At 42.0% G+C, this 57,326-nt stretch overlaps 3 protein-coding genes across 4 annotated transcripts; all 3 read left to right on the top strand.

Annotated features, from left to right (window-relative positions):
- The first annotated feature begins 17,368 nt into the window (after positions 1-17,368).
- Positions 17,369-19,133, top strand: LOC146648713 (uncharacterized). Its single transcript, XM_085389745.1, has 2 exons — positions 17,369-17,692; positions 18,581-19,133. Exons 1-2 carry the CDS (start codon positions 17,433-17,435, stop codon positions 18,849-18,851), a joined length of 531 nt encoding a protein of 176 aa, XP_085245871.1. The 5' UTR covers positions 17,369-17,432; the 3' UTR covers positions 18,852-19,133.
- Positions 19,134-21,234: 2,101 nt separating this feature from the next.
- On the top strand, positions 21,235-29,304 carry LOC146648712 (ferritin, middle subunit-like). The gene is made up of 3 exons (XM_085389476.1): positions 21,235-21,363; positions 28,907-29,032; positions 29,143-29,304. Exons 1-3 carry the CDS (start codon positions 21,235-21,237, stop codon positions 29,302-29,304), a joined length of 417 nt encoding a protein of 138 aa, XP_085245602.1.
- A 4,942-nt stretch (positions 29,305-34,246) lies between these two features.
- Positions 34,247-56,859, top strand: cryz (crystallin, zeta (quinone reductase)). 2 transcript variants are annotated; one of them, XM_085389125.1, is made up of 8 exons: positions 34,247-34,439; positions 40,384-40,536; positions 40,767-40,930; positions 41,394-41,445; positions 48,121-48,270; positions 48,354-48,455; positions 55,546-55,668; positions 55,986-56,859. In XM_085389125.1, the coding sequence occupies exons 1-8, from the start codon at positions 34,332-34,334 to the stop codon at positions 56,145-56,147; spliced, it is 1,014 nt and encodes a 337-aa protein (XP_085245251.1). In that variant the 5' UTR covers positions 34,247-34,331; the 3' UTR covers positions 56,148-56,859. The 2 variants fall into 2 exon arrangements, with proteins under 2 accessions (XP_085245251.1, XP_085245252.1); XM_085389126.1 differs by having other exon boundaries at positions 55,546-55,641; positions 55,986-56,858.
- The last annotated feature ends 467 nt before the right edge of the window (positions 56,860-57,326 follow it).

The following is a 57,326-nucleotide window of genomic DNA, read 5'->3' as shown; positions in this document are numbered from 1 at the left end:
ATGGGCCCGAAAAAAGCTCTGTCAGCCGAGGAAGGTGACGATATTAAGAAGTCGCTGGAGTTTATGACAGAGGAGATTTCTACTGTCAAACTGCAGCAGAAAGCCATCCTGGACCTGGTCGAGGAAGTTAAGGCTCTCCGCATCCAGAACGCCGAGAAGGATCGGCGGCTGGCGTACCTGGAGAACAGAGTGGCGGATTTGGAGCAGGACACCCGGATGAACGATGTTATCATCACGGGGCTTCGCATCAAACCCCGGTCATACGCCCGGGCGGTCGCCGCTGACAATGTAGGAGGGCCAGGAGAGGAAGATGTCAACTCCACGGAGCATCAAGTGGCTACCTTTCTACGGTCCAAAGGTGTGGAAGTGGATTATAACAACATTGAGGCTTGCCACCCTCTACCCCGAAAAAATGACAGCGACAAACCAGCCATCATTGTGAGATTTGCAAACAGAAAACAGCACTGTTAAAACAAGGAAGGAAACTGAAAGGATCCGATGTCTTCATGAACGAACATCTGATAAAAAGAAATGCGGACATTGCCAGGAAAGCACGTTACTTGAGGAAACAGGGAAAAATTCAAAATACATGGACCACCAACTGCAAAGTATTCATTAAACTCAATGGAACACCGGAACAAGCCAAAGTGTTGGTCATCAGAAATATGGAGGAGCTGGACAAATACTGAGGTCAACTTACTCTGGAGGTATGAATACACATGTGACGTGACACACAACACAACACATGGCACAGTCCAAAAGAACTTCATCTGCATCCGGCAACAATATCAACATAACTCATTGGAATTCTCTTTATGATAATCTGGAACTGAGAACATTTCGATACATAGACCATAATGTTCTAGACTTAGAAAAGTATAGACCCGGAAAATAATTTCTTCTACAACATTAGCAGTAACTGCTGCTACTTCACCGATGAACAGTTTAAGCACACCATCAACACAAAAAATAAATGATCAATAATCCATTTTAATAGCAGAAGTCTGTATGCCAACTTCAACAATATAAAGGAATATCTCAATGAGTTGACAAATCCATTTGGAATTATTGCCATTTCTGAAACATGGATCAAATCGGAGAAAGGAATGGACTTTGGACAGTAGGGATATGAAGTGAATTTTGTAAATAGAAGGAACAAGAGTGGAGGGGGAGTAGCTGTGTATGTGGATAAAAACCTAAACTACAAGGTGGTAGAAAGTATGACAACTGTAATTGATAATTTACTAGAATGTATAACAATTGAAATTTATAAGGAAAAAGAGAAAAATGTAATAATTAGCTGTATATATAGAACACCTGGCTCTAGTATTCAAGTATTTAATGACTTCATAGAGGAAATATTTTCTAAAACAAATCAAAAAGTTATGTTTATCTGTGGTGATTTTAATATTGACCTGTTGAATCCAAAAAAGCATAAAATGACCGACGAATTCCTAAACACTATGTACAGTTTGAGTTTACATCCTAAAATAACCAGGCCTAGCAGAATTACACCACATTGTGCCACCTTACTTGACAATATTTTCACTAACAATATGGAAAACAACATTGTGAGCGGAATATTAATTAATGACATCAGTGATCACCTACCAGTTTTTGCAGTTTATGACACTAATTATAAGAAAAATCAGCATGAAGAACAACTGAGATACAGACGTGTAAGGACAGAAGAAACTATGAATGCATTTAAGAACGATCTATTAAATCAGGACTGGGACAAGGTGTACAAAGAAGCTGATATTGATATTGCATATGGCATATTTTTAAGAATATTCATGGAGTTGTACGATAAAAACTGTCCAACAATAAAATACAACAGAAAGCACAAATATTCAGATAGACCATGGCTCACTAAGGGTTTACAAAATGCATGTAAAAAGAAAAATACACTCTATAGGGAATTCCTGAAACAAAGAACAAAAGATGCTGAAAATAAATATAAAAAATACAAAAATAAGTTGACCAAGATTAATATTGAACAACAATAAACATAATATGAAGGGAATATGGGATGTTTTAAACAGTATCATTAAAAATAATTCTGGACAACAAAGTTATCCTAAATACTTTATCGACAATGGCAATATTATGGAAAACACTGCTGATAAGGTCAACAGCTTTAATCATTATTTTGTAAATATTGGACCAAAACTGGCAGAACAAATTCCTGAGTCACTGCCATCAGTAGACTGTAGTTAAAACCTGATTGATAGGAACCCTAACTCAATGTTCCTCACATCAGTGGAGGAAAAAGAAATAATTGACATTGTACACATGTGTAAATATAAAACATCTACTGATTGTAATGATATTGACATGAAAATTGTCAAGAAGGTCATTGAAGGACTTGTAGGACCTCTAATATATATTTGCAACTTATCATTTCAGACGGGAAAAGTGCCAAACAAAATGAAAATAGCTAAAGTTGTGCCGCTGTATAAAACCGGGGACAGACGCCACTTCGCAAATTACAGGCCTGTTTCTTTACTACCACAATTCTCCAAAATCCTAGAAAACCTGTTTAATAAACGATTAGACAAATTCTTAGATAAATATAAATTACTCTCTGACAGTCAATATGGATTCAGATCAAAAAGATCAACATCTCTGGCATTAATCGAATCAATTGACGAGATTACAAATGCTATAGATCAGAAACAGTATGCAGCTGGAGTATTTCTGGATCTCAAGAAAGCATTCGACACAATCAATCATAACATATTAATTAATAAACTGGAACGGTACGGGATCGGGGGGGGGGGGGGGGGGGTTGTACTGCAATGGGTGAAAAATTATTTAAGTGACAGGAAACAATTTGTGAAGCTGGGTGTCCATTCCTCATTATGCTTGGACATTGCTTGTGGTGTTCCACAAGGCTCTGTACTGGGTCCAAATTTATTTATTATTTATATAAATGATATTTGTAAGGCATCTGATATATTAAAATTAGTATTATTTGCAGATGACACAAATATTTTTTGTTCTGGGGGAATCTAAAAGAGCTGCTGGATAATTAAAAAATGGTTTAACAAACTATCGCTAAATCTAAGTAAAACTAAAATTATCTTATTTGGGAATTCCCTTAGAAATGCACAAGTTCAGATTCGTTTAGATGGTGTGGAAATTGAAAGAGTACTTGAACATAAGTTTCTTGGTGTGATTATAGATGATAAATTAAACTGGAAGTTAGGGCTGGGCGATATATCGAGTTTTTTAAAAATATCGATATATTTTCATACAAGATATAAGATGTGACAATATCGTTTATATCGATATATAGTCTATGTTACGTTATAATTATACTTGTGGAGCCGCAGGTTTGCCTCTCTTTCGTCCACTTTTGTCTCTACGCAACCTTACTCGGCCTCGCCTCTCCTTCACTGAACACAACTCCCCCTCCCCCATAGCTTCACCTGCAGGCAATGACAAGATGAAAGCGGAAAATCTCCGTTAGCGAGTTACCGTGCGTGGGGCTGGACGGCGTCAACGTGTTAGCGAGCTAACCGCGCTAACGACATGCAGCCCAGAGGGGCTGCACGGCTGCACCACTTGATGGATTGTCGGAGGATTACGGCTACCGGGGAGGAGCCTCGCGGAGTGATACGTACTGTGTGTGTATAAGGACCACAAATGGCACCTGTTCAGAGACGTGGTGCAGCTGTGAAATCTGTCTCTTTGTTATTATGCGCAGCGTCTATTAGTTTACATTTTGACTGCACAATTGTGAGCTTTTTGTTATGCACAAAAACAACATTGTTTTCTTTTATTTATGGACCATGATTATTTAATAAATGCTGATAATTTATTTTTGAGTAATTTCTTCATGTACATCTACGCTGTATGTAAATAAAAGTGCCCGTGTGACATCTGGGACACAGTGTGACTAGGAACACTCTTTTTGTTCTTAACTTATGGCTTTAAAAAAAAAAAAAATCGAGATATATATCTTATATCGCCATCCAGCTAAAAAATATCGAGATATGAATTTTGGGTCATATCGCCCAGCCCTACGAAGTCTCATATAAATCATATACATAACAAAATTTCAAGAAGTGTCTCAATCTTGAGATAAGTAAAACACATTCTGGACCACAAATCACTCCACATTCTCTATTGTTCCCTGATTGGACCGTATTTGAATTACTGTGCAGAGGTTTGGAACAATACTTACAAATGTTTGCTATCATCAATCTTTATATTAAAAAAAAAAAGGGCCATAAGGATAATCCATAAAACTGGTTACAGAGATCATACAAATCCACTATTCTTAAAATCAAAAATTCTAACATTCACAGATCTGGTTCATTTTCTCACTGCACAAATTATATATAAAGCAATAAATAACCTGCTTCCTGACAATATTCTAAAAATGTTTTCTAAAAGGGAACGGGGATACAATTTCAGGGGGGAATTAAATTTAAAACATCCTTGTATCCATACAACATTAAAAAGTTTTGCATCTCTGTGTGTGGAGTGAAGCTGTGGAACAGACTAAGTAAAGATATGAAGCAATGTCCGAGCATGGCGCAGTTTAAAAAGCGGATTAAGGATATGGTTTTTACAGGGTACAGGGAAAAGGTAGAGATTTGATAGGGTGTTCTTGTCTAATATTTTCATGTGTGTGCGGGTGCACGGGTATGTTGGTATGGGTGGGTGTGTGTGTGTGTGTGTGTGTGTGTGTGTGTGTGTGTGTGTGTGTATATATATATATGTTGTGTATCCTTGAGGTGTTAGAAAATGTGTATATGTGTATACGTATGTATGTATGTATATATATATATATATATATATATATATATATATATATACCCTAACAATCATATTTTTTTGGACATGAACTTAATTGCTTTCTTAAAACATTTTTTTCTGCATTTGGTATAAAACAGACTCCAATTTAGACAATCTCAGGCTCCCTCCCCACCGGAGAGGTGACATTCAATGTCCCAATTGTCAGTCTGGATAGCCGTGACCACCACCCAACATACAATAATGTCATGAAAGCATCATTTTAAAAAGGGCTATGCAAACATGGCCAATAACTTTCATTCTAATGATGTGCAAAATGATTTGGGCACAAAACAAATTTTGCTGTTAGAAAACTTGCAGACTTCACTATATACAGTGTAGACCCTCTAAACTAAGTTTGGGGGATGTGATCTTTCAAGAAATGCAGACCAAACTGTTGTTGTTTGTTTACTTACACAGCATGTCTTGTAGAATTAACTGGAGTCACCAGCAACAGCATAGTGCAGTCATATCTCAAGTCTAATAACAGAAGACAGGAAAAGATCAGTGAAGAAACAACTTCCCCAAACCAAAGCACAAATAAAACAATAAGTAAAACAGGCTGATCTAAAGTATGATTAAAGTTCAGCCTGATTGATATAAATGTCACTGACAGTTGCTAATATATTGGAAAACCAAAATACTTACCACTGAGTTGATGTCTTTCTGTCCAACAACAGGAGTGCTGGTCCCGAGCCTCAAAGACAGTAAGAAGCAAGCAGAGGGAGAAAAAACAGAACTTTTTTTCAGAAACCAAATTGATCCTTAATGGCTGTGCAATAATTGTAACATAGAGTCTACTTATGTTGTTAAATAAAGGCTAGATTTGACATTAATAGATGTCACAGATGGTCAAAAGCTGCCACAAAGCATGAAAAAAATTTTCACACGTGAAGTCAAAACTTTCTGGGAAGTTGAGTATATTGGATGTTTAATGGTAGAAACAGACTTTTTAGACTTCTAGAGACTGACTGATGTTAGTTTAAATCAAATCTGAATCAGATGTGCTTATCTTTCTAGTTGTGGTCTGCACAGATGTCAGGTTTTTAAAACGCCAGACCCGACGACAGCGCCTAAGGTGGTGCTGGACTGAGGGAACCGCCAGCGCTCCCTCAGAGATGGAGAGGAGGGGGGGTTGATACCTGTTGTGATATTTTGATACCATGGTAGCATTTACAGGATATTGTTTTATAGTGATATTATACAGGAAAACTGTTACTCAATAAGGCCCATTTACTAGTTGTTTTTCTCTTTCTCTGTGACCCAAGAATTGATGTGTAAGACTCACAGGCTGGTACCCCAAGGTCGAAAATACCACAGAGACGAGACCACTCCCTTACTCCCATCCTCCCTTCCTTATCCTTTAGAAAAGAGCTTGTTAAAGGCCAGGTGGTTTGTTTCAGAATTCACTAATGAAAGAACTCTGTATTCTATGTCTAGGAGTGTATTTTGCTGGGATGATCATAAATTGTAGCTGAACTGATAAACTACACAAAGGATACTTCTTTGCTCAGAAGGCAGGAAGACGTTTCCTTATTTGGTCTGTACCGGTTTGAACTGAGAACCTGCTGACACACGAACCTTTTTTCCCTCTATATAAACTGTTGTATACTGAATAAACCTTTGAGTTGATTTTGGAAGAGCAACCTGAAGCAGTTTCTGTATCATTTTGTTCTCCTAACTGCTCCCGACGTCGTAACTAACCCAGCTGAACGGCATACCTGAGCGTTACTTTGAATAATTAGGAATCTTATAAGGAAAGGACAAAACTCTGCTTATCGGTGCTCACGCCTTGGAGGAAACCCGATCCACGGAGAAACCCGGGACGGAGATTTCTTTCAATTTGGTGTCAGAAGTGGGATCAGCTGACGAAGGTAAATACACGTCTTTAATATTTATATGGGACTGTATTATACCTCTCTCAGTGATTGATCTATAATGAAACGGGATATGCTGACGAAGTTTCACTTAGTGATCCAGAGAGATACACTGACGACTTCCTTAGTCCCCGAATAAAGTAAATTAAAAGCAGAAAGACACAGGAAGTTGCCTGTTGTATTGACACAGGAAGTTGCCTGTTGTATTGCAAGAAGTTGCTCGTTAAGTGAGAAATTGCTCACCCAAACAAAAATTGCTAGCAATAAATTTAAAGTAACCTCAGCTGTGCTGCAGCAAAATACTAACATAAATCCTTCAAGCGTGTAAACCCCTCTGGAAATCACTGAACATGGGTCAGAATAATTCAAAGACCACAGACAGGTCCGATAAAAAATCGAAATTACCTGTAAAACCAAAAAAAATAAAATATAAAGCTACAAATAACGGCTCAGTACGACTCCCACTTCCGGTTACGTGTAACCCACGTCCGCGAATCGGTGAAGACTTCCATGATTACGTATCCAGAACATGTGGAAGTGCTTATGTGACTGACTTTGTTTACAACTTAAGAACTGTAAGTTCAATGCATTTTAATTTATTTCCGGAGCCTTATCCCGAACGATTATCGCCAGAAAACAGGTCAGTAGAAATGTTGAATATCATTTGTGATAAGAAAAGTAGTCTGCTTAAACAGTCCTGTAGAAAATATATGATAGAATGCCGCGACGTGATACATCGAATGTTACCGCTATGGAAAAAGGGACCGGAACCAGGTGTAGATGCTTTAACATCAAATAAAACTAGTGCAGGCTCTAGCATAGAAAATAAATCTACCGCAGGAAAAGCTAGTCTTGCATGCTCAGCCGTTCAGCCTACAGCCCCACACCCTTACGATGAGACCGAATTAATAGTCGCTGTAGCAGCTGCACGTAAACAATGTCAGCATTCTGATCCAACCAGCTTAAAAGAAAGTGACAAAAAACCTGAATCACATGCAACGGATCTTAGCCACCTAATTGAACAAGATCAGGAAAAACAATATATACGCCGCGAGGAAGAATTAGCAGAACATAGAAAAAGAGAAAAACTTTTGAAAGAAGAACGTGAGGAACTTATGAAAAACAATTTAGACGACTATGAAGAAAAACTTTTGCATCAGGCAGTGTCCACGATAGACACCCACATGAAACGCCACGATATCGTAGCTAGAGGTTTAGAGGTAGCTAAAGAAATACCTGTTACCCGAACTTTAATAAAGACTTATCTAAAAGGAAAAAAGGAAAAACAAAGCCAGAATGACAAAGGTCCTTACGCCAACACTCGCGGTAATAAACAAACAGAACCAAAATCTAGTGACGTCAATGACACTTACCCCTTTATGATAATAGGAGATCAGTGTTGTATTCAGCCCCCTAAAATCTCAGAATTAGTGGTAACTATTAAAGAGCTTCCCGATCCTCTTAAAAATCCTACAGCCTTTGTCTCTGCATTACAGAGAAGTACCAGATATCACCATTTGGGTGGTCCAGATTACAGGTACATATTGTGTCAATGCATTCCTGGAGTAACCGAGTCACAACTCATAAGAGAGATAGGTGAATTAGACCCAAAGCATGATAAAGCATCCACAACTGCAGAGTTTTTGTGGGTAAATAATGACAAAATCACAGATTTCTTTAAGAATCTAAAGAAATTCCTGCTAACAATGTCCAGAGACAAAATTGACTTAAATGCAGTAACTATGTGTAAACAGAAGCCTGATGAATCTATCCTAGTATTCATAAAACGCTTTATGCACTGTTGGACTAACGAGGCATGCATGCCAGAGGATGGTAATGATCAGATTTTCATTACTACCTTTTTGAACAATATCCACCCTGAATGCTCTCAGTTGCTAAAAGTGACAGCTACTGATAATCTCTACGAACTGAGTAAAGATGCTTTCTTAAAGCTTGTACAACTGAAGGCCAGTGCAGACCTTTTTCCTACTACCACAAAAGCTAAAAGTGTTAAGATGATGTTGAATTTTGATGTTGAAGGCTCAGAAGAAAGTGAGAAACTAATGTATGCAGGATCACCCGCTCCAGCACAGCAAGGAAGTTTCAGAGGACAGAAATATAAGAGTAGAGATGTGTGTTTTTGCTGTGGAAAGATAGGACATTGGCCCAGGGAGTGTCGATTTGCAGCTTCCAACAGGGCACACGCGCCTCGACCACAGAACGCAGTACAAGTTCCTGCCACTAGGTGTCAGCGGAGCTCTTCCAGTCAAGGTAACTGGCAACCACAAGAAGCACGCAATAATGGCCCCACATTTAGGCAGCAGCCTTACAACCCGCATTATAACCCACAAGATAGACAAGCTAGAGGTGCAAATTTAGTTCAGTTTTCCAGTAGCCGCAGAAACCCAGAGCATGAATCAGAATGGGAAAGGGTGCGTTACAATTCTCACCATGATCTTTTCCCATCACCTGATAATCCCTGGCTGGACCGCCAATAGGGAGGCCCAGGTGAGGATGAGGGACAGCAGTGTGAAGCACTACACACGATGCTGCATTTGCAACTGTCCCCTAACACAGAGCACTTGCCCATGCTACAGGTAGAAATAGATGGTAAGAAATACCCATTTTTAGTGGATAGTGGAGCCACTAAAAGTTCACTGTCTGGAAAATTTTATAATGGGCCTGTTTCCTCTGTGTGCATCAACACTATGGGAATTAATGGAACTGTAGTGCAATGCCCCAAAACTCATTCTCTAAAGACACGTTGGGGCCCAAAACCAGATGAAATCACATATCATCCATTTGTAATTATTCCAAACTCGCCTGTGAATTTATTAGGCAGGGATTTAATGGCAAAAATGAATTTGTGTATTTCATTTAACACAAAGGGTGAAATGTTTGCTGATACTGATAACAGTTATGTGTTCTCTGCCCTATGCACCAACATTATGGAGAAGGAACAGCCTCTGTGTCAGCTGGACGCCTCAGCAGAGAATGAACTCAACACCTTTTTGTCTGGTATTCCACGTCACACACTGTGCCAAAAACGTGTACAAAAACCACTGCCAGGTAATCCCATATCTGGGAGCCACACTTTTGTTTCTCTCACACTGTTTAACAACATGATAACTGCTCACACCAGTGAAGGTCAAACAGTGGTTTTGTCACATAACTCAGACATAGGTTATGACATAACTACACCATGTCGACACATAGATCTAACCTACCCTATCCACTGTACTATTTCTGCAGTTACGTTGCCAGCTGAATACCAGAATATGACATTATGGTCTAAAGGTGAGAATGATGTAGGATTTATTGACTGCACACCTTATCACGCACAGCTAAAAAACAACAAGCCAGTATATGTCAAGCAATATCCCATTTCTGCCGAAAAAGCCTCAGCCCTAGATGTCATCATAGGAGATTTATTGACTACAGGAGTAATAAAGCCCACAGTATCTCCATATAATACTCCTGTCAATCCTGTGCCAAAGCCTAACAAACCTGGCGTATGGCGTTTTACACAAGACTTAAGACAAATTAATGCAGTCATTATGCCTCTGCCACCTCTGGTTCCAGACGTCCCCAGCATATTGACATCTATTCCATCCACAGCCACACATTTTACCGTGGTGGATTTGTGTTCCGCCTTTTTCTCAGTACCTGTGCATGAAGACACACAGCCGTTATTTGCATTCACACATAGAAATAAGCAGTACACTTGGACTCGTCTGCCTCAAGGCATGGTAGATAGCCCTGCTGCTTTCTCAATGGTGATCCGTGCTACCCTGGACAGCTTTACTCCTCCTGAGGGCTGTACTCTGATCCAGTATGTGGACGACCTCCTCCTCTGTGCTCCGAGTGAGGAATTATGTCAAACTGCTACACACATGCTTCTCCAGCACCTCCAAAAGACTGGCCACAAAGCATCAGCAAAGAAAATGCAGTACTGTCAGACTTCTGTTCAATATTTGGGATTCACACTGTCTCACGGAAAACGTTCCATGACTGCAGACAGGGTCAAAGCTGTGACCTCCGTCCCTCGGCCCACTACACAGAAGGAAATGTTGTCCTTCCTGGGCATGGTGAACTATTGCAGACAGTGGATACCAGACTGTTCTTTTCATGACCACATTCTGCGTGACTGTTGTAAAAAAGACAAGCCTCCTCGAATACTGTGGTCCACAGAAATGACTGCCTCTTTCAATGCATTAAAGGGAGCGCTGACCTCCGCCCCTTGTTTGGGTCTGCCTGACTACCACTTACCATTCCATCTGTATGTCACAGAGAACGGCACAACCTGCACAGGTGTACTGGCCCAAGAGCATGGCAGTGGCTACCGTCCAGTAGCCTTCTATTCAAAGGTGCTGCCTGTAGTTGTTCAGGGAATGCCGGCCTGCCTAAGGGCAGTAGCAGCTTGCTCTATCATGATAAGGGACTGCGGGAAGCTTACACTCTCACATGACACTATTCTACACACCAATCACCAGGTCACGACCATTCTAGCAAACATAACTACACAACATATGACTGCACAACGTCGCTCAGGTTATGAAGCTACACTGACCTCCACAGCAAATCTCACTATAAAGGCGAGCAGCACACCCAATTCGCCAGCACATTTATTGATCCGTATGCTGTGTTCTTCTGACCGACAGGATGGCTCAGACAGGCTTGACGATCATGACTGCATGACACGTATACAGGAATCCACAGCACCACGTCCAGATTTAGAACAAACACCTATCCCAGACTCAGCCACGGTTTATGTGGACGGGTCCTGTTCAAGGCCGAATGACAACTCATTTCTTTGTGGCTATTCAGTGGTGACATTGCCTGACATCATACTAGAGGCTCACTCATTACCATTTCACTCAGCACAAAAAGCAGAGCTCATGGCTTTAATACGCGCCTGTGAGCTCCATTTGGATAAGCGTGTGACAATTTACACAGACAGCCGCTATGCGTTTGGTGTCGTACATGACTTTGGCACATTGTGGAGACAAAGAGGATTTAGATCTGCTGATGGAAAACCGATTGCTAATTCTGATCTTGTGCAGAGACTTTTGCAGGCTATACAGCTACCATCGGCCGTTGCAGTTGTAAAAACGAAAGGACACAGTACAGCTGACACAGACGAAGCAACAGGTAATGCCTTAGCAGACGTGACAGCCAAGGCTGCAGCTGCATCACAGCTCCCACCTCCACAGGAAGTATTATCTGTGCCCCTACAGCTGCCACTTGTTACACTCCCAGACTATTTAGACACAAATGTTGATTTAAAATTCATACAAGAGCAAGCCTCTGCATGTGATTACACCTATTGGGAGAATAATGACTGTACCTTAGATGACAGGGATGGCCTATATAAAAATCTTGAGGGTTTGATTGCCCTCCCATCTTCCCTGCTGCCAGTCCTTGTCCGACATTTTCACGGTGTGAGTCATGTCGGACGAAGAGGGGTAATAGGGGCAATAAAATCAAGATTTGTAATTGAGAAAACATTGCATGCAGTAAAAAGCATATTAGCAACCTGTCTAACATGTGCACGAACTAATGTAGGAAAACCAAAAGCAAAACATCAGCATTTACCACAACCAGATTTTCCATTTCATACATTACAAATTGATTTTACACATATGCCAGCACAAGGAAGCATCAAGTACTTACTGGTAATAGTGGATCAATTTAGTAAATGGGTAGAAGCTTATTCAACCTCAAAAGAAACTGCACAAGTAGTCTGTCAAAAGTTGTGCAATGAAATAATACCCAGATTTGGAATACCTCACCAGATTAACAGTGATAGAGGACCCTCATTTACATCAGAAGTAATTCAAAAGTGTGCCAAAACCTTAGGAATAGACTGGAAATATCATGTGCCATACCACCCTCAGAGTTCAGGAGTTGTAGAAAGAATGAATAGGACCATAAAAAAATCGCCTGACTAAAGCAATGATAGAAACAGGAATGACCTGGGTCAAATTACTTCCTCAAATCCTCTGCGAGATTAGAATGACTCCATCCGCAGCAACCAAATTATCTCCATTTGAAATAATCATGGGAAGACCATTTCCAACACCATGGTCAGCTTCCAGAGGGGCACCGCTATTGGAAGGGGATATAGATACTGCATTGTCGGACTATGTCCACAATCTGGTAGAAACACTGAATAATAACTATCAGAAAGTTTGTCTTTCTCAGCCTCTCCCCTCCACAGATCCAACCCACAAGTGGAGACCAGGGGATGCGGTGTTGGTGAAGTCGCTAAAACCAAGGACACTCGGGGAGGCCGCGTTTTCCAGCCCCCAGACTGTACTGGCAGTGACGAGAACCAGCATCCTTACGGACGGACAACCTCAGTGGATACACGCCAGCAGGGTTAAGACCAGCCCAATCAGACCACCTCAGGCGTCGGATCAAGCAGACGACTACTCAGGCGGGCCAGCGCCGAGAACCAGAACAAATAAATACACACGGGTAGATGACATCTCCGGCGAGCCAGCGCCCGGATCCAATCCACCTACACACACGCAATCACTGATTAACACACAACGTCTGAAAGAGCCACAGCAAGGTACTCGAACATCCAGCAGGAATAGAAAGCCAAAAGTACCACATGATGTCTAACCTGATAAAGCTAGACTCATTCCATCCTGATAATGGAGAAAATGAAATGCCCATTGTCATCACACGGCGCTTATTCAATGTCTCTCGAACCTGGGACCAGGCCAGAAGACGACTGGAGAACTGTTTTTCATATATATTTAGGTTATTTATCATATCTATCGCATTAACCTTAGGATTTTTCTTTGCTATTTTGTATTGTAAACTGCAACCATGTTCACATTTCTGCAGGTCATATTTTGCTGACGATACCTCATGCTCTATTTTGCAAGACACCTACTTAATACGCTCTTCACGTTCCCTAAAATCAGTAAATGGCAACATAGACGCCACTAATAAACCATTTTATGCGCCCTCTAGAGCAGGAGTTAACTCCTGGTATGAAAATGCTAGAACAGCTGCTCGTGATTTAGGAAACAGTAATTGTTATGTCTGTTCAAAGGGTAATCCAGAACAGGTTATAGTGGGATACCCAATCTCAGGTTTTCCCCTGACAAAGATGCTATTCAATAATGATAAAAAGGGGCCCTTAACAGCAATCATGATGGAAGTGCGAGCAGAACTAAGTCCTTTAGATTGTTTACTCATATACGCAGGACAAGTCTCTGGTACAGATGTCAGAATGATTGACAACACTTCCTACCCTTGCATGAAGCGCCCCGAAGACCGGACTGAACCTCTTTCGCCCCCAAAACAGATGCGCCATCACCCAAATATCTCGATGATATGCATACACCGACCAAAGCTTAAAAACATAACTTATGACGCACAAAACTATACATTTTTTTCTGACTTTCCAGGAGCACGCTGTACCGAAACATGGTTATCAGCGAGTATTGACAGGACAGAAGATAGAGATATGTTTTCTTATATACAGGCATATGTTAGTAAGTATTCAGTAAAAATCTTGTATGCCCCCAACGCACTGAATGACTCATATTGGGGAGGCATATTAAAAGGCTATACAGCTTCGCGCCTGACCAGACCAATCCCACATGCTTATTGGATGTGCAATAATACCCTTAGAGTGGCTTTACCTGTTAATTGGACCGGTACCTGTGGTCTAGTAACTTTAGCTCAAGAACTACTAATACAACAAACCTCGGATTTGCCTGTATCCAGCAGACGTACAAAACGCTCCACTTACTCACATAACATTTACATAGATGCTATAGGAGTTCCACGCGGGATACCAAAGGAATTAAAGGCACAAGGAGAAATATCAGCAGGGTTTGCCTCAATACTACCTTGGATACAGGTAAACAAAAATGTAGCCTGGATCAATTATGTTTATTACCATCAGCAAAGACATACTAATTTGACCAATACGGCCCTTAAGGCCCTAGGAGAACAAATGTCTGCTACCTCTTTAATGACCATGCAAAATAGGATGGCCTTAGACATGCTGTTAGCTGAGAAAGGAGGTGTTTGCGCGATGTTTGGAGATGTTTGCTGTACTTTCATTCCCAATAATACCGCCCCTAACGGTTCATTCACACAAGCTATGAATAAACTTGAAGCATTACAGATAGAACTAAGAGCCAATGCAGGTCACGGTCAGTGGCTAGACAAGTGGCTGCAGGACACGTTTGGAAAATGGAAGGAACTAATTGTAGCTTTTGTAACCATTGTAGCATGTATTATTTTGTTTTTGATGATTATTGTCTGTTGTGTGATACCCTGTGTACGTTCAATGATAACCCGTATAGCTACTAGTACAGCTACTACTGATCGTGGCTCAAGAGTTGGGAGTTCGCCTTGTAATCGGAAGGTTGCCGGTTCGAGCCCCGGCTTGGACAGTCTCGGTCGTTGTGTCCTTGGGCAAGACACTTCACCCGTTGCCTACTGGTGGTGGTCAGAGGGCCCGGTGGCGCCAGTGTCCGGCAGCCTCGCCTCTGTCAGTGCGCCCCAGGGTGGCTGTGGCTACAATGTAGCTTGCCATCACCAGTGTGTGAATGTGTGTGTGAATGGGTGGATGACTGGATATGTAAAGCGCTTTGGGGTCCTTAGGGACTAGTAAAGCGCTATATAAATACAGGCCATTTACCATTTACCATTTACTTCAATGTATTTGCAATTGGCACAAATTGACCCGGATTATGTGTCAGATGTCATCAATGATGATCCTGATGTATGTATTGAGCATTAGATTGGGAATTACTCGATTGTCCAAGAAGAGAATGAAGTTTTCTTCCTTTTCTTTTTTCTTGCTGATATTAAGCTTGCTCGAAGGACCAGTTACATTTATGATTTGTTTCACATTTATGATTTGTCTTTATATTATGTTATTACATTCTGTCTTTATACTATGTTATCATTTCATGATAAAAGGGGGGAACTGTTGTGATATTTTGATACCATGGTAGCATTTACAGGATATTGTTTTATAGTGATATTATACAGGAAAACTGTTACTCAATAAGGCCCATTTACTAGTTGTTTTTCTCTTTCTCTGTGACCCAAGAATTGATGTGTAAGACTCACAGGCTGGTACCCCAAGGTCGAAAATACCACAGAGACGAGACCACTTCCTTACTCCCATCCTCCCTTCCTTATCCTTTAGAAAAGAGCTTGTTAAAGGCCAGGTGGTTTGTTTCAGAATTCACTAATGAAAGAACTCTGTATTCTATGTCTAGGAGTGTATTTTGCTGGGATGATCATAAATTGTAGCTGAACTGATAAACTACACAAAGGATACTTCTTTGCTCAGAAGGCAGGAAGACGTTTCCTTATTTGGTCTGTACCGGTTTGAACTGAGAACCTGCTGACACACTAACCTTTTTTTCCTCTATATAAACTGTTGTATACTGAATAAACCTTTGAGTTGATTTTGGAAGAGCAACCTGAAGCAGTTTCTGTATCATTTTGTTCTCCTAACTGCTCCCGACGTCGTAACTAACCCAGCTGAACGGCATACCTGAGCGTTACTTTGAATAATTAGGAATCTTATAAGGAAAGGACAAAACTCTGCTTATCGGTGCTCACGCCTTGGAGGAAACCCGATCCACGGAGAAACCCGGGACGGAGATTTCTTTCAATACCCCAGCAATGCCTCGAAGGGCGAGAGTCCAGTTGCTGATGACGTGCTTGCGTTGTGGGCATACTCCACCCAGGCCAACTGCTCGCTCCAGGTCGCTTGGTTCGATGATGCGACGCAACGCAACATGGCCTCCAGCTCTTGATTGGCCCTTTCGGTCTGACCATTAGTTTGGGGGTGGAACCCGGAGGACAAACTGACCTGAGCTCCCAATTCTGCACAGAACTCCTTCCAAACCCGTGAGGTGAACTGAGGGCGACGGTCGGAAACGATGTCCTGGGGTATGCTGTGGAGCCGAAACACATGCTGCGTCAGTAACTGGGCCGTCTCCAAGGCAGAAGGGAGCTTGGGCAGAGCAATGAAGTGGGCGGCCTTGGAAAAATGGTCAATAATGGTTAGAATGGAGGTGTTACTTGAAGAGGGAGGCAAGCCGGTGACGAAGTCCAGGGCGATGTGCGACCACGGGCGTTTTGGAGTGGGTAACGGTCGCAGGAGGCCAGAAGCAGGTGAGTTGGAGGTTTTGTTCCGTGCGCACGCCGGGCATGCCGCAACATAGTTCTGGACATCGAGAACAAGAGAGGGCCACCAAAACAAACGTCGTAGAAAGGAGACAGTGCGATTTTTACCTGGGTGGCACGAAAACTTGGCAGTATGTGCCCAGTGAATGACCTGACTATGCGCTGTGGCCGGAACATAAAGTTTCCCTTTCGGGCCCGTGCCAGGGTCGGGCTCCTGTCGCTGGGCGTCCCTGACCACCTTTTCAATCTCCCATGTCAGTGCACCCACGATGCAGGTGGGGGGCAGGATGGGTTTTTCCTTCTCGTCCTCATTGGTCACGGGTGCGAACTGGCGCGACAACGCGTCTGGCTGGTGTGTTCACACCGAACGCGATGGACGCGAATAAAACGCCCCAAACGCCCCTAATTTGATGCGTGTACATTCGCGTCTCAACGCGTGTCCAAGAAAAATCCATCGCGCGTCAACCAGAAATGTGGGAGGAATGTGGGAGGGAGTTGTGCCAGACCGGTATCTTTGCAAGATGGCAGCTATCGAGCTAGCGCTTGAAGAGAGAGTCTCCCTTCTCTATGTACTGTGGAGAGCAGAGCAGCAGCGTAAAAGACGTCCTCGCCATACCTGGGTCCATCAGGTCCTCCAGAGGCATGAGCAGTTTGGTGAGTTTCACCACTTGCTCCAGGAGCTGCGCCTGGATGACGGCCGATTCCAGCGCTATCACCGTCGGCCAGTTTGAGGACCTGCTTTCCCTCGTCGGTCCCAGCATCGCCCGCCTAGACACCAACTACAGGCGCTCAATCCCACCTGCAGAGCGCCTGTCCGTCTGCCTGAGGTTAGTAAAACTATTTAATACGGTAGTCCTTTATTGATATCTGTGCTAATATGCTAATCCATCCAGTTATACACTGCTAACATGGATGTGCTATGCTAACAGTGAATGCTGTCGGTGTTTACTGAAAGCAAACTGTGGTACAGAGACGACTCTTTATAATATTTCTAGTGATACTCAGAAGGTCTCATCAAGTCCCGATTTAATTCGATTTATGCTGTTCTCAGTGTTTGCATGATAGCATGGCTGTGGTGTCACATCAATGTATGCGCTCGGTGTTTGCTGATATCAAACTGTAGCATTAGGACCACTGAGTTAACCTTTGTAGTGATACTCACTCCTTTTTATTTAGACCTGGTTTAATTCTGGGATAGTTGAATATTTGTATATAATCCCTGCAGCTGTCAGACTCTATAGCAGGGGTCACAGCCTTTATTAAAACAGAGTTAGATAAAACTGTGAACAGTTTGGTTCATCTTTAGTTACATGGTTCTATCTTGATAAGCTATGTCTTATCACAGATTAATTTTTCAAAAATATTAATGATTTAAGCAAGGAAAGGGCTACATGTCAACATACATGTCAACATTTCTATTAATGTCTTACTTCATTCCTACCTGATTGACATGTTTAGGAATTATGAGTGATTGGCTCACTGTAGTTGTGAAAGTTGCTACCAATCAAATTATGATATGTTAAAGTTAAAACAAAACAACTGTTTTAGATATTATCTAATATACATTTTCTAATTATCCTTATAATTACAAAAGGTTTTATGTAAGATTCATGTTTTGTGATTTAAATCTGACATCACAAAAGTATTTTGGAATTTGAATAATGTATTTTGTAACTGCAGTACACATAATACTGATTTTGAACAATTTTGTCCAGGTTCCTTGTCACCGGGGACTCCTTCAGGACCATCGCGTTCAGTTTCATAGTCGGTGTGTCCACGGTGAGCCAGATCACCCCCCAGGCAGCGACGGCCATCTGGGACTGTCTAGTGGACGACTTCATGGCTGTGCCTTCACCTGGAGACTGGCGGTCCATCACAGAGGGATTCCAGGAGCGCTGGAACTTTCCTCTGTGCTGTGCAGCTCTGGATGGGAAGCACATCCAGACAAAGGCACCCCATATATCATATAGGAGACACACACATTGATATACACTAAATATTCATTTCATTTCTTTTTTGTGGTGCCCAAATTGATGCACCTGCTTGATTTTGTTTAAACAATTATTGCACACTTTCTGTAAATCCAGTAAACTTCTTTTCACTTCTCAAATATCACTGTGTGTGTCTCCTGTATGATATTTAACTGACATTTTTTATTGTAACAACCAACGATTTATACAGGAAAATAATGTCTATTAACAAGGTTGCCCAAACTTTTGCATCCCACTGTATTAGTATATTTTGTCATTAGTATAATATGAAATAAATTCTACATGTGTCAAGTCGTGTGCCAACATTTGCTGTGTAGTAGAACTGAGACATTAGTCATTATAAACATTTGTTTGAAATAATATTAAAAGTCTCAAACAGAAAAACATTAAGATAAGATAAGATAACTCTTTATTGTCATTGCACAGTCATACATAGTACAGTAGTACAATGAAATTGGAAAAACTGTCCTACGTCGGCACTACATATAACACAACACGACACGATATGACACATCACAACGTAACAAACAACACAACACAGTATATTAACTTAGTATAAAAAAGAAGAATAAGTGTATGTGTATTGCACACTGTTATTATTGCACATTAATTATTATTGCACCTTGTTATAAATATAAATATTATTGTTATCGTTAAACATAAATATATAAAATATAAGAATTTACAGAGAGACAGGAATAAAAAGGACCAGCTGCTCTCCAGAGCAGGAACAAGGCTGAGGAGGAAATGCTCCATTGGAGACTGGTGTGGCCTCTTCAGGGACTCCAGGATGGCCAGCTCCACCGCCGATGGACCGTCCTGGGACCCGTCCCTCATCTGCCTCGGAGCCGTCCTCCTCTGTGGGCCTGTAAAACAGCACAAAACACAAAGAAATGAGAAGGCTGCTACTAGATTTTAGTTTCAACATTGAAAAAAACAAAACAAACAATAACAGGATATAATCAGATTGGTTGTAGATATTTAGTAAAGGTGATCACAAGGGAATCCCACCGACTAAAAAGGTATCAGTGCTTGCTGTACATATCTGTGGGTGCAGCAGCAGGAGCTCAGGGACTGGGGATGCTCTGCTGCAGAATCAGTTGGTTCTATCAATACAGTATTAAATGTTAACAGGTTGGATATAATAATCGTAGAGTAGACAGTGGTCCCTCATTTATTGCAGGGGTTCTCAGAATAACTAGCCCCTGGTCACAGTTCTCACAATTGATTCTCAAAGTGCAAACCTTTGTAGATTGCAAAACGTAAAAGTATTATTATGCCGCGGTTTGTCTTCATCTGCCCGCCACTTTCGTGCGCCTTTTTCCCCTCACGGTGCAGGTGTCTATTTCCGAATGAGGGTCGTAGTTATGGGTGTTTTTGTGCTGTTTTTTTTCTATTGGACGCGATGGTTATCAAAACCAAACGTGATAAATTTGGCAAGCGCAGGAGACACGGCACGGAGCAGATTTGTCAATCAGGCTGCAGAATGCAATGCTGTACTGTGCAATAAAAAAATCAGCGAAAAAGCAAAGCAGTGACGGATGAACAGCGGGACCACTGTGTGCTGTTTATTAATAAACAATAAAATATATTCCTAAATGACAACATGCATAAAAGCAGAACGGTATTTGTACGTCAGTGGGAAAATAGCGGTGGCTTGCTAGCTTTTGTGCGGCTTCCCCGGGTCAGTGAAAACTTTCAAAAGAGAAATGAATGAACTTACCAGGTTGCCCGATCTCTTCACATATCTTCCTCCAAGCTCGGTCCTTTTTATTCCTGTCTCGGTACTGAAAGCAGCTGGTGTTGTACGGCTCCGGGTTGTTTGCTACCGCATTGATTAGCCTTCCCCTCCATTGAAGTATGAAAGGCTTTGGCTGGATCTGCCCCTTTGACCTAGGTAACAGCCACGTCACCAGGCTCCTGATTGGTTGTCACGGCGCGATTTGACGCTGGAGTTCAGATTTTTCCAACTCGAGCGGTAGACGCGAAACGCGCGTATGCACAAAATGCAACACAAAAACTCACGCGCGTGGTTTTATTCGCAAGTCAAACGCGCCAGACGCGCTACACTGCCGCGCGTTTCACGCGTTTTGGCGTTTTCGCGACGCAAATCTGCTTCCGAATTTTCGCGGGACCCGCAATCGCGCGTCATCGCGCCTTTCCATTGACTTTACATGTAAACCTGACGCTCTATTCGCGTCCATCGCATTCGGTGTGAACACACCGTTAGTGTTCCTAGAACCGGGCCTGTAAGTAATGGAGAAGTGAAAACGAGTAAAACAGTAAACAGTAAAAGTAAAACACAAAACAGCAAACAGCATAACAGTAAAAGAAGAACTGACTGCGTTACAGTTAGTGCGGGAGCAGCAGCTTTGCTCATGCGCGGTTCATTTGCAGTTTGGACGCATAGGTGTGAACATCTCCTGCAGCTGGGGGAGGACTATCCTCCGCCCGTGAGCGCTTTAGCACGGGTGAGGTGCCCACAGCCGCACCGCTGCTTGTTGAGAGTAAGAGCAACACGCCCTTTCACGTCAAAAAGTCGTCATAAATAAGTCTCCAATAACACCAGAAAAAGTCGCCAGATTTGTCGCTAGTCACTTTTTAGAAAAAAAAAGTCGCTAAGGGGTCTGAAAACTCGCTAAATATAGCGACAAAGTCGCTAAGTTGGCAACACTGCGCACGCCAAGGGGCTGCGAGACATTTTTACAGCCGTATTTAGCACATGACTATGAAAGGTGGAAGAGGAAGTAGTTCCTTTGAATGTAGACAATCCGAATGTTATAGTTTCTTTCCACTGTGTTCCTGTTAATGATAAACTACAAATTTACTCTAAATTACTAAAATATTGATATTTTAATGTGAGAATCGATTCTAGAACATAAATGATCGATCCGCACATCACTACAAAATAACCAGCTTCACTCATTCCATTTCAAACAGGACAGTGGCAACAACAGTAGGCTATGGCCAATGTTAAGTTTTAGATTTTAAATAGGCTGTATACATTTCAGTGGGAGCAATAGGACAGTCAAATGTCGCTGATTTTACTACAGAGTGGGACGGATTGTAGGGTAGCTAACATTGTCGCAAAACACGTTTTCAACACTGCAGGTTACCTGGGTGTAATGTTTTTCAGCTAAAAAGAAACATGGTCTGACTCCTATCTAACTATATAAAGAGTAACTGAAGGTTAAATGCAGTTAACATGTCCTGTTTTAAGCCAGGCACTCACACCCCCACTCCGCTGTGTCTCAGCCACCATTGCTCTGGCAGCAACGGCACTAGAGCCAGAGCAGGGGAGAGGCGAGCTGGAACAAACCATTTTGGGAGAGAGGGGGGGGGGGTGGTATCTATACTTTTGTTGTTAAAATGTTACTTCTCAACCAAGTACTGTATGCTTTTTATATTTTTAGTAGTGTGTCACACAAACAGCAAATATTATCAAAAAAAGTAAGAAATCTTTGGGGGTGCTTTGATTCATTTTGGCACCCCCAAAAATGGGCTAAAATCGCCCCTGCTACCAACTATACTTATGTGTTTCCTCAGTGGCTTTAGATGGTCAGATTCTGTGTTTTTACATACATAGGCTGTGTCCCAATTAAGAGACTGCACGCTTGAAGTACGCGCACTACACGTACTACGTACGGTGCGTACTATAAGTACGAGAAGTGCGGAAGTGAGAGGCTTGTGATATGGGACGGTATACGCTTCGTCGCGCTGTTCAGGTTGCCTAGCAACCATGATACTAACCGCGAGACACATTACATACAGCTTTGTTTGACAGAAATGAAGGAGAAAAATGTTTTGTTGGTCATTCATTTTTGTCATGACATCACTTTAGTTGAGTATCTGAGGCTGAGACCACGGGACTGTAAAACATGACTGTTGGGCTTCATTTCTGTGCTGAACAGTCATATAAGATTAGTTAGTAAATAACAATTAGTTAATGTTGTTCATGAGACTACATTGCCACAGTGAGTTGACTTTAAATATAATATGGCCAATATTATAGTATTGTCAGATTATTAGAGAGAGAGAGAGAGAGAGAGAGAGAGAGAGAGAACTTTGGAATTTGTATGTGCTTCGCAGTTATTTATTCACTTCACATAAAATGTAATAAATAAACTAAAATACAAAAACCAACTATTTACATTTCAACTTTTAACTATTTAAATTTTCAGCTTTCTCCTTTTAAACAAATTTAAAGTGAAACAACACAAAACACTGCAATGCAGAGTGAAGCGGGGGGAAAAAAGTGTGTGTGTGTGTGTGAGTGAGTAAAAGAAAAAAAAAAAAAAAAAAAAAAAAAAAAAAAGCACGGCTCCCAATAAGGAGTCGGCTCGCGTTGTGCACTTCAAAGAGCCAGCTGATGGGTCTGTCTAGCACAGCCCCTCAGACCATTCTATTACAACAGCAAAAGCAAGACACAAGTCACCAGAGCTCTTTGTGTTACTCGTGCACGAGGGAGAAAACAGTGACAGCGCCGTTCCTTCGCTTGACCCGAGTTGCTCTCGTCTGCTCCCTCATAATACTGGTCTTTATTGAGTTTACATGAATATGCATAAGTTCATTAACATATGACGTCTTACATAGATATACATGTAACCAAAGAGTACCGTGTGTGTGTGTGTGTGTGTGTGTGTGTGTGTGTGTGTGTGTGTTTTTCAAGATGTGACCCCATAAACGACTTCCCTAAACCTGCTGGCCTGGAAGTCCAGCAGTTGATCTAAACAAAAGGCACTTATACTAAAACAGACAGATGTGTTTATCAAACCATAAAACAATAAAATAAGGTACGACCTCTCTCATGACCCCAGGATCTGTGTGTGCATGCCAGTACACTCTGGAAGGCACACAGTCTTTACAGACTGCTAAGGATCAAACCTCTATCATTATGCGATTATAAAACTAAGCATATGAGTAAATATTTCTAAGCATAAATGACAATCATTAATATAAACCTGACACCGGCTCTAAGAGCCATTTCGTTCATGACCGACACATCACTAAGGGAAATGAACAAGAAGCTCAAAAACTAATGGCATGAAAATAATTTACCAGAACAGCTGTAAATAATCCCCCAAACTAAAAATTCTAATAATAAACAAAGGCTCAGAAGCCTGGAACCATGACAGCAAAACTTAATAAAGGATTGTTTAACTTGGCTTGGTTACACAGATATGCGATTACCTGAAGAATAGTTTAAAAAGAACACACGCAAACACACACATATGGAATAAGTGCAATAGTTGACTCACCAACCCACAGAAGGAGGAGGAGGAACAGATGAGCCATTGCTGTCATTCAGCTTGCAGTGAATGCTGTGCTGGGACCTTTTTAAACCTCTTCTCACTGTGCTGGTGGCCATGGAGCCACCAATCACAGAGAATAATTTTATCAACAAACCCCCATTGGCTGGAACGGTCTTCATGCAAATATACAATCTTTTTTTTTTTTTATTAAGAAAAATGTTTTGCTTCTCATTAATTTCTTTTTCTTCCATGTACTGACAAAGGGAAAGACCCTACAGTATAAGGAGAAGTTATTTTTTTAATACAATTTGACCACAGCTGGACTGGCCATCAGGTGTACAGGGTGCACTGAAAAAGAGAACGTGTTGGATTTACTTAATTCAGTACTGTACATTGGTTGCACACAATTTTTTTGCTTTGGGTGAAATGTAAACAACTGTGTTATATCGAAACAACTTATTCATATTCATAAACCTGTGCATTTTGGGTTTATAAAACGTGATTGAAACATGTTTAGATGAAGCAAGTTAAGCTCTTGGAATATTTCATTCACAATTTTGTCATTTTATTCCAACACTAATTCAGTAACTTTTACCCAATTCTACTTGGTCACTTAAACACTGCATGTTGTCTTCATATTACATAATATTCAGCAAAGTCTAGATTTTGGTTAACATACAAAATTCAATGGATTTACAGGTTGCAGGAGGGCTGGGGCATAACGCAGAAGTTATAGGGTACACCCTGGTTAGGGTGCCAGTCTATCACATAAGCTGTGTCCCAAAACGTCGGCTGCATCCTCCGGAGGCCGCATTTGAAGGCCGATTGCGTCACAGCCAGTAGTGATGGGTCGGTCGCGAACGAAATGGCTCTTAGAGCCAGGTCTTTGACGTGAACCTACCTCTCTCTTGCACTTTTTTTCCGCTTCACTCCGCACGCGAGCCTTGTGCTTTACGCCAGGGCTCTAGAGTGCGACCAAATTTTTCAGTGGTGCGCCTAAAAAAAAAAATATTTTTTCGGGTAACAAAAAAAAAAAAAAAAAAAAACAATCTCTGCAACTCTCCGTGTGGTCAACAACAGACACACATTATGCCCCTATCGTGGACTAAACCAATCAGAGATAGTCAGGGGCGGGACCTCTCTGATTGGCCGTGGTCCAGTTGAAAGTGCAGGTGGAAGAGAGAGAGGTGAGTAGCTTGAATAAAGCGATATCAATTCATTAACGGATTCCACACAAAGACGTAAACACAGAGCGGACCCGACGCATCAGAATCAGCTTAGTCTTTCTCGGCTTTCTCACCCCACGGCCTGAACACGGACATGCTGTCGGAGCTTAGCGATTCTGATGCTTCGGGTCCACTCTGTGTTTACATCTTGTTTGCGCTAGAATAAAATACAAACAAACACTGAAACTAATGAAAAATTACACATGATATATGAACTGTGGAAACTAACTGAACAATAAAACTCAGAATAAACAAATGAAAACATATGAAAGGTATAAACTGATTTGCATCTTATTGATTTGCAGGCTCACTTTGCTCCAGGACTTGACGACTGACCCAACCCGTACAGTCTTTGTCTCTTAATACCGAATGTTGAAAACTGATACTCATGGACACCTTATTTCAGTCTCTTTACTTTGCATAACAGACCCAAAGCATTACATTAACATGATGTTGTCTAGTGGACCAGCACGTCCATTACATGTTTTGCCGTTATTGCTGTTTGCCGACTTATTCATCTTAGAGCAGTTTGTGTGTGTTTAATAACTCCACAACATTAATAGATGATTCCTTTGCTCTAAACTGAAGATTTGTTTATTTTGGGTTTTGCACATTTTGTTTCTGAATAATTGTTTGATTTGTAAATTCTTATTTCTGTGTTATGTAGAGAAATGACACTCTACATATTTGAAAACACAGACTTTGACCATCTGCATCCACTGAGGAAACACAGCACTACGATCGGGGCGATCGTAGCTCAAGAGTTAGGAGTTCGCCTTGTAATCGAAAGGTTGCCGGTTCGAGCCCCGGCTTGGACAGTCTCGGTCGTTGTGTCCTTGGGCAAGACACTTCACCCGTTGCCTACTGGTGGTGGTCAGAGGGCCCGGTGGCGCCAGAGCCTCGCCTCTGTCAGTGCGCCCCAGGGTGGCTGTGGCTACAATGTAGCTGCCATCACCAGTGTGTGAATGGGTGGATGACTGGATATGTAAAGCGCTTTGGGGTCCTTAGGGACTAGAAAAGCACTATACAAATACAGGCCATTTACCATTTCACTACAAGCACAAAAGTAGATTTGGTGGAAATTTCAAACAGGACTGCCTCATAGTGTGTGACTGTGTTGACTATAGCTAAGGACATTAGTGCTAAGTCATGATTTTCTCAGGATGTTGCTGCTCGCTGACTTCAGCTTACAACAAATTCCACTTCTGCTCACCCAGCATTTGTTTCATGTAAAGTATATTTATGCTTTTGATCTGTATTTAATGTTTTTAATTGAATGTCCTCCTCTTCTGTATGTGTGGATGTGGATCAGTGGACCACATCCACAAATGGCAAATCTGTGAGGAACAGAGACGGTCAGCCACCAGTCAGTCAGAAGTTTTTCTCTTTGACGAAAAAGAAAATCAGTTGATTTCAACATGCCACAGAAGACACTCCATCACACTAATGCAGGGACCCATAATAAGACATCAGTCCTCTGAGATCTGAGAGGAGACTGTTTGTATGAAGTAAACCATGAGAAACAAAGTTTATCTGGACATACTGACATACAAAAAGCTTAACAAACACCACAAACTGACAACTGACCACAGAGCATATAATTAAAGTCTTTTTGTTGGCTCTGTTGGGCATTTATAAAGAGACCATGCCTGGTAAGATAACGCAACATTTATGCAGCACTGTTAGCGAAGCCATGCTGAAACCAAACCCAAATTTCATTGCAAAGTGTTTATGACAAAGGATTTAGCTGATGCTGCGGGCAATAGGCTGTTTACCCTTAACTTGAACTTTTACAGCCCTATGCCCCTAGTAGGTCTCTGAGGTCGAGTAGTCAGGGCCTACTTGTCATTCAGTATACGAGACTGAAAACTAGGGGCGATAGAGCTTTTGCTACTGTGGCCGCAGGCTGTGGAATTCCCTTCCTCAGGACTTACGATCCGCTGATTCATTGATTACTTTTAAAAAATAGCTAAAAACACATCTTTTTAAAATTGCTTTTTGCTAACTTTGTTTTTTTTATTTTTATAATCTGTTATATCTTGTAAAGCACTTTGTGATTTCTATCTAGAAATGTGCTATATAAATAAAATTTTACTTACTAACCAAAGTGAGAGGAGGTTTAGCTCTTTATCTCACACCTCATCGTCCTTATGACTGCTCCATTGACTCGCTTACTGGTCCTCCTTCACCTTCCAGTAATCAGTATAATTTTTAAACCCAAATGGGTTGTTTCGGTTATTTGAAAATAGCATTTTCAGCAAACGCACCAGAAGTCTTTCAGGCCCTGGTCAATGACATCCTTTGTGACTTCATCATCCACATTTTCTTTATTTCAACAATATTCTTAACTTCTCCCAGTTGTCTTATACCTGTCAAGTCCTTCTCAAATGTCTCGTAGAAAAAAACATCTCAATTTAAAAGGTGAGAAATGTGAATTTCATGTTGATTCAGTGTCATTCCTGGGCTTTATAGTTGAAAAAGGTCATTTAAAAGCACACTCAGTCAAAGTGGTTGAATGGCCAGTTCCCTCAAACAGGAAGCAGCTTCAACAATTGCTGTTTTGCTGACTTTTACTACCTTTTATGATTTCAGGAAAATAGCTCTATTGTTATCAAATTCAAATTTTATTTGTCACACACACACACACACACACACACACACACACACACACACAGTATGACATGAGGTGAAATGCTTGTAGCTGTGCAATGCCCGACCATTAAATGACAGTGGTTTTACAGTATTTACAATTTACAGGTTATTACAAGATTTATAGATTTAACTTAGAAATGTGCAAATAGCAGAAAGATTATAAATTATAGGAAGTGTGCATGAAGAAAAACCAGAGTGCGTGTGGTGATGTGATGTGTGTGAGAGTCCAGTCTTATAGTGACGTGTGTGGGAGAGTCCAGTCCTACACCTGGTTCAGGGCCCGAATAGCCTGGGGGAAGAAGCTCCTCCTCATTCTCTCTGTTTTGGCCTTAAGGGAGCGGAAGCGCTTCCCAGACCTCAACAGTGAGAAGAGTCCATTGTTGGGATGGGAGAGGTCCATCATAATCTTCCTAGCTTTGGTCTTGCACCGCTTGGTGTAGATGGACAGCAGGTCAGGGAGCTCTGATTGAATGATGCGTTCGGCCAAGCGCACCACTCTTTGCAGATCTCGTCTGTCCTGCTTGGTGCTGTTCCCAAACCAGGTGCAGATGTTTCCCGTCAGGACGCTCTCGATGGTGCAGGAGTAAAAGTTCTTGAGCACGTTCAGTGGCAGATGGAAGTCTCTAAGTCTTCTGAGGAAGAAGAGAAGCTGACGGGCTTTCTTAACCAGGGTGTTGATGTGACAGGACCATGACAGGTTCTGAGTGATGTGGACATCCAGGTATCGGAAACTGTCCACTCTCTCCACTGGCGTGCCACTGATTAGGGGCTTGTAATTCCTCGCCTTATATTTCCTCCTGTAGTGTCAGTACACTGATTAGGGCTTATACAGAGTCAGACTGATACACACGGTAGCTTGTATCAGTGTGTACACAAAGCTTAAGAGTGTTCAGTCTATAACGGAATTGTTTGTTGGGCAGAAACCAGAGCGTGACGAGTGGGGCAGTGGGCTGGAGGCCATGCAGTGTGCTCTGCAGCTGGAGAAGAAAGTCAACCAGGCTCTGCTGGACCTGCACAAGCTGGCTTCTCAGCATTATGACCCTCATGTAAGCGGGAGTAGGAGGGAAGAGTTTGGGGTTAAAGACTGAACTAGTTCATGCAGTATATGTTTGACAAATCATCAAATGTTAACTATAATTTGTGTGCGTTTTCCCAGCTGTGTGACTTCCTGGAGAGCCACTACCTGGATGAGCAGGTGAAGTCCATCAAGAAGCTGGGTGACCACATCACTAACCTCACCCGCATGGATGCCCACACAAACAAGATGGCAGAGTACCTGTTTGACAAGCAAGTCTGGGTGACAAGAGCTAAATACTGAGACCTAGAAGTGAGCCTGGAGTCAAAATTATAACAACACAGGCTTTGAAGTAAACTCACTTCTGCTCCACCTGTTTCACTGAGAACGATTTCTTTCCTGACTTAAAGGTGGCGTCAGTTCTTGTATGTTGTGGTGTTTTTGTGTGAAATGTCACATGGAGGGATGGATGTTATAAGGTCATGGCTCTGCTTGTAAGCTGTCTGACTTTTGGAAATGTTTCTGATCTGCTAATCTGAATAAACAATTTAAGCTAGATCTTTGGTCTGTCTGCATCTGTAACTCATTTTACTGATTAGTTCAAGCAGTCGGTCTAAAGACTAAATAAATCACTGCTTCATTACCTTGTTGAATTTGTGAGATTATGGTGTTGACATGTTCTCTCAGAAGGTGTATGAGTTAATCTTTGTACACATTGGTACCAAATACAAACAAGGCCATATCAGATGTAAATGTTACTGGATATCTTTTGGAGTTCTCCCCAGTGAAGTATCAACTTGACCTACACTTCTGATGCTGTGATTCATACATCATATCATACATCAATCATATCATGCTACACTACATTTGTATTTTGTCATTTTTTTCAGGAATTAAATAAACTCAAAGATTTGTGTTGGAGATTATGTATTGGAATTTCAGGAGCAAGACCACACCTCCAAACACACTCCTTCCGGCTGTCATCTATATAGGTTCCCCTAGTTCTGCAAGCTGATCATTCTCGTTTACGTGCCCAACCCTCCCTCCCTCCTTTTCCATTCTTCAACTTCTTCACTTCTATTTAGTACATGGGGATCTGCCAGGCCCAGGAGCCATCGCCAGTCCCCTTCGAGGCCTTCCCCAAACCGCAGCTCAATTCATGTCAAAGCATTCACTTTTACCTACTAAACTGCTTAAAAAACTTAAAATGAGGACATGGGCCCAGCTAGTGAAGTCATTTTATTCACTAGTATTAATGTTATTTACAAATAAAATTACATCACAAAGAAATCATCTCTCACTCTTCTCTTGAAAATCCAGGTGTTTGCTCAGTTTTATATCCATGTTTTGGAAAGAATCCATGATTAAAATTTTCACCAAAATGTCTCAGCCACATCTGCAGGCTGGAGGTCTCAATTCAATTCAATTTAACCAATTGCCACGACTGGTTGGAGGTGACGGGAGGAAATCGGGACACGACACACTGTGGAAGCGAGCCAGATATTATACATAACTAACAATTAAATATCGAGAGATGTATAAACACTAGTGACTAAAAAGGCTGACTGGAAGAAGAAACACTCAGTGCATCATGAGAATACCCCAGCTGCCTAAACCTATTGCAACGTAACTGAGTATTCTGTCCCTCGGATTGTTTCTGAGGTATGTTATAGGTCGTAGTCATTATTGCTGTAAGTAACTGAATAGATGTGTCAACAAATATGTTTATTCCTGGCCTGCTCATGGCAAAAGCCTGCCATCTAGTGGGTCAACAGCAGAAACTCCTAGTAAGGGGAGAGAAGGAGAGTTTTGCTCCGAGCACTTAGCAAGGAAGGTCCGGTGCTTTTTTTTTTTTTTTTAATAAAAGAAGGAGTCAGAGTTTCTTTTTATTATTATAGTCAACCATTTATCACATTTTTGTGGAGCTGAATGTGTTTGAAAACCCTTTCACTTATTTACTGCCTCATATATCAACTATACGCCTGCTGCACCCTCTCATCTTTGATGTTTGTTTTAAGGACAGAAACCATTGAAATGAACATAAACTTAAAATGCAACAGAAGTATCATGTCAGTGGCTGCCTTATCTGTATGTTTAGGATCATTATCCTCCTGCATTGACTAAACCTGAAGGACTGTTTGTTTACTTCAGTGAGAACTCTGACATTTCTAAAGTGAAGTTTATTTATATAGAATAAAGGGTTAAGAAGCTTAAAAGTTGATGTAAGAACTACATTTACAAAAGGGTTCAACACAGTATCGCTCACAAACCAGTCCTCCTCCTGGAATGAAACTTGACAGGCTCCATTCACTGCAGAAACACATGATGTTGAGATCAGAGCTCAGACTAGTTTCAGTTATAAGGAAGAGAAACTCACACAGTCACTGACACTGAGAGGAGAAATGGCAGAGAAAGGAGTTCAGCTCGACCTAGAAACCTTCTCTTGTTCCATCTGTTTGGATGTGCTGAAGGTGCTTTGTTTCTCTGACAATTCATGCTTCTGTTGCTCTTGAGATGGCATAATCTTTTTACAAGAATGAAAGTATGCTCTCTCTTTCTCCCGCTGTCAAAGCTGTTTCCTGTTAAAAGGGAGTTTTTCCTTCTCACTGTTGCCAAGTACTTGCTCTTAGGCTATATTAACTATTATAGTCACTCAGTCAGAGTCCTGGAAGGGACAGAAGTTGAGGGTTGTTACATTTTGAGCTTGTCCACTCTTTTACAATTCAGTTAAGTTGCATTTGGATTTTAAAGGTTCTGTTCAGATTTCCTGGGGGAATTTTAATCTAGCTCCATGATATAACTAAAGATTTGCAACCTCTCATTTCAAGCAGCTGCCTTTCTGCTGGGACCTTTTTACATAATCCTACTCCAATTAGGAAGTATTATTAGAAGACACAGGATGCATTTCCAATGCAATGCAGCTGATACCCAGTTATGGTTATTTATGAAGTCAGATGACACAAATACGACATGTCTTATAGGCATAAAGGCCTGGACGAACTCTAATTTTCTGCTTCGAATTCAGACAAAACTAACCCTAAAATTCTTAAAAACATGGCATCTAACCAGATACTTACCATGGACGGCATTACCTTGGCCTGTAGTGACACTATGAAGATTTTTGATCAGCCAAAATGATGGACACCACACAAGGACTGTCACGGCGAGTGCGATGAGCCGTGTGGGAAATAAAGGAGGATCCAAAAGCAGGCACTTGTAAAGGGGTGAGGGTGGTTTATTAAATACAAAATAAATATAGACAAACAGCAAATAGAGCACGAACTAAACTAGACTGGAAACAACTAAACTACCGAGCACAAACCTGGACAAGAATGAGAACAAGCAGAGGAGAATGACGATGGACAGCAGGGAGAACACACGGGTGAGACATGGTGGATACACAGAGAAACACGGGGGAATTACACACAGGTGGTGGACACAGCTGGGAATAATCAACAAGACGAGACAGAGGTAAAACTGAACACACTCACATGAGACGCAGACCTTCACAATAAAACAGGAACAAGAAACCATCACACTAAGACGCAGACTCGACATAGAGAGAATGACACATGGAACTAAACTAAACCTGCAAAAACATGACAACTCAAAATACTGGGTCAAACTGACCCAGAACCGTGACAAGGACACCACAAAAGATGGACATCACACATTAGTTGCACAAAAAGCTAATTTATAAAAAAAAATAAAAATAAAACAACAACAAAAAAAGCCCAACAAAAGTCAAATATGTTGTCAGTTCAGTGGTAATGCGTAGTGTGTGTTCCTGTGCTGTGTAAAGCAAACAACATTCAAATAAGCCCGAATGGCCTAAAGGCTGAGAGAGGCCAACTAATACTCCCCTAATCCAAGTAGCCAATGGTGGTCCTAGCCTGTTTGGTGCCCTGGGCGAACACCCCCTCTGGCTGAGCACCTGATGGCTTTGACCTTTTCTTGTCCACCTTCCATTGGTTTTAATTTTGCACTGTAGAACACCCATCCCCCAACACGAGGATCACCACAACATAACCTAACAGACCTACACCTTAGTTCACAGATTCGCTTTGTCTAGGGTTTATTTCTGGGATTTCGCACAGCCCAGGATTCAAATCATGAATACATAATGGGCTTGGATTTACAACATTATGAATGAAATGTGCTCTATTTGGAAGCAGCCGCCCCCTTCCCCTTTCAACAAGTTGAGTGAGACTTTAAATCATCAAACAGTAAATTATAAATGTTAAATTGTTATTGATCCCTTTACCCCGGTCCTAAATTGTATATTTATTTTCTTACTCTTCTTATATATAATGTTTGTTTACTTGCACTGCTGTAACTGGAGCCTCGTCGTCTCGTCTCTCTATATACTGGACTGTATGTAGCGGAGATGACAATAAAGTTTATTTTGACTTCAGCAGCGAGCAGGCGCACCGAGGGCTCTCGCGCTCACTTTTCACGTATAGAATTTCGAAAAAACATCGGTGCAAATTATAAGTCTGTATCATGTCTGGTGTTTTCGTGTTTGTTGGTTTGTTTATATTTTGTTTTATTTTGTGAGTTGGTTATTAGATGCTGCTCCAGCCAGCCAGAGAATCCCCCGCCGCCCCGCCCTCTCCTCCGCACCTCGCAAACGGAGGGCGCCCTTACTCCCAGCAAACGGGCGATGGAAAACCGATCGGTGCCCATAGTCATCGCCAAAATGCGCTGGCTGACGTCGGGGCAGCATGAGTACGAGCAACTTTTTTTTGTTGCCCGTGATGCCGCCCCCACCACGATGCGGCCCTGGGCAACCGCCCAGTATGTTCCTCTGACAGTGCTCCACTTTTACAGTTTCAAATCCGAAAATTTCAGATTTGAAAATGAGCAGAGTAAATTTTCCTGACACATACAACACAGATGAATGCCACATTAAGAACTGGACTTACTGTGCTGACGTGCACTGAAATTAGTGGAAAAGGATCCAGCTAACAACTGTGATCAGTGTCGAGTATCAGACAGACTTTGCATAATAATTCCAGTGTGATGTGTAAATATTGTGTGGTATTTAAAAAAAAAGTACTGCTAAATGTAACACATAATACTTGTGCAGCTGTGCTGGAGTATCCCACAGAATTACAAAGTAAAAGCCGTGTGCGCTCAGTGTTGGCCTGGACTGCAGATGTAGTCGACGGAGCACTTCCCCAGCCGCACAGGAGAGGGCGACAATACAGAAAACCTTCAACAAATGCCCCAAAACGTAGAAGAAGCAGCGCAATTTGACGCAGTGTGGAAGTCCTGAAGAGTACGACGTCCGAGTTTCAAGGTTGATTTATCTGAGCGCATGTGCGGGCATGTCAGGCAGCAGGTTGATGAGAGCCATTAGAGTGAGTGAGTTCGGAGCTCCGTCAGTCCTCAGACTGCGCTCTGACGTGACTGTCCCTCAGCCTGGGCGCACACAGGTGAGACCCACGCAGCTGGACTACTCCGTGCAAAGGGCACACAGCAGCAGCTGCACGTCACAGTAAAATCACGCGTGATGTTTGAAACACACTCACTGCTAATGCTTATGATCTGCGTATAGAGTTTCATGAAATCATAAACCTGCATTACGGTGTGTTTGATTTTGGTGCTTGGCCTTCTGCATTACTTCTTGATTGTCTGATCATTTCCTGATAACATTTAAATTTACAGCAATTGATTACAGAGCAGTGGGGAGTAGATTTCATCACAGTGGACGTCTTTCTGAATGTGCTGCAACTAAGTTTAAGAATATAATCCACCCACTGACCGTCTTCAATGCCCTGTACCAACACACAGCAGAGCTGCTACCTGAACGCTACTCCAACAGAGGTTGATTATCTTGTTAATAATTTAACCTCACTATGAGTGACTCTGGATACTGTAGCTCCTGTAGGCCTCAAATCAGAAGTACTTGACTCCCTGGTATAATTCTCAAACACGTAGCCTAAAGCAAATAACTCATAAGCTGGAGAGGAAGTGGTGTATCACACATTTAGAAGATCATCATTTAGCCTGGAGAAATAGTTTGCTGCTTTGTAAGAAAGCCCTGCTACTGCTAAGCAGAAGACACCAAACTTGTGTTTTATCTGGCTTCACAAATTTATCTGTTCATGAAGCCAGATAACACACACCAATTAGTTAAACTGCAGGAATGTCTTAAAGACATAAAGACCTGGATGGCCGCTAACTTTCTGCTTCTTAATTCAGATAAAACTGAGGTTATTGTACTCGGCCCTGAAAATCTTAGAAATATGGTATCTAACCAGATTCTTACTCTGGATGGCATTACCTTGGCCTCCAGTAACACTGCGCAATAGCTCTAAAAGTAGTAGTAGTCATTCATTATTATCAGGAAGTCCTAAAAACTCCCTGAAAAGCCTTCATTTAATCCAAAATGCTGCAGCAAGAGTCCTGACAGGGACTAGAAAGAGAGAGCAGATTTCTCCTGTGTTGGCTTCCTTTCATTGGCTCCCTGTTAAATCCAGAATTGAATTTAACAATCCTGCTCCTCACATACAAGGTCTTAAATAATCAGGCCCCATCTTATCTTAATGACTTCCAGCTTCCAGTTTGGATTCAGGAGACAGACACTATCTCTACTTTTAAGATTAGGCTTCAAATTTTCCTTTTTGCTAAAGCATATAGTTAGGGCTGGACCAGGTGACCCTAAATCCTCCCTTAGTTATGCTGCAATAGGTGTAGGCTGCTGGGGGATTCCCATGATGCACTGAGTATTTCTTCTTCAGTCACCTTTCTCACTCACTATGGCTGTATCCCAATTCAGGGTCTGCAGCCTTAAAGTACGCAGCCTTAACGATCCACAAGGGCCGCGTACTCAAAGACCGCTAAGGCCAGAAGTGCGAGGCTCGTAAAATGGGACGGTCTAGCCTCCGTCGCGCTGCCCAGGTTGCCTAGCAACCATGATACTAACAGCTGGAAACGTTTCATACAGCTTTGTTTGACAGAAATGAAGGAGAAAATCTTTTGTTTGTTTCTTTCTACATGAGCTTTGATCATTCTCTGTAAGATTAAGGTCAGCTATTGAACGGTGTATATTTTAAAGTAAAGGCTTTAAAACCAAGTTAGTACAAACGTCACTAATGTCACATAACTTCGCCGACATGTTGCCAACAGTAATGTTTTAATGTTCTTCATTATTAAACATTCGCACATAAATAAGTGACATAATATTCAGTACTTACTTAAAGTTTACTCTTCGGGCGCCCCTCATCCGCCGTTTTTTTTCGGCAAAATTATCCACACCCACCACTGCGCTATGCATTCTGGGATATGTTGGGCCACGAAGTCTACACCGCCACATCCTTAAAATTCAAGAAAATGAAGGACGCATTTGAGGGCCGCATTTCGAGCAGCCTTTGAATTGGGACAGCCTTCGTCGCGTCGCTGTGACGCAATCGGCCTTAAAATGCGGCCTTTAAGGCTTCAGACCCTGAATTGGGATACAGCCATTGTGTTCATAGACCTCTTTGCACTGAATCATACTTGTTATTAATCTTTGGCTGTTCCACAGCATGTCTTCATCCTGTCTTCCTTCTCTCACCCCAACCGATCACAGCAGATGGCCCCGCCCCTCCTTGAGCCTGGTTCTGTTGGAGGTTTTTTCCTGTTAAAAGGGAGTTTTTCCTTCCCACTGTCACCTTGCTCATAGGGGGTCATATGATTGTTGGGTTTTTCTCTGTATGTATGTAGGGTCTACCTTACAATATAAAGCACCTTGAGACGACTGTTGTTGTGATTTGGTGCTGCACAAATAAAATTGAATTGAACTGAATATTTGTGGAAGTCAGATATTAAGAATACTACACTAACATTGAGATGTAAAGCTGCCTCTTTAATCATAGCCAAGTAACCACATGTGAACAATATCCGTGCTACAACTGGAAATGGTGGATCGAGCCAGATATCCATAGTATTGATACCAACGCTGGTATTGGTATCTGATTGATACATTGTAGTATGTAGCCCACTGAATTGTGTTAAATATTAATGAAAAATATGCCTCCTAACTTGAAAGACATGAAAATGTTTGAACCTTTTTGTGTTGACTGTAGGGCTGCCACGATTTGTCGACTAGTCACGATTACGTCGACTATCAAAATCGTCGACGACTGATTTAATAGTCGACGTGTCGTTTGAAGCTTTGTAAGATCACAAAAGACGCAGGAATAATAGCAGGATTTAAGAGTGTAATAACGGACTGAAACAGAAGATGGCAGCACAGCATGTACAAGGATGCCAGCTGCCGTTAAACCCCGAAGAAGAAGAAGCAGCTGTGTCCCAGAATTCATAGCGCGGCCCAGCTTAGTTTCCAACAATGGCGGTAGCTAGTTAGTTTTAATATTACTCTTATTATTCTTTCTGGGTCACAAAATAAACGTTTAACATATTTTCAGGCGAGAATGTAGCTGTGTAAACCTCAAATATCGGCTCAGTTTAGCAGGACACCACATATTTTCAAAAGCGCTCCGACGTTTTCGGAGACGTCTGTTACCCACTAGCTCGATAGCTAGCCGGGGGCTAGGTCACTAGCGCCGTGAGAACACCGGACTCCCGGCAAATTGTTTTCAAACCCACCGCCGTCTTTCGCGACTCAGGTTAAATATATATGAGTCACTTAGATAAATTAAAAATGTTGTTGTTTGGCTTTTTTTTTTTTTTTTTTTCTTTTGTATTTTATTTGTTCCTGAGTAAATCGGTTTGGCTGAGATTAAAGTTATAGTTTTTACACAGCTGAATAAACGTCAAGCAGACAGCTGATTATCAGAAGTGTGAGATGCTGGAGAATATACTCCGGTGTCCTGTTATATTTTAGATAGCAAGGAGTTTATTAAACTTTACCGAAACAATCTGCAAATTTCATTAAAATTGAATAAACTATCATCTTGTCTTTATTTTTAGTTAGCACCTTAAAAGCTTAAAGCTGTAAGCTAATGATAGTTATATAAGAGCAGATGCTGCTGGTGCAATAAGCTGTAGTTTTATGTCCAGTGGATGATGATCTGATTAGTCGACTAATCGCATAAATAATCGGTGACTAGTCGACTATCAAAATAATCGTTTGTGGCAGCCCTAGTTGACTGTGACGTGTATTTTATTTATACTAGGGATGCACCGATACCGAGTACGAGTACTTGCATTTCAGTACTCACCGATACAGAGTACTTAATAAAAACATGATTTAAATTTGCAGGTAACAGCTTTAGTCCTATAATTTAACAAAAAATAAACAAGGGACTAGTTTAGAATTAAGAACATTTATTTAAAATGAAAAGCATGTTGTATGTAACATATTAAAGAATAAATAATTATAAAAAAACAAAATTTAATTTTACATTTGTTCGTCTGTTTCTCTGTTTAGAAGTTTCATTAGCACAGTCACAGCTGGGATGACATCAGAGGCTAGTGCGTAGTAGCTGCTCACTTTTTTAGTTAAACTCTTTGTACTCGTTGTTGTGTTGGGATTTTAGGTGCTTGATTAAATTGCTTGTGTTAAATGCGCTACCTTTAGAGCCTCCTCTGGACAATTTCGCTGAGCACAATTTGCAGTCCACCTTTGTTTTCGCATCTTCGTTCACTTTGAAAAAGCTCCACTCAGCTGATATGTCTCGCCTCGCTTTCTCCCCGCTCTGAGCTGCAGCCGGGGTGGGCACTCGGGGCCTGGGGGCAGGCACTCGGCGCCTGTGATTAACCCCTTACATGCCGCTCAAACATAGACAGGTCTCAGACCGTGGTATCGGTCCTCGGTATCGGGGGACTTTTAACGAGTACGAGTACTTTAGAAAATGTGGTATCGAGGCCGATACTGGTATCAGTATCGGTATCGGTGCATCCCTAATTTATATCCTACAGCACATTTAAATAACAGAGGTTCACCCAAGTGTTTTAGACACCATTACATTTACATTCCAGGTCTTCAAAAACAAAGTTTCAAAACACATGAAAAACTAAAACTGAGACACTTTGTCTCAAAACTCATGATACCCTGCTCTCCACTACATCCTTTTTTCAGTAAAAAGTATAAGTATTTGTAAAGTGGCACCGATACTTGGCATCAGATTAATACCAGATTCTGCAGTGTCGCAGAGCACTAGCTGCAAGCATAATAGAACAGAAAGGTATGACCATTAGGGAAGGGTGGAAAAGGAACGTGTACCAACAATGACCTGACAGCACTGCTACAGAACAAGTGCAAATTCATCTCCTGCTTCCTTTCAGTTAATAAAGCCCATAAAGTCATTTTTTAAATTGACTGTTGACAAAACAAATATACTTGCCTTTTTCTGAATGATGTTAATGAATTCTACATGTGAATGTAGAAGTCAAATCTAATTTAATTATTAGCAAACAGTAGTACAAGTAACACTTGTTCTGATGACAGATCCTGGATAGACTTCTGCACTGGTTATCCAGTTCTCAAAGAAATGTACTGAATCACACAGGAATAAATTGGCACTGAATGAGTGTTAAATTGTCAGTGCGCCCCAGGGCAGCTGTGGCTACAATGTAGCTTGCTATCGCCAGTGTGTGAATGTGTGTGTGAATGGGTGGATGACTGAATGTAGTGTAAAGCGCTTTGGGGTCCTATGGACTAGAAAAGCGCTATACAAATGCAGGCCATTTACCATTTAAATGTCTGTACAGTACTATCAAAGTGGCAAAAGGGTAAACCCCCACTTGCGTCAGAACATGCATCAAGTGTCATTGCAATTACATTTTTTTACTTGAAATAAAAAAGCTGTGAACATGTTTTAAAGTCAGAAATCTGATTTTGTTATAGTCAATAGCAAATAAATCAAGGGTAAAATCTGAGAAATGTATCCAGTAGTTGAAGTTTTGTAGTCAAGCAGCTGTTTCTTAAGCTTGAAATGACGGTCAAATTGAAACATTTAGAAATTTTAAAGATTGAAGTAGCTAAGATTAGAATTAATGGCCCGAGGTGGACAAACTTTTGTTGTTTAAATGGAAAATGGATTGGTTCTTATATGGCGCTTTTCTGAGCACTCTACACAACTTGTGCATTCACCCAAGCACATTTTTTTGTGCTTGTATGAATGCTTTCTAACTAACATTCACACATACACTCATACTCATATGGATGCAATTTGGGGTTAGTATCTTGCCCAAGGATATTTGGCATGCAGACTAGGGAAACCAGGAATTGAGCCATCAACCTTCCGATCAGTAGATGACCTGCTCTACCGCTTGAGCTACAGCCACCCCGAAACAGCCAGTGTTTTTAACCTGTGATTATTATTCAAGTTCAAGTGATTTAAATGAAATATTTGAGTAATAGTGTTTAAAATCTCCTAATCTCTCAGCCCACATGGCATAGTCCATCTGAAGTCTCTCTCTCTCATATAGGTGTTGATCCGTGTCCATGCCTGTGGAGTGAACCCTGTGGAAACTTACATCCGAGCTGGGACGTATGCAAGGAAACCCACCCTGCCTTACACACCTGGCTCTGATGTAGCAGGAGTGGTGGAATCAGTTGGAGAAGGAGTGACTGCAGTGAAGGTTAGAGTACAGACGACTGTATGGATGTGATAGCAGCTACATGCCAGTGCAGTTATATAATCATGTGGGATCAGTCCTCCATCTTCTGCTTAGCATCACTTAAAACTTGTGTAAATCCAAGTTCAAGTTCATCCTGTAGAAAATACACAGAGACAATGTGAGAAGGAACTCTTAAATAAGGAGATACAGGAGGTGTGCACAGTGTGTGAACATGTGTGTGTGTTTTCCAGGCAGGGGATCGTGTGTTCACCACAGCTACAGAGACTGGAGGCTATGCAGAGTACACTGTAGCAGCTGGCGACTCTGTTTACAAGCTGCCTGATGCTTTAGACTTCACACAGGGAGCAGCCATCGGGATCCCGTACTTCACCGCCTACAGAGCTCTGATCCACAAGTAAGACACACCTGTTCTAATCAGGGTGAGCTGTAGCAGGATTCCACCATCTGCAGATCTTAAAGAGCAAAGCAATGAAATTCAATATAATATTCAATTTAATATTTCTAATTCAAATTACAAGGTCCAGTAAAAATCTTTTAGTGGGCTTATATAACAATAGAAAGTGCTGAAAAAGTAATGTCAGCTAAAATATATTATAACAACAAGAAATACATGTATCTCTTCCTGCATATGACCAAGTCTACACAGCTGCGTGGTACTTATACTGCCCTCTGGTGGTCAAAACCTTGATCTTCTTCCTTCCACACTGACAAGTCCAGATATATGCATATCCCAACTCTGAACATACATCATGTTACAAAGGAAAGATCAATGTTTTTAATAGAGGGGGTGGTTAATTAGTAATGCAGCACCATACTGTTAACTTTCACCTTCTCTGTGGGTTTTTTGTGTTGTGCAGAGCGCACGCCAAGGCTGGAGAGACCGTTCTTATCCATGGAGCCAGTGGAGGGGTGAGACTCTTCTTCAGCTCTAGGAGATATAGCTCCAATTTCTAACAAGTCATCATTAGGCTGCCCTAGATCCCTAAAATATCCTGCAAGGATGCCAAAGTATAGTGACACCAATCCGATACATCTAAACATATTTTAGGAGCAGCTGTTGTATTAATCTGTTTTTAAAGCCCGAAAAAGATTTTGAACACTTGCAGTGCTTTCCTGATCTGTAGGTCACGCTAAAACTTGTTTTGCCTTTCTTTCCCTTCAAAAGTTGAAGTGTTATGTGTGTGAGTGGGTTAAGGGAGAGTATGATGGAGAATACAGTGGAACCCCGACTTACGAAATTCATTTGTTCCCGAGGGTCTTTCGTAAGTCGAAGATTTTCGTAAGTCGAAGCACCCATCGCGCCTTTTGAGTGAGGCGATGCTGAACGATAGACTATAGACTAATTGCTAACTAGAACAACAATACGTCGTTCAAGTGGAACAGCGAAGCGCAATTACGAAAGCCAAGGGGTTGTCACATGATTCGGAAGGCATTCTGGGCATTCTGGGCTCGGCCAATCAGAGCCAGCGGATTTCGTAAAATGGGCATTTTGCCGTAACACGGGCAGAAATATTGGCGTTCAGTGCCTTCGTAACTTGAATTTTTCGTTTAACAGGGTATTCGTAAGTCGGGGTTCCACTGTATTACAAAGTTTGTCCTCGAGTCTAAATACTTCATTATGCATTATGAAAAATATTACAATATTGCACACAAAATACTAAAGGAATGAGCAAAATGTGTAGAAGGAAGAAAAGTAGTCCTGATACTGATCCCTGTGGGACCCCATATTTGATAGTTATACTTTGAGATTTTTACCATTTACACACACATATTGCTCCCTTTTCTTTAATTTAATTTGATTACAAATATCATTCACACCTAATGTAAGGGAGCTTGACTTCTGTTTTTATCTCTTGGTGTAAAAAGAAAGAGTTTTAAAAAATGGCTTTTGTTTATAAGTGACACACTGAAGAGGGCTAATAGTTATGGATAGATTTTCTTTTCTTGAGATAAAATATTTAATAAAACTGTTGGTAATATTTTCATGATGTGGAACATTTCTGGCATTTTACTCGACCCTGGTGTCATTGAGCATATTTGTAAGATGTGTGCTATACCTTCAAATCATACTGCCTGAAGGAAGCATGTACAGTAGGATGCAAAAGTTTGGGCAACCTTGTTAATAGTCATTATTCTCCTGTATAAATCGTTGGTTGTTACGATAAAAAAATTTCAGTTAAATATATCATATAGGAGACACACTCAGTGATATTTCAGAAGTGAAACGAAGTTTATTGGATTTACAGAAAGTGTGCAATAATTGTTTAAACAAAATCAGGCAGGTGCATTAATTTGGGGTCCACAAAAAAAGAAATGAAATCAATATTTAGTAGATCTGCCTTTTGCAGAAATTACAGCCTCGAAATGCTTCCTGTAGGTTCCAATGAGAGTCTGGATTGTGGTTGAAGGTATTTTGGACCATTCCTCTTTACAAAACATCTCTAGTTCATTCAGGTTTGATGGCTTCCGAGCATGGACAGCTCTTTAACTCACACCACAGATTTTCAATAATATTCAGGTCTGGGCTGAGATGGCCATTCCACAACGTTGTACTTGTTCCTCTGCATGAATGCCTTAGTGGATTTTGAGCAGTGTTTCGGGTCGTTGTCTTGTTGAAAGATCCAGCCCCGGCACAGTTTCAGCTTTGTCACTGATTCCTGGACATTGGTCTCCAGAATCTGCTGATACTGAGTGGAATCCATGTGTCCCTCAACTTTGACAAGATTCCCAGTCCCTGCACTGGCCACACAGCCCCACGGCATGATGAAACCACCACCATATTTCACTGTAGGTAGCAGGTGTTTTTCTTGGAATGCTGTGTTCTTTTTCCTCCATGCATAACGCCTCTTGTTATGCCCAAATAACTCAACTTTAGTTTCATCAGTCCACAGCACCTTATTCCGAATGAAGCTGGCTTGTCCAAATGTGCTTTAGCAAACCTCAAGCGTCTCTGTTTGTGCTGTGGGCGGAGAAAAGGCTTCCTCTGCATCACTCTCGCATACAGCATCTCCTTGTGTAAAGTGCACCGAATGGTTGAACGATGCACAGTGACTCCATCTGCTGCAAGATGATGTTGTAGGTCTTTGGTGCTGGTCTGTGGGTCGACTCCGACTGTTCTCACCATTCGTCGCTTCTGTCCATCCGAGATTTTTCTTGGTCTGCCACTTTGAGCCTTAACTTGAACTGAGCCTGTGGTCTATCATTTTCTCAATATGTTCCTACCTGTGGAAACAGATGGCTTAAATTTCTGAGACAGCTTTCTGTATCCTTCCCCTAAACCATGATGGTGAACAATCTTTGTCTTCGGGTCATTTGAGTTTTGTTTTGAGACCCCCATGTTGCTACTCTTCAGAGAAAATTAAAAGAGGAGGGAAACTTACAAGTGACCCCTTTAAATACTCTTACTCATTATTGGATTCACTTGTGTATGTAGGTCAGGGGTCACTGAGCTTACCAGGCCAATTTGAGTTCCAATAATTTGTTCTAAAGGTTTTGGAATCAATAAAATGACAACAGTGACCCAAATTATGCGCCTGCCTGATTGTGTTTAAACAATTATTGCACACTTTCTGTAAATCCAATAAACTTAGTTTCACTTCTCGAGTATCATTGTGTGTGTCTCCTATATGATATATTTAACTCACATTTTTTATTGTAACAACCAACGATTTATATAGCAAAATAATGACTATTAACAAGGTTGCTCAAACTTTTGCATCCCACTGTATAATCTAAACAGAACTGGTCCTATCACAGAACCTTGTGGAACTCCATAATTAACTTTATTGTGGGAAAAGGATTCTCCATTTATATAAACAAATCGGAGTCTATTATATAGATATGATTCAAACCACTGCAGTATCTGATGTGTAAAAGATTTAAGACCATATTAGTAAACCTCCTGTCTAATAATCTTGAAATCTAAAACCTAAGGATAAGGTAAAATACATAAATTCAGTACCTTATATATAGTATCTTGATTTAATGTACTTACTCTTATGGTAAAATTATGTTGTTTGACCTTTTCTGGCCTGATTGTGTATGTCACTGCTGTATAACTAACATGAAAACAACTAACCAGGGTAACTTTTTCCCCAGTTTTTTACACTTGTTTTTAATACAAGATTGTGTTAGTTTATGAACTAAAGAGATGCAGTTTTCTAGAACAAATTGTCTTTAATCAAATAATATAAACAGAAATGGAGTAAATAAATACAGTGGGGCAAAAAAGTATTTAGTCGGCCACCGATTGTGCAAGTTCCCCCACCTAAAATGATGACAGAGGTCAGTAATTTGCACCAGAGGTACACTTCAACTGTGAGAGACAGAATGTGAAAAAAAAATCCATGAATTCACATGGTAGGATTTGTAAAGAATTTATTCGTAAATCAGGGTGGAAAATAAGTATTTGGTCAATAACAAAAATACAACTCAATACTTTGTAACATAACCTTTGTTGGCAATAACAGAGGTCAAACGTTTACTATAGGTCTTTACCAGGTTTGCACACACAGTAGCTGGTATTTTGGCCCATTCCTCCATGCAGATCTTCTTGAGAGCAGTGATGTTTTGGGGCTGTCGCCGAGCAACACGGACTTTCAACTCCCGCCACAGATTTTCTATGGGGTTGAGGTCTGGAGACTGGCTAGGCCACTCCAGGACTTTCAAATGCTTCTTACGGAGCCACTCCTTTGTTGCCCGGGCGGTGTGTTTTGGATCATTGTCATGTTGGAAGACCCAGCCTCGTTTCATCTTCAAAGTTCTCACTGATGGAAGGAGGTTTTGGCTCAAAATCTCACGATACATGGCCCCATTCATTCTGTCCTTAACACGGATCAGTCGTCCTGTCCCCCCTGGCAGAAAAACAGCCCCATAGCATGATGTTTCCACCCCCATGCTTCACAGTAGGTATGGTGTTCTTGGGATGCAACTCAGTATTCTTCTTCCTCCAAACACGACGAGTTGAGTTTATACCAAAAAGTTCTACTTTGGTTTCATCTGACCACATGACATTCTCCCAATCCTCTGCTGTATCATCCATGTGCTCTCTGGCAAACTTCAGACGGGCCTGGACATGCACTGGCTTCAGCAGCGGAACACGTCTGGCACTGCGGGATTTGATTCCCTGCCGTTGTAGTGTGTTACTGATGGTGACCTTTGTTACTTTGGTCCCAGCTCTCTGCAGGTCATTCACCAGGTCCCCCCGTGTGGTTCTGGGATCTTTGCTCACCGTTCTCATGATCATTTTGACCCCACGGGATGAGATCTTGCGTGGAGCCCCAGATCGAGGGAGATTATCAGTGGTCTTGTATGTCTTCCATTTTCTGATGATTGCTCCCACAGTTGATTTTTTCACACCAAGCTGCTTGCCTATTGTAGATTCACTCTTCCCAGTCTGGTGCAGGTCTACAATACTTTTCCTGGTGTCCTTCGAAAGCTCTTTGGTCTTGGCCATGGCGGAGTTTGGAGTCTGACTGTTTGAGGCTGTGGACAGGTGTCTTTTATACAGATGATGAGTTCAAACAGGTGCCATTCATACAGGTAACGAGTGGGGGACAGAAAAGCTTCTTACAGAAGACGTTACAGGTCTGTGGGAGCCAGAGATTTTCCTTGTTTGAGGTGACCAAATACTTATTTTCCACCCTAATTTACGAATAAATTCTTTACAAATCCTACCATGTGAATTCATGGATTTTTTTTTCACATTCTGTCTCTCACAGTTGAAGTGTACCTCTGGTGCAAATTACTGACCTCTGTCATCATTTTAGGTGGGGGAACTTGCACAATCGGTGGCTGACTAAATACTTTTTTGCCCCACTGTAAATGTGGGGCTTTTTGACTTTTTTACTGTTACATAAATATAGTGGCTTGCAAAAGTATTCGGCCCCTTGAACTTTTCCACATTTTGTCACATTACAGCCACAAACATGAATCAATTTTATTGGAATGCCACGTGAAAGACCAACACAACACGTGAGAAGTGGAACGAAAATCATACATGATTCCAAACATTTTTTACAAATAAATAACTGAAAAGTGGGGTGTGCGTAATTATTCAGCCCCCTGAGTCAATACTTTGTAGAACCACCTTTTGCTGCAATTCCAGCTGCCAGTCTTTTAGGGTTTGTCTCTACCAGCTTTGCACATCTAGAGACTGAAATCCTTGCTCAGTCTTCTTTGCAAAACAGCTCCAGCTCAGTCAGATTAGATGGACAGCGTTTGTGAACAGCAGTTTCAGATCTTGCCACAGATTCTCGATTGGATTTAGACACCAGACAGGTCAGAGATAAAGTTATTGAGAAATTTAAAGCAGGCTTAGGCTACAAAAAGATTTCACAAGCCTTGAACATCCCACGGAGCACTGTTCAAGCGATCATTCAGAAATGGAAGGAGTATGGCACAACTGTAAACCTACCAAGACAAGGCCGTCCACCTAAACTCACAGGCCGAACAAGGAGAGCACTGAGAGGCCCATGGGGACTCTGGACGAGCTGCAGAGATCTACAGCTCAGGTGGGGGAATCTGTCCACAGGACAACTATTAGTCGTGCACTGCACAAAGTTGGCCTTTATGGAAGAGTGGCAAGAAGAAAGCCATTGTTAACAGAAAACCATAACAAGTCCCATTTGCAGTTTGCCACAAGCCATGTGGGCGACACAGCAAACATGTGGAAGAAGCTGCTCTGGTCAGATGAGACCAAAATGGAACTTTTTGGCCAAAATGCAAAACGCTATGTGTGGCAGAAAACTAACACTGCACATGACTCTGAACACACCATCCCCACTGTCAAATATGGTGGTGGCAGCATCATGCTCTGGGGGTGCTTCTCTTCAGCAGGGACAGGGAAGCTGGTCAGAGTTGATGGGAAGATGGATGGAGCCAAATACAGGGCAACCTTGGAAGAAAACCTCTTGGAGTCTGCAAAAGACTTGAGACTGGGGCGGAGGTTCACCTTCCAGCAGGACAACGACCCTAAACATAAAGCCAGGGCAACAATGGAACGGTTTAAAACAAAACATATCCATGTGTTAGAACGGCCCAGTCAAAGTCCAGATCTAAATCCAATCCAGAATCTGTGGCAAGATCTGAAACTGCTGTTCACAAACGCTGTCCATCTAATCTGACTGAGCTGGAGCTGTTTAGCAAAGAAGAATGACCAAAGATTTCAGTCTCTAGATGTGCAAAGCTGGTAGAGACAGACCCTAAAAGACTGGCAGCTGGAATCGCAGCAAAAGGTGGTTCTACAAAGTATTGACTCAGGGGGCTGAATAATTACCCACACCCCACTTTGCAGTTATTTATTTGTAAAAAATGTTTGGAATCATGTATGATTTTCGTTCCACTTCTCACGTGTGCACCACTTTGTGTTGGTCTTTCACGTGGAATTCCAATAAAATTGATTCATGTTTGTGGCTGTAATGTGACAAAATGTGGGAAAGTTCAAGGGGCCGAATACTTTTGCAAGCCAGTGTATATTCTTGCATTACTTGTACTACCGTGGCTCATCAGCTTTAAATAAAAGTGACTAGAAATGTGTGCTAAAATGAAATTTAGCTACAATCAAATACTTTCTTCATCCTATAGGTGGGCATTGCAGCCTGTCAGTTGTCCCGTGCTCTGGGTCTTCAGGTTTTTGGGACAGCAGGGACACCAGAGGGGATGAAGTTGGTCCTTAACAATGGAGCTCACCTGGCCTTTAATCACAGACAAGAAGAATACACAGACAAAATCACGGTATTCACTCACATAGAAGTCAAGTGGCAGGAAAAACTCGTTCTGACCTTCTGAAAAATGCTCTGTGTGTTTATGTATTCCAGGAAGCCACAAAGGGCCGAGGTGTAGATGTGATAGTGGAGATGCTGTCAAATGTCAACCTCAGTAAGGACCTCCAGATGCTGGCCTATGGAGGGCGAGTGATGGTAGGACTACAGTTTTTCTTTTTTTTTTATAGTATAGTCGTGGGATCTTTTACTGGTTTATCAGTTTACTACTCCTCAGAAATGTGTTGTTAACAATCCAGCTGTGGTGGACTAATAATAATTATAGTACAATATTAAAAACAGGACAGCTATAAGGAAACACTCACTTCACTCCACACAGGGAGTAGTCAGCTGTTGTTGACATATCAGGGTGTGATAAATACATCAGAGGGTTCCCCAGGCTAAAATGTCCTCTAGCAACAATCAACTACAAAGCAAGAGGTGAGAAGCAAATAACAGACAAAGCAAAATCTGTCCTATTTTTGACCTGAGTTGCTCACGTTCTGTTTCACTTAAGGAAGCCTCCCTCTGTACAGCCCGTGCTGCTTGTAACTGAACCGGTTGTAGGTTGTCAATGTAAAGTTGTTGATGCACCTCTATTACATCATTAACTGTACAAATGTCCATACCAACATAAGAAAAGCTGTCATGTTCTTCACGGCCCACAAGGAAGGTAGATTTCAGTACAGGAATGATATGAGTTGCAAAGTGACTTGAACCAGCCCAAAGGAAATCATCAACGTGACATGCAAGCACTCCTGTAACCTCAGATTGTTCATTCTGCCAATAGAACACTGCAGGATCAACCTGTGATATTTTACCACCAGTTTTGAGCATAATGTCTTTGACCTTATTGTACCAATAAAGTGAAGCATCTGCAAGTCCATAAACACACTTTTTCAGTTTCCATAGAACATTGTCCTTGCCAGCTTCAGGTGGGGGACGAAGATAGATGTCTCTTGACAGTTCCATTCCCTGCAAGAAGGCAGATTTAATGTCCATTGAATTTACTCTCCACTTGTTTTGACATATCACAGCTAGCACCAGTCTGAGGGACTCAGACGCACATGTTGGAGAGTCTTTCTGTAGTTCTTTAGTATTTGCCTCTTCAAACCCCCGTGCCACAAGTCGAGCCTTTGGGACAACACCATTAGTAGTTTCTTTGAGTGTACAGACCCATCTAGTAGACACACATTTTTGACCCAGGTCTTTCACTTCATCAAACACACCATTACTTTGCCAGCTCTCAATCTCCTGCTGCTTAGCAGAATCAAAGGAAATATCTTTTGTTATGAGTACATCTGCATCTCTGTTTTCAGCTTCAGTGCAAAGACCATCAACAAGTGACATGTCTACAGCTTTCTTTTCACCTTCACTACCATCATGCTCAAGATATTGCACATTGTACCAGTTTTTGTATTGCCCTTTTGCTTTTCCCGCTCTGCCTAGCACTCTGGCTGTGTGTTGAACACCGTTGTCTCTGTTGGTAAAAGCAATCAGCTGTCCTGATCTTAACTTTACATTTGCAGAGACGTGATCAGTGGGTGTAGAGGGCTCATTTGCAGTTTGTGTGACAGACATGTTTTCTGTAGTGTTGGTTTCTCTGTCAATAGTATTTAGTATTTATTTATTTATTGTCATTGTCAAGAACAATGAAATTGCGTTTGGGGCTTCCATACAACCCAAAAAAAAGAAGAAAATAATAAATACCCCTTAAAACCCAAGTGTACATATTTAACCCAGTGTGACTCCAATGCAATAAGACAATCCTTAGCAATAATGTTCGTAGAAATTCAGACAAAGACCTGAGAAACATGACAAAATACAACAATGCAACCCATTCAATATTATTGTACTGTGAGATATGATATCAGATATGATAGTTATCTGTTTAAGAAAGAGGGGGGGGGGGGCAGAAGGGGGAAGAGAATAAAGATATGATGCACCAATGCAGACCAGTTCATTGCTATTAAGAAGTTGGATATGGTTATTGTCCGTGAGAGGGGGGCAGAGAGTTCAGGAGCCTCACAGCCTGTGGATACAGGCTGTTGGCCAGTCTGGATGTTCTGGCCTGTATAGACCTGTACCTTCTCCCTGAGGGCAGCAGATGGAAAAGGTGGCGCGCAGGGTGATGTTGGTCCCGCAGGATACTGTGCACCCTCCTCAGACAGCGAGTGGGGAAGATATTACTGATCTCTGGCAGACTTGTTCCAATAATTCTGCCAGCTTCCTTCACCACCCGCTGGAGTGCTTGCTGATCGGCCTTGGTGCAGCTGGGGAACCACACTAGAAATCCATACGTCAGAACGCTGCTGATGGCACAGTTGTAGAAGTTCAACATCAGAGATCTGGGAATGTGTGCGCTCCGCAGTCTCCTCAGGTAGTAGAGGCGCTGTTGGGCCTTCCGTGCAACTGAGGTGATATGGTTGCCCCAGGACAGGTCCTCGGTCACAGTTACCCCCAAGAATTTAAAACTGCTCACCCTCTCCACCGCCTCACTGCCAATGAAGAGAGGCAGATGGTTGTTATGACCCCTCTTCCGGAAATCTACAATGATCTCCTTGGTCTTTTTGGTGTTTAAGACCAAGTTATTGTCGTGGCACCATGACTCTAGTTGTTGCACCTCTGTCCTATAGTTTGTCTCATCATTGTTGGATATAAGTCCGAGCACTGTGGTGTCATCTGCAAACTTAACAATGAGATTGGACGCGCAGGAGGAAATACAGTCATGGGTGAAGAGAGTGTATAGCAGAGGGCTCAGAACACACCCCTGAGGGGCACCGGTGTTGACCACAAGGGTGGAAGAGGTGTTCTTACCCACTCTGACACTCTGTCTACGGTTAGTGAGGAAGTCCACAATCCAGTTGCACAGAGAGGAGTTAAGTCCCAGTTGGTGGAGTTTGGGACGGAGTTTGTATGGCCGGATGGTATTAAAAGCCGAGCTGTAGTCTACAAAGAGGAGCCGTGCATAGGTGTTCCTGTGTTCCAAGTGCTTCAGTAATGTGTGCAGCACTGTGGCGATCGCATCCTCGGTTGACCGGTTCTCCCTGTATGCAAACTGGTGCGAGTCCAGGGATGGTGGAAAAGCAGCTCTGATGTGTTTAATGACCAGTCTCTCCAGGCATTTGGCGGGAATGGGGGTGAGTGCCACAGGTCTGAAATCGTTCAGACATGTGACATTAGACTGTTTTGGGATGGGAACGATGGTTGCTGTTTTGAAACAGGATGGTACCAGTGAACAGGACAACGAGGTGTTATATATAGAGGTGAAGACGTCCGCCAGGTCCGCAGCACAGTCTTTTAGCACCCGGCCCAGCACTCCATCCGGCCCGGCCGCCTTCCTGGTGTTAATGCTCCGGAACACACGCCTCAGCTCATGAGTGCTCAGGACCGGAGCAGGGTCGGTTGAGGGGAGAGGGGACAGGACAGGGTCGGTGTTCTCCCTATCAAAACGGGCATAAAAGAGATTTAGATCCTCAGCCAGAGTAGAACTGTCGGCTGAGGGTGATGGTGTTCTTCTTTTGTAGTCCGTGATAGCCCTGATGCCCTCCCAGACCTGCCTTGGGTTTGTGTTGTTCTCAAACCTGGCCTCGATACGCCTCCTGTGCTGCTGCTTGGCAGTCTTGATGCCTCTTCTCAGGTTGGCCCTGGCAGCACTGTATGCCTCCTGGTCCCCGGATTTGAAAGCGTTGTTCCTTGTTCGAATAAGTTGTTGAACTCCGTGTGTCATCCAGGGTGGATTATTAGGGAACACACGGAATCGTTTCCAAGTTGTTACATTGTCCACACAGAAACAGATGTAGTCCAAGACAGTGGAGGTGTAACTGTCCAATGCGACACGATTGTCAGTGTCCTGCACCTTGAATACATCCCAGTCTGTGCAGTGGAAACAGTCCTGAAGCATCGGAATAGCATCCTGCGGCCATGTTCTCACGGTTTTGGTTGTAATCCCAGTGCTCTTGATCTTTTGTGTGTATATTGGGTGTAGCAGAAGGGAGAGATGGTCTGACAGACCCAGGTGGGGATAAGCCTGGGCTCTGTACGCATTCGCCATGTTGGTGTACACCTGGTCCAACGTTCTATCTCCTCTGGTAGCACACTTCACATTACGGTGGAAATTGTGAAGTACAGATTTCAGGTCCGCGTGGTTAAAATCCCCAGCCGCAATAAAGACACTGTCCGGGTGTGCTACCAGGCTGTTATTGATGCTGCTGCTCAATTGTGCTAACGCTAGCTTAGCATTAGCATCTGGTGGAATGTAAACAGCGCAGATGTAAACGGCAGAAAATTCCCGAGGGAGATAGAATGGACGGCACTTTAACACCAACAGTTCTACCTCTGTACTGCACAGTCTTTCCGTTACCGTGACGTTCGTGCACCAAAGGTTGTTAATATAGATGCACAGCCCCCCGCCAGTCTTCTTACCCGAGTCCGCAGACCTGTCGGCTCGATAGGCGGTGCGGCCTGCTAGATCGATAGCCGCATCGGGAATGGCGCTGTCCAGCCAGGTTTCAGTGAAAATCATGCACGAACAGTTATTAAAAGTCCGTCGAGTGGCGATCTGCAGTCGTATTTCATCCAGTTTGTAACGGATTGAACGGGCGTTGGAGAGGAATATGATCAGGAGTGGTGGTTTAAACGGACTAGTCTTTAGCCGTGCCCACAGGCCTCCCCGCTTGCCTCTCTTCTGCCTCCGACCGCAACGTCTCCTCCTGCGGCTTGCTGTTGCGGGTAGCCCAGCAAGCCGCAGGAGGAGACGTTGCGATCGGAGGCAGAAGAGAGTCAGTGTCATCATTTTCAACTGCGTCTTTGTTGTCATCATCAGTAGTACTGTGTGGTATTTGTTTATGTCCAGTCTGTGAATCCACTTTAGTCAATCTTGACTGGTGTACGCTTACAAGAGTCCCCCCATGTCTTACAAATACAACAGTTCCATCCTGCCCAATAACTACACCTGGACCCTTCCACTCTGTACAGTCGACTCATTTGTAGTATACTTTATCTCCTGCCTCATATTTGTCATCTGTAGGCCTAAGTTGTTTGCGTAGTGCTCTCCTGATCCTTTCTGAACACTCTGCCTCAGTAAATGCTTTCCTGGAAGCATGTAATCCTGAGATATGTTCAGCTACTCTTGCACTTACAGTTGTGCCCTCTAAGGCAGGTGGCTTATCCATCAACACAGAAGGAAGGTTGGGGTTTTGGCCAAACACAAGTTGATGTGGACTATAACCATGTACATTAAGCATACTGTTTTTGGCCATAAGGGCCCAGTCTAGCGCAGTGTGCCAGTCACATCCTCGTTCCTTTTTTACCTTCAGGAGGATTTCTGTAAGTGTCATGTTATGTCTCTCCAGTAGTCCGTTGCTCCAGGGACTATACCCCGCCGTTGTTTTTACCTCAATGTTGAAGTTTTCAGCCATGTCCCGATTGTCTGTGTTGTTGAACTCTCCGCCGTTGTCTGTGTAGAGCCGTCTGGGGGCACCGTGAATGCTTATCCAGGTGTGAATGAAGGAGTTGACGATCTCTGCAGCTTTCTTTGTCTTTACTGTACTATGTAACTATCTAGCCACTTCTGACCACAAACTGTACGTGTACATGCAGTATCAATAATGGCTGACCCCAGTGCCTCAGTCAGGAAGATTTCAGAGTCTGTCATTGAGGCTTTAGTGTACAAAGTAATGTTACACTCCTCCACTTTCCCATCTTCAGTTAGCTTTACTTGGTCACCATTACGATGAGGACAGTCTTTCGCCCAGTGGTAAGTGCTCTGACAAATAGCACATCTTGTTCGCTTGCCAAACTTGTCAACTGGGTTGGTACCTTGTAGTGGTTGTCGCTGTCCACTCCACGACGAAGTACCGTTGTTTCGTTTGTATTTGGGACCTTTTTGTTCCGTAAGGAAAACTGCATCTTGGTTCAGTTGAATTCCGCTGAAAACTCCGGTTACTTTCCCTCCGAAAATCCGTTTCAGTGCAGACTTCATAGACACAAACGTTAAGTCCGTGCACGCTGTCAGTGCAAGCTGTCGACTTTTCTCATCAAGACAAGCTGTATCTAGAAGCTTAAATGCTAGCACAGCGTCAGGCAGCGTCATGTTGTACTTTTTCATCCGGTTATAACGCTGTTCAAAGTCTATAATGTAGTCTGCCATGGACACGCTGTGGTTCTTTGCAATGGAGTCAAAACACGAGTAGGCTTCATAAGCGCGGTCTTTCTCTTCTCTCTGAAACACCGCGTCAAGTTTTGCAAGTAGTATTTCCATACCGTCATCTTTGTCCAAATCTTCCGCGGGTATCTCCATGGCCGTTTCTCTGGCTCTTCCCTCGAGCCCCAGCGCCACCGCGAGTGCCTGTTTCTTTTTATCCAGCTCCGTAACTCGTCTCCAGATATTGACTTCATTCTTCCAGCATTCGTATGGCCTGGCTTCATCAAACTTTGGTGGTACTTTGTAATTGGAAACCATCCTCTGCTACCAATGTTAACTCAAAAGACACGACGTCGTACTCTCATTCACAGCGCTTTATTCGTTCCGCCATTTTTCATACGGACCACAACAACAACACTTCGCGGGCAACAGTACTCTCGCGATAAAACAGAAAATAACAAGTTAACATTTCTTACCTTGGCCATGTCTCTGAGTATTGCACACCTTGTGCTTTTGGGCACTCCAGTGATGTTGCAGCTCTGAAATATGGCCAAACTGGTGGCAAGTGGCATCTTGGGGGCTGCACGCTTGACTTTTCTCAGTTCATGGGCAGTTATTTTGCGCCTTGGTTTTTCCACACGCTTCTTGCGACCCTGTTGACTATTTTGAATGAAACGCTTGATTGTTCGATGATCACGCTTCAGAAGCTTTGCAATTTTGAGACTGCTGCATCCCTCTGCAAGATATCTCACTATTTTTGACTTTTCTGAGCCTGTCAAGTCCTTCTTTTGACCCATTTTGCCAAAGGAAAGGACGTTGCCTAATAATTATGCACACCTGATATAGGGTGTTGATGTCATTAGACCACACCCCTTCTCATTACAGAGATGCACATCACCTAATATGCTTAATTGGTAGTAGGCTTTCAAGCCTATACAGCTTGGAGTAAGACAACATGCATGAAGAGGATGATGTGGACAAAATACTCATTTGCCTAATAATTCTGCACTCCCTGTATCTACCAGAAATGTTCTGATATACAGTTATATACAGTAGTTTACAAACACTCATTAATCATACCTCTACTTTGCTCTTTTTCTTTAGGTTGTTGGCTCCAGAGGATCTATAGAGATCAATCCCAGAGACACCATGATTAAAGAGAGCAGCATAGTGGGAGTGGCCCTTTTCTTTGCAACACCGGTACAAAATAACAGCATCACAAAATTTGTCAGTAATCTAATTTTTTTTAAATTTCATTTTAAAATTTTGTTTTTAATTCAGTTAAGCCTATTTTCCAGAGTAGGTTTGATTGTTATTATTTGAAAATGTTTAGTTTGTTAAGGTTAGTGTTCCGTGCTATTATTGTTATTATTTTTTATTTTATTTAGTTTTCCAAGTAAGCAAAATCATGCACATTGGTAATGCTACTGCCAAAACCTTTGGCTATGACTCCATACATGATACATGATAAATATGTATAGAATTCTTATTCCGTGCCCCACTTGGTGATTTGGACATCTTTCTTCTCCCCCTGCTCCTCTCAGGAGGAGTTGAAGGAGTGTGGAGCTCTACTGTATGCAGGGATGGAAGCTGGTTGGTTGCGTCCGGTCGTCGGTTCCCAGTATCCGCTTGAAAAAGCTGCCCAGGCCCACCATGATATCATTGAGTCTCCCGGGGCTGCTGGGAAGATGGTCCTGACTATGTGACGACCATGTAATGGGTCACAGGTCACCTTTACAGTTTTTACAGTTCAGGCTGTTTTTAAATGGGTGATACTTTAATAAAAATTTTCAGGAACAGTTAATGTTGTTGTTTGTTGCTTCTATGGCAAAAATCAGTTTGCTAGATCACAGAAAATAATGCAGAAAATCCTTAGGCTGGATTTGTTTTTACTGTACCATCATGGTGCGATTTACCAATTGGATGAAACCTTACTGTAGTGAAGTTATTTCTTTAGTTCGTGTTAATATACTTTTGTATTTCTAAAGCTGAATTTAATAGTTTTTTTTTTCCAGAATGATCAGAGTGTTTTTGCAGATCTCTTCATAAGGTCTGTTGTCACTGATTTTAGGTTTAGTTCTTGTGTAATTTGGCATATCTCACTCTTTTCTTCTTGTTACCCTTCCTTATGAAGGGCATCTTGACAGCCAGCCTTCGCCTGAGAGCATTTGTGATGAGGCTTCATTAAACAGTAGATGAATAAACTGAAGGACTCCATGCATATATCATGTCCTGTGTCACGTCCATTCTGGTGTCTTTCACCCTTTTACTTAAGGACATGACTGCTCATCTGCTGTAGATAGTTTTTTTTTTTTAAGCCTCCCACTTTTCTTTTGTCCTTCACTTGTTCAGTTTCCTCACATTGTTTTAAGAACACACTACACACTGTGTCAAAATATGGGTTCAGGGTTCTTTATTATTTGTCACATGCATAGTTATACAAGTATAAGACACAGTGAAATGTAGCCTGACACGCTCCTCGACATGTGCAAAAATTGGGGGGGGGGGTGTATAGAGGAAGAACATTATATATATATATATATATATATATATATATATATATATATATATATATATATATATATATATATATATATATATATATATATAGTATATACACTGGGTGAATGTGCAGTAGTAGCAGCAAGCAGGTGAATTCTGTACATTTATATGAATAGATATCTGACTATTTTACAGGATAGACAATATAAACATATTTAAAATTAAAGGAATTGAAATGTACATTGTGCCTTGGTTTAGTGTCTGGAAGAGAGTCCTGTCTCAGTCAATTATAGATGATGTGAGAGGGCGGGTGTGTGTGTTTAGGGCACGGATGGCTTGGGGATAGAAGCTCCTCTTGAGTCTCTCTGTCCTTGCCCGGAAGA

This window comes from Rhamphochromis longiceps, linkage group LG18 (genome assembly GCF_057381845.1).
Source record: "Rhamphochromis longiceps isolate RC_006_pf linkage group LG18, R_longiceps_female_GT1.1, whole genome shotgun sequence".
In the NCBI taxonomy this organism is placed as follows: Eukaryota; Metazoa; Chordata; class Actinopteri; order Cichliformes; family Cichlidae; genus Rhamphochromis; species Rhamphochromis longiceps.
This window is presented reverse-complemented; position numbering and strand designations above follow the sequence as displayed.

What these genes read in the sequence shown, in the direction of transcription:
- LOC146648713 (XM_085389745.1), top strand. Translation starts at nt 17,433, where the DNA reads ATGTACTGTGGAGAGCAGAGCAGCAGCGTAAAAGACGTCCTCGCCATA. An exon ending in CGCCTGTCCGTCTGCCTGAG is followed by an intron (nt 17,693 to 18,580) that starts GTTAGTAAAACT and finishes AATTTTGTCCAG; the next exon opens with GTTCCTTGTCACCGGGGACT.
- LOC146648712 (XM_085389476.1), top strand. Translation starts at nt 21,235, where the DNA reads ATGCGCGGTTCATTTGCAGTTTGGACGCATAGGTGTGAACATCTCCTG. An exon ending in CGCACCGCTGCTTGTTGAGA is followed by an intron (nt 21,364 to 28,906) that starts GTAAGAGCAACA and finishes TTTGTTGGGCAG; the next exon opens with AAACCAGAGCGTGACGAGTG. An exon ending in CTCAGCATTATGACCCTCAT is followed by an intron (nt 29,033 to 29,142) that starts GTAAGCGGGAGT and finishes GCGTTTTCCCAG; the next exon opens with CTGTGTGACTTCCTGGAGAG.
- cryz (XM_085389125.1), top strand. Translation starts at nt 34,332, where the DNA reads ATGTCAGGCAGCAGGTTGATGAGAGCCATTAGAGTGAGTGAGTTCGGA. An exon ending in AAGGAGTGACTGCAGTGAAG is followed by an intron (nt 40,537 to 40,766) that starts GTTAGAGTACAG and finishes TGTGTTTTCCAG; the next exon opens with GCAGGGGATCGTGTGTTCAC. An exon ending in TCCATGGAGCCAGTGGAGGG is followed by an intron (nt 41,446 to 48,120) that starts GTGAGACTCTTC and finishes TTCATCCTATAG; the next exon opens with GTGGGCATTGCAGCCTGTCA.